The sequence below is a fragment of the Lampris incognitus genome, chromosome 7 (genome assembly GCF_029633865.1).
Source record: "Lampris incognitus isolate fLamInc1 chromosome 7, fLamInc1.hap2, whole genome shotgun sequence".
Taxonomy (NCBI): Eukaryota; Metazoa; Chordata; class Actinopteri; order Lampriformes; family Lampridae; genus Lampris; species Lampris incognitus.
The window spans coordinates 13,679,470-13,751,558 of record NC_079217.1 but is presented as its reverse complement, the minus strand read 5'-3'; the positions used below and the strand labels follow the sequence as shown (position 1 = coordinate 13,751,558).

General features: G+C 44.7%; 2 protein-coding genes across 8 annotated transcripts in view; both read right to left on the bottom strand.

Annotated features, from left to right (window-relative positions):
• Positions 1-22,014, bottom strand: part of LOC130115925 (serine/threonine-protein kinase DCLK1-like) — a 29,886-nt gene extending 7,872 nt beyond the window's left edge. For 2 of the 3 annotated variants that reach the window (XM_056283798.1, XM_056283800.1), the window contains exons 1-12: positions 21,654-22,014; positions 21,014-21,363; positions 8,798-8,897; positions 6,943-7,062; positions 5,228-5,322; positions 4,289-4,370; positions 3,268-3,437; positions 2,822-2,941; positions 2,362-2,508; positions 716-849; positions 454-531; positions 1-75 (exon numbers count right to left, since the gene is read on the bottom strand). The exon at positions 1-75 is cut by the window's left edge and continues 22 nt beyond it. In XM_056283798.1, coding sequence (XP_056139773.1) covers positions 1-75; positions 454-531; positions 716-849; positions 2,362-2,508; positions 2,822-2,941; positions 3,268-3,437; positions 4,289-4,370; positions 5,228-5,322; positions 6,943-7,062; positions 8,798-8,897; positions 21,014-21,363; positions 21,654-22,014 — 1,832 coding nt within the window. Of the gene's footprint in view, positions 76-453; positions 532-715; positions 850-2,361; positions 2,509-2,821; positions 2,942-3,267; positions 3,438-4,282; positions 4,371-5,227; positions 5,323-6,942; positions 7,063-8,797; positions 8,898-21,013; positions 21,364-21,653 lie in introns of all 3 variants that reach the window. The other variant, XM_056283799.1, reaches the window with a different exon arrangement.
• Positions 22,015-31,689: 9,675 nt separating this feature from the next.
• On the bottom strand, positions 31,690-50,409 carry spartb (spartin b). 5 transcript variants are annotated; one of them, XM_056283803.1, is made up of 10 exons: positions 50,252-50,409; positions 49,778-49,848; positions 48,846-49,663; positions 42,657-42,854; positions 37,135-37,200; positions 35,200-35,341; positions 34,833-35,027; positions 34,252-34,410; positions 34,060-34,150; positions 31,690-33,353 (listed from the first exon to the last, which is right to left on the bottom strand). In XM_056283803.1, the coding sequence occupies exons 3-10, from the start codon at positions 49,659-49,661 to the stop codon at positions 33,149-33,151; spliced, it is 1,872 nt and encodes a 623-aa protein (XP_056139778.1). In that variant the 5' UTR covers positions 49,662-49,663; positions 49,778-49,848; positions 50,252-50,409; the 3' UTR covers positions 31,690-33,148. The 5 variants fall into 5 exon arrangements, with proteins under 5 accessions (XP_056139778.1, XP_056139776.1, XP_056139779.1 ...); XM_056283801.1 differs by lacking the exon at positions 49,778-49,848; XM_056283805.1 differs by lacking the exons at positions 31,690-33,353; positions 49,778-49,848 and adding an exon at positions 33,362-33,877.
• Positions 50,410-72,089: the final 21,680 nt, after the last annotated feature.

Here is a 72,089-nt window from a genome sequence, read left to right as displayed (position 1 = left end):
TCCCAGTATGGCAAAGGGAAACTGAGCGGCCCCTTCAAAATCTGGTCGAAGAGAGCCTCTTGATCTTCCCCACTACTGTAAGAATCAAATCAACAAAAACATAAAAAATAAAATAAATAAAATAGTGCCTTCTTTAAGAGAACCTCAGTTATTAAAGTCTGTGACACAACATAATGAGTGGTACACTGGACACTGGGTTTTTAATTCAACGGCATGTTTTACTGTGGGTGACCACCAGAGGGCAAACCAGAGCCTTGTGACTCCAAGACAGCTAAACCGATTCACTACTCGAATTTATTAAATTCTGATCCACTTCAGCTACCAGAGTCCATAATGCTGTTGGTTAATAACAACAACAACTCTTCGTAGTAGTAGTAGTAGTAGTAATAATAATTGTAGTTATTTCCACATATAGCAATGTGTACATCTGTACCAAAATTCTGGGACACGTACCTACGGAAAGGAGGGAAGCCACACAGCAGTATGTAAGTGATGACGCCCGCTGCCCAAACGTCGACCTTGAGGCCATATCTGTTATTAAGAGGAACATATCCGGCAGGCAGAAATATATCAGCAGAGAGAAGTAGGCCAAGTGTCCCTGGAGAGTTCCTCTTCCCCAGGCATTACCATATCTCCATACCCGTACTGACATATATTAACACTGTTGTCTCAGACTTAGACCTCACTTTATGGCAGCAAAACGCATCCAACTCACCCCGTCTCAGCGATGATCTCAGGCGCCACATAGGTGGGGGTTCCACATACTGTATAGAGCAGCCCGTTGACCACCGTAGCCAGGCCAAAGTCCCCAAGCTTCAGAGATTTACTGCCATCCGGGTGCTCATACACCTGTGTTAGCGTTCACATTAAGGAAGGACATATGAGAAACTAACATTGCTATCTCACATTCCTCCCCGTCTTAAGAGTTCCTTGAAGCCGTTTGTGGCTTGTTTACTTGACTGGAAAAGATGAGCTCTGTGTGATGATGAATTTAGGATTATAGGGTCAGAGCCTCAGCTCTACAGAGACTCTGCAGAACTCCAAAATAGCAGCACTTTAGAGACGGGGGGGAGGGATTGGACAACATCACTAACACAGACTATTCTTCAGCTTCAACTCTCTTTGAGGACGTCTTGGGAAAATATCTGGGGACCGTAGAATTCCAACACTGAGGAGTTTCTAGATGCCTATGTGGCCCCTGTTTTGATATATGCGCTAATATATTGACTAATAAATTAAATAGCGGTTTAACGTCGTAAATTGTTTCCTGTCACACAGCAAGTCCCAAAAGTTTTCCTGTCTCACCTCCATCGGTAATGAATCATTGTGAAAGATAGATCTACACTATCCTTCTCTGCCCAGGAAAATGTCATTTATGCCTTTTTTCTTATTTTCCCATCTTGACTATTGTAACCCTTTATACTCCTGCCATTATTGTAAACCCATCTCATTTACATTTAGTTTAAAATGCTGCAATGAGGCTGTTAACTGGAACCAAAAGGAACAATCACGTAACTCCCGTCTCCATCGGTGTCCTGTTGAATTTGGAATTGATCTTAAAATTTGATTGATCACTTCAAAATAATAAAAGGGCATTGCTGCATCTTATTATCACAGAGCATTATCTTTGCATCCTCAAATACTTTGTCATAGATCTGCAGAGTATCATAACTGTCCTCAAATTTAGAATAAAGCCAAATCTAGATTAAAGTAAGGCAGTAAAGCATTTGCCATCACAGGTCTTAAACTCTTGAACACTCTTCGTGGGGGCAGGTGGCAGGACGGCCTAGAGGTAAAGACGCCAACCAGCAACCGAAAGATTGTATTTCAGCTGTAAGCTGGCGACTGGAGGTTAGCTGGTCAGGTTATCTGGAGATGATGGGCACTGTCTCTGCCTAGGAGTCCTTAAGCAAGGCACTGGACCCCCAAAAAAACTGCTCCAGGGGCGGTGCACTGTGGCTGACCCCAAAGAACTGCATATGTGTTTCTATATATAGGTGGGATATGCGAAAATATAAATTTCGGTTCTTCTTCCCCCAAATCCTTCCATTAACTCACTAAATTCACAAAATTTCCACTTAACAGTCGATGTTTTATATTGTCATAGAGTTTCCATTTAGCTGAAAGTCAACTTTTTCCATTTCATCAATTTTTTTATCATTATCATAATCACATCTAATTATCTTGTAGCCCTCTATTCAAATCTATTCAGGGAGGTGATTATGTGAGGGATGTGTACTTAGTAGTTTAATTACTACCGTGGGACCAAAATGGAAATGTCTCTTATTGGCATGAAGTAATTGCAGCAGCGGCGGCGGCGGCAGCCCTGCCAGCGAAGACATGAGTAAAACGTCCACCCACCAACAGGTTTTCTGGTTTGATGTCTCTGTGGACGATGTTGAGGCCGTGCAGGTACTTGATAGCACTGGCCAGGTTGAACAGCATGCAGCTGGCGTCCCGCTCCGTGTATTTGTTGGAAGATGTGATCGCGTCAAACAGATCCCCCCCCTAGAGGAAGAACATTTTTTGGATGTGGAAGTAAGCCATTTCAAGTCCAGTAAAATGGTAGTTTGTCTCTACTATGGAGCAGCTGTTGTCCTGTCAAAGATTCTGAGGGGAAATGAATGCAAACTCTGTCCCAGCATTTAAACAGGCTCTCGGTTAAATCACTAGGAAGACGTCGTATAAAGGGATAAAACACACCAGTCGGCTTACGACTGACGGAGTAATCTCAAATCATATAGTGGCTTGTGAAATGCCACGGCGGAGGTAAGACGAGCTTGATGTCTATCTGAAAGGATTATTGTGGCTTGGGCGGTACCTTAACCAGCTCCATGACGAGGTAGAGCTCGTTGTGCGTGTCCACTTCCTCGATCAGCAGCACGATGTTGGGATGTTTGACACGCCGCAAGATCGCAACTTCACTCTGGACCATGTGTTCCTATATAATGCAAAATTGCAAATAATGAGCAGATTTTCTAAAACAGAAAAATATTTTGACAGGGAGGCCAAGTTGTACATTGCTAAATTGGAGGTTTTTCCATTTGAGAGCCTCCAACGTGGATTACAGAAATTTCAATTACCTGAAGAAAAAAAATGCAACAAAATTCTCTCTCAGCCTGCACGGGAGCAACTTTTCTTTCCTTTGCATCGCTCAATTGCTTTGTCTTGAGCAAACTGTGATTACACTTTATATCTTTAATATATTTAAAAAAAAACCTGTCCAAAACAGTGACGTGATGATGGAGCTGCAGAGGACGCCCTCACCTTTCCCCTGCATTTGCCCTTGTTGATGATCTTCAGTGCGTACTCTCTGCCGGTAGACCTCTCCAAACACTCTCTGACCACAGCGAAGTTGCCGTCCCCCAGCGTCCTCCCCACTTTGTACCTCTCCGCTAGGGAGGCAGGGACGGAGGGGTAGTCGTCCAGAAATTCAGCTGTAGGAGCAGACCAGAAAGGTTGGTGGTCGAGGAGCACGTTTCGTAGCTATAATAAGCAGGGCATCACACAAAATGGGGCTGAATTAAATGTAATAAGGTCAACATTATAATATTTTTGGTTCTTTGCAATATGTATTAAAATTAACTTTAAAAGCTTCATTTGCAAAGGATTCATCCCTTCAGCAATGTTTAGGGTGATTTTAGAGGGGGGGGGGAAGTCTGGCAAGTTGTCATTAAATCATACTAAATGGTAATATTAATCAGATTTCCGCAGCATCGCTCCACGTCCTGTCGCTGGACCACTGAGGCCACAGGTCAGGTGTCCCACAGTCAGGTACCACACCAAACACCGTGCTGGACCTTTTTGTGCAATATGGCTTTTTAATAGGGCTTTTTGTGCGATATGTTGTTCAAAAATAGGGCTTTTTGTGCAATATGTTGGTGTCTGGTAGAATGTAGAAATGAATGTGTTTGTGTTTTATGTTTTTAATTCTGTTTATACTGATCTTTGCACTGATAAGAACTGCACTTTCAAATTTCATTGTACTCGTACAACGACAAATAAAGCTCTATTCTCTTCTATTCTATTTTAGATACAATGGAATATTTTTCTTCGAGATTAGTAATAATTTTTTTTAAAAAAAAAGACTACCTTATGACAAGCAACAAGGATTTCAGCCTAACTTGGCTGATGGACCCAACCTGCCTTACTCTGCATCCTTTGCAATGTGACTTTCGCGCATGTGTATATTGCACATCCTTGCGCATGTGTATATTGCAATGGCGATTCTGAAATGACACATCGCCCTGTCCTAACACAAAGCCTTTTGGAGGCGTCTTACCTTCACTCCCGGCCCCGTCTCCCTCATCCATCGAGCTGCACACCTTGGTGGATGCCAGAGAGAGAGAGGAGCCGCTGTGCTGAGAGCCCTGCGAGGACACATGGAGAAGGCCACAAGAGATGTATGATTCTCATCTTCCAATTCAAGTGCACAAAAGACTTTTTTTGTTGTTGTTTGGTGTAACTTTTGACCCCCTGCCCCTTGCACGGTGCAAATAACTGATGAATCCCCACTGCTCTAGTTTTCATGCGGCAGGAAGCGGCAAAGCAAAGAAGTGTAAATGTGACCGCAGCCGGCTGACACAAAGACGGTTTTTGTTTCAGTCGCCTGGCTTCCTGTCGGAGCATCCTGTCGGAGGGGGGAGTAATATTAACAAACCCAAACTGTGGCTTCCTCACAAGCCTCCCCGAGCCGGCATACAAGAGAAAGAGGAACATGGAAGACGACCAGCAGTTAATGAAAGAGCATTTTTTGCCCTGCATCAATTCACTGCAAGACGCAGTCTCTAAACAAACCCGTCCACTTCCGACGGTACAAACAGACCAGAGTCCTCACCACAGCTCCGAGCTTCATACTACACCCCTCAGTCTCCAACACGTCTTGGGTTTTTAATGTGGGACACACACACACACACACACACACACACACACACACACACACACACACACATGCAACTACTCCCAGCAAGTTGTTTGTAATTTTGTTTGCTGTTCGTGCTGTTCATCTGTCTTCATGATGAACAATTAAATCCTAAGCACCAACACACGTTGTACTGTATATGGCATCAAATCTACAAATCTAGTCTTTATAGTCTTCAAGTCAGTCTTACAGAGATCTTTAAAATACTGTATAAAGAATCCCTGCTTAAGAGGTTTCTTTTGATGAACATCCATTTGCACACCATGGATTATTCACGATGCCTCATCATTTGGCTGATCTTCTTACCCGTCGTCTTCGTAGGCTGGCCGGACTGGTTGGAGAAGGGCTGGGCGACTTCCCTGATCGAGGGGTGGACAGCTGACTGCCTGCTGTCCCGTTAGCTGTAAAAACGGTTGACATAGAGCAAGAGAATGATGGTGTAGGACACACCAACGGTGAATTAAAAAGACGACGTGGGACTTTTAGAGGAACGTGTTCACCTTGTCGTTTCAAAATGTAAAGAAATCACTGTCTAACACAATGCACGCAAACTGGCAACAGATACAGAAACTCGCTCGCCCACCCCCCACTCACTCACCCACCCCCCACTCACTCACTCACCCACCCCCCACTCACTCACTCACCCACCCCCCACTCACTCACTCACCCACCCCCCACTCACTCACTCACTCACTCACTCACCCACCCCCCACTCACTCACCCACTCACTCACTCACCCACCCCCCACTCACTCACTCACCCACCCCCCACTCACTCACTCACTCGCCCGCCCGCCCGCCCGCCCACTCACTCACTCACTCACTCACTCACTCACTCACTCACTCACTCGCCCGCCTGCCCGCCCGCCCACTCACTCACTCACTCGCCCGCCTGCCCGCCCACTCACTCACTCACCCACCCCCTACTCACTCACTCACTCGCCCGCCCGCCCGCCTGCCCGCCCGCTCACTCACTCACTCACTCTCGCCTGCCCGCCCGCCCACTCACTCGCTCGCCCGCCCGCCCGCCCGCCCGCCCACTCACTCACTCACTCACTCACTCACTCACTCGCCCGCCTGCCCGCCCGCCCGCCCACTCACTCACTCACTCGCCCGCCTGCCCGCCCACTCACTCACTCACCCACCCCCTACTCACTCACTCACTCGCCCGCCCGCCCGCCTGCCCGCCCGCTCACTCACTCACTCACTCTCGCCTGCCCGCCCGCCCACTCACTCGCTCGCCCGCCCGCCCGCCCGCCCGCCCGCCCGCCCGCTCGCTCACTCACTCACTCACTCACTCACTCACTCGCCTGCCCGCCCGCCCACTCACTCACTCGCTCGCCCGCCCGCCCGCCCGCTCGCTCACTCACTCACTCACTCACTCACTCACTCACTCACTCACTCGCCTGCCCGCCCGCCCACTCACTCGCTCGCCCGCCCGCCCACTCACTCACTCACTCACTCACTCACTCACTCACTCACTCACTCACTCACTCACTCACTCACTCACTCGCCTGCCCGCCCGCCCACTCACTCACTCACTCACTCGCCCGCCCGCCCGCCCACTCACTCACTCGCCCGCCCGCCCACTCACTCACTCACCCGCCCACTCACTCACTCACTCACTCACTCACTTACTCGCCCGCCCACTCACTCACTCACCCGCCCACTCACTCACTCACTCACTCACTCACTCACTCACTCACTCACTCACTCGCCCGCCCACTCACTCACTCACTCACTCACTCACCCGCCCACTCACTCACTCACTCACTCACTCACTCACTCACTCACTCACTCACTCACTCACTCACTCACTCACTCACTCACTCGCCCGTCCGCCCGCCCACTCACTCACTCGCCTGCCCGCCCGCCCACTCACTCACTCATTCACTCACTCACTCACTCATCCACCCGCCCACTCACTCACTCGCCCGCCCACCCACTCACTCACCCGCCCGCCCGCCCGCCCGCCTGCCCACTCACTCACCCACTCATCCACCCACTCACCTGCCCACTCACCTGAACCAGTGGATGAGGAAGGAGACTTGCTCCTGTGGGACATACCAGGTCCTCTTTGGGGGCAGCGGCCTTGCATGGGGGAGATCCTGCCATAGGATGGGGACTTTGCCAACCTGCACTCTGTTAGAGAAGAGAGCGACAGAATAATCTGGTACAGCATACGTGAGCCGTTCCACATACTTGGCTACCATCACTTCTTCTCAAGTCTGCTTACCTTCAGCAACAGCAGCTGCACCACCAGTAGGAGTGCAGGAGTCCGACATGCAATGTAAATATGTGATACGCAGCCGATGGTGTGTGAAAACATCTTAACGGTTTAAATGTTCCATAAAAAAACACACGTAACATATCGATAGACGCTGTGTTTTCCCTGTGAAAAAGACCTGACCACAATGAGAGTGACGCCGCTGGTATGAATCCCAGCTGAAAGCAGCTGAGAAGAGAAATCAACAAGCACATCTGTATGTTGGCTCTCTGGTCACATGTGCCATCCTTTCTCAGTCCTCTGGGCAGCAATGATTCAATTTACCAAGTATTAAGTAAAGAAAACTATACGCCACAAGGCATATATATAAATATAAATAAATAAATAAATAAAATAAATATAAACCAAAGGTGGTTGAGAGTGGCAGAGCTAAGATTTTATGGGACTTCAAGTTCCAGACTGACAAGCAGGTGCTGGCTGACCAGCCAGACATTGTGGTGGACGACGAGGAACAGAAGACAGCAGCAGGAGAGCTCTGCAGTAGTCCCAGTGGTCATAGGAGCACCAGGGGCTGTGACCCCCAAACTGGGAGAGGGGCTCCAGCAGATTCCAGGAGCAACATCTGGGGTCTCTGTCCAGAAGAGTGCAGTCCTAGGAATCGCCAAGATACTGTGCAGAACCCTCAAAACTTTTTTTTTACATTTTTTTTTGACTGAGAAGAATAAAGACTCCTCACTTTTCACAATGCTCTCTTTAAAATGATCAAGGGCCATGATAATATTGATTTGTTCAAATCAAATCTAACACACGCTGTACCACAAACTGTGAGCAATGCAGCGTGCCTTACCATGGGCATGTGTGTCCTAGCAGCTGTATAAGTTTACAGTACATATATAAAATAACAACAACAGGATATGGGATACATGTCAGAGCTGACACGGTAGGGCAGGATAGCGTTGGACATGGGAAACAACACGATGATGTGAAATTAGGAAAGGGAATTGGCAGGAGAACAAAGTGATCATTAAGTTTAAGGGGGTCCGGGCAGTGCAGGGGTCTATCCCATTGCCTATCAACACGGGGATCTCCGGGTCGAATCCCCATGTTACCTCCTGCTTGGTCGGGCGTCTCTACAGACACAACTGGCCGTGTCTGTGGGTGGGAGGCTGGATGTGGGTATGTGTCCTGGTCACTGCACCAGCACCTCCTCTGGTCAGTCAAGGCGCCTGTTCGGGGAGGGGGGACTGGGGGGAATAGTATGATCCTCCCACGTGCTACGTCCCCCTGGTGAAACTTCTCAGTGTCAGGTGAAAAGAAGCAGCTGGCAACTCCACATGTATTGGAGGAGGCATGTGGTAGTCTGCAGCCCTCCCCGGATCGGCAGAGGGGGTGGAGCAGCGACAGGGACAGCTTGGAAGAGTGGGCCCGATGCAATTGGGGAGAAAAAAGGGGGAAAAAAGTTTATCATTACATCCCAGCTGGGCGTCATGACGTCAAGTGGGAGATGTTTTCGTCTATGCGGCCTTGTAGTACCAAACGCTGACTCCATTTTCACCACGAAAGGTTCAATGGCAGGAAATGATCCCTTTTCTTACCACTTAAAAAACCCCATTATAGGACCACATTAGGAGAGTTGTCAATGCACATTACCACTTTCATCCAAGAGGAAGTCATCTTGGTAGCGGAACTTCTCAGGGCCACACGCAATGAATATATCATCTTCCCCAAAGAAGTCCTGGAGGCACGACACCTGAACACATGAGAGAGAGAGAGCAGTGGGGGGAGAAAAAAAATCATGACACTTCTCAATCATATCCAACATCCCCAGCAGACAAGTTTTCGTGTCTGATCCAGTTGGCAAGGAAAAGTTCAGGTCTTATTTTTCTCTGAGTCAAAGCTACATTCCAGCTAACGCCAGTTTAGCTTGTAGGTAAGTTACATTCAGCAGCTTGGCTCCAATAACTCCTACGTAGGCAATCTAAAGCTTATTTTTCGATTATGGAGATAGCTCTATAGCCTTGACGCATCTGGCAAATACCGGAAAAAGATTAGCGGAAAATGGAAAACGTAGAATTGCTTCCAGGTAGAAAATGGTGATTGCTTGTAAACCAGACCAAAAATTATCCTCCTGAAAATATGCTAGCATCGGCACATCCAGACTGCCGTCACCTTTGCTGTGCAGTCAGCATCCTGGCTGGAATCAGCCGCTCTCTCTGATCAGTTGGGGCAGTAACATATTTTATCATGTGTGACACACACACACACACACACACACACACACACACACACACACACACACACACATATATATATAAATATATATACACACACGTGTATATATATATATATATAGTGGCCCTGTGATGGCCTGGCAGCCTGTCTAGGGTGTCTTCCCACCTGCCGCCCAGTGACTGCTGGGATAGGCTCCAGCATCCCTGCAACCCTGAGAGCAGGATAGCAGTTTGGATAATGGATGGATGGACACGTCTGGTGACAAAAGTCCTGGGATGCTTAAAACATAGGTTTACGCCAGTGTTTTTGAACACAGATCTCAATAAAAAGGCTATTGGGCATCATTTACAACTATACGGATGGAGAATTCACTATCACTTCAGTACTGAGAAACTTGCTCTCAAGTACCCTTGAAGTACATCCGTGTACTTCCACAAACCTGTGGAAATTTAGTGAGGAAAATGTATTCGCAAAAGTGCAAAATAAAGTAATTTTAATTTGACAAAAAGCACATTCGAGACTTTTTAATTGAACCTTTTACGATACATGCAACTGTCCTGTGAGCTTTTCAGGGCTCATGGCTGACCTGTCAATTTTGCCATCTACAAGTTACTATTATAATTTTACCAGTAACATAAGTACAAGTACCTTTTTTTTGTAATTGGTAAAATTACAATAGTAACTAGTAGATGGCAAAGTTGACCGAACCCCTTTTACTGGTTAATTTTTTTGTTTTACCAGTAAGAGTTTAATAAGTATTTGTTCCCATTTTATAGTAACTGGTGATAAATTTCATCTTCACAATAAATAAAAACAAGTAAACCTCTATAATATGAAACTTAGATGTCTCAAATATCACTTTTGATATCAATATCATCAAGTTATTCAGAACTCTGTCTTGATGCATGCTCAGTAGTCCAGGTAAGGAAATCCCAGAAAGTTGAACCCAGTAAATACAGTCACCAATACCCCTTTTACACTGGCCAAAAACTCCCGCTAACATCCGCCTTTTTACATTGACCGAAGGCGGACATTAGCAGGTTTTTTGGCCAGTGTGAAAGGGGCTTATAGATGAGGGATTAAAAGACATTTCTCTCACTAAACTTTGTGTCCTTATGAACTGATTCAACTCTCTGGGAGATTCAGAAATGAGCATATCTAGATGGAGGGTTCCCCTGAGATCTCATACAAGCATCCACCAAAAAACAAACTACATCATCAATGACCCAACAACGTTTGAGGACTATTGACTCCTGGTGTATCGAGACAGAATCGAAGGCAGACCGGCCGGGCAAACGATGGGGAACATGCGTGAATCACTAGTGGATCTTTATCATTACATCATCAGACAGTCACGTTAGCCAGGAGCTTGAGAACAATCAGTCAGCTATCAGTCAACTGAGACACCAGCACCACCAGCCTAGCTATCTGCTATTCAGATAGCTAGGCTACAACGTGTCTTCTATGTGTCTTTAGATTTCTAGGCTGTACCATGCCATCCAGATTAAGGACAGACTTTCTGGTCGTCTGGGGTAGCGTGACAGTCTATTCCATTGCCTTCCAACACAGCGATCGCCGGTTCAAATCCCCATGTTACCTCCGGTTTTGTCGGGCGTCCCTACAGACAGACAGACAGACAGGCCGTGTTTGCGGGTGGGGAGCCGGATGTGGGTGGGGATGTGTCCTGGTCGCTGCAGTAGCACCTCCTCTGGTCAGTCGGGCGCCTGTTCGGGGGGGTGGGGGGGTGGGGGACTAGCATGATCCTCCCACGCGCTATGTCCCCCTGGTGAAACTCCTCACTGTCAGGTGAAAAGAAGCGGCAGGCGACTCCACATGTATCGGAGGAGGCATGTGGTAGTCTGCAGCCCGCAAATTTCCGAAATGCAGCCCTCCCCGGACCGGCAGAGGGGATGAAACATCGACCAGGACGGCTCGGAAGAGTGGGGTAATCCCCCCAAAAAATAAATAAATAAAAAGGACAGGCTTTTTACAACCAACATGTTTTAGTTTTTCTGTCATCGATTAACTTTTTATTGCTCACTATTTTTTTTGCTATTTCTAGCCTCTTATCCAGTTCTCCTGGTTAATTTCCATTTGTTACTGGTAACTATGTATTAATGAGTGGTCTTCAGACTAAAAAATTAAAAAAAATATCAGTTTGGTTTTGACTAGTCGTTATCAACTGATGGTTGATCTGAAAATGTCCAGGTAACTTGTCTTTATCAAAATACTACTTGTCACTATTCACTACCTACATACTAGTGACAAAGAGAAACTGACAAGGGAAAATTAAAACAACTAGTCATAAAAAAGTAATTTCTATGATCCAATAGACAGAAACAATTAGAACTGGGGAAGAGACCAGGGCTAATATACAAAATTATTACTAAGTAATGAGATTTTCATTGGGAGTGACGAAGGAGGACAGGATTAGGAACGAGTATATTAGAGGGACAGCTCAGGTTGGACGGTTTGGAGACAAAGCAAGAGAGGCAAGATTGAGATGGCTTGGACATGTGTGGAGGAGGGATGCTGGGTATACTGGGAGAAGGATGCTGAATATGGAGCTGCCAGGGAAGAGGAAAAGAGGAAGGCCAAAGAGGAGGTTTATGGATGTGGTGAGGGAAGACATGCAGGTGGCTGGTGTGGCAGAGGAAGACGCAGAGGACAGGAAGAGATGGAAACGGATGATCCGCCGTGGCGACGGGAGCAACCGAAAGTAGTAATGAGATAATATCTAAACTGTGCAAAAAAAGCTGCCTCACGTTCTAAGAATAGAAAACAAATGAACAGAAAATATCCATCATATAATATGTTTTGATCTGCTACCATGAACAAAATGGTCTGGTTTCTGTTGAATGACAGGAAGTAAGATGGCATCAAACCAAATATGATAACACCATTGGTTGTATTGGACCCGTGTTACCATGCCAGAAGAGACAGAAAACCAGCTTTCCTTCATGGCGACTGCAGCAGCTGCAGCCCAGACTAATAAGGGAACCTTTTCTCCATGGATGCAGTCCCATGAATAAATGAAGATGCTCACGGAGTCCTGACCTTCACCTCAGAAGACCCAACTGATGTGCTTAACAACAGCACTGTGCTTTGAGAGATAACAGAGAACTTGGATGTTTTCATTTCCTCACGTGATGGGGGAGACAAGGTCAGTCTCGGAAAGGGTTAAATCACGCCACGCAACCGTTGATGCTAACATTTTTCTTTAATAGGTGTTATAAGAAATTTTGTCTCCTGAATAAATCCTCGCCTTCTATGCATGCATAATAGATTTGTCACCTACGAGAATAATGTCATTCCAGCATGCACAACGAGGTGGTGTTCACAGTCCAGTTGGTGATTACCGTCAGTGACTTAACTAATTAACTTGGATGAAACATTTTCCATAGTCACAGCCCAAAAGTTTTTTTTTTTTTTAGGAGACTTTGTGAACATTTTATCTATTATGAAATGGGAACAAATTAAATTGCAAACATACACAATTGCATATTCAGTTTTTTAACCATATAATCTTCTTCTTCATACCAGCAGGAGTTCATCAGGAGTTAAATAAGGTGGTTTAGGCAGTGGGACTTGGAGGAGAAAAGCTCAGGCAATCTAGAAAGCAAGTCAACCATGCAACCCACAGCCTCTCTTTAAAATCCACCCCCACCCACCAAACCACAATTTGTGGTGTTTTGTCTCCCTCTCTTTTAATATATCAAAACAGCTTTTCTATTTTCCCCGTGCATGTCCCAGATTTCTGGAGGAAGCGAATAAATAAATGGGTGCTATATTTTAGGTACAGCACGTAAAAGAGAGAATCGCTTCACATGATTTGTAATATTTCACTTTTAGAGATGCATTTTTGCAGGTGCAGAATCTAATATTTTAAATAGTCTAGCTTGCACCAAAATAAAGGCGATGTGTTGTATGCATGGCTCCCTGCAAACCTCACCCACAATAGCCATTACAGACCACTGCGATTGCAGATATGAAAGGCTGAGCAAAACAATGAACAGAGGTGGGGCTTGAAATAGTCTTTTTCTCTCCGGATATCTCCCCCCATTGCTTTAACTGACCCTACCCCCACCATCCCTCCTCCATGCAGGTCCTCCCAAGGGGCAGACAGCCGTGCAGCCACAACCAGAAGAGACCAGACACGATCCTAGCTGACACAGAGACAACAAAAACGGACGTGGCCGCTTCAAAGATCGGATGAAATATTCCACTGAGGATACATGCTGCAGGGTGTAGATAGAGAGGTTACATAATTAACCCATGCAAGAGTTTGCACACAAACATTTCAAAGCTAAAAATATTACAAACAACGATGACCTCAGTTATTTAGATGACCTATGGTTGGAAGGGGGGGGGGGCTGCACCAGGCATCCCTGTCTCTCGTGGCAGGTGGGGGTTCACATGACGAACAAACTTCCCTGCAATTGCTAAAACAAAGCCCTTTATCCGAGAAATGTATGCGGAACGAGAGCCTATGCAGTATGAAGGCCTGCACCCATTGAAGTATTGTGTCAACCGACGGGTGTCAGGGAGAACACCTCGTTTCCAGTCAACGCAAGTGGAGGTTTTGTGTGCAGTTGCGAGCACGCTGTAGATAGACCGCATGTGGCCTGCTTCATATTGATCATCTGTGCCTGACAGCTCAATGACGCAGCAGCTGTACCAGGTCTACCATCCCTCCCCCCCAGCATGTGCATGCCGGCACACGCACGCAGACAATCCCAGCAGGTCCAGCAGCATCCCGACCACGTATTGATCTGCAGGGGTTTATCAGTGATTTTCGCATTGCTGAAGCGCCGTGCCTGAAAGCCAGATGGAAACAATGCAATGGAAATGCAGAGTGGATATGCATACCAAAGAGACTAATCGAGCCACACACACACACACACACACACACACACACACACACACACACAATGGGGATGCAGAGATAAAGAGAGGCGTGTTAATGGCGGGCCTACAGGCTTTACATGTGACTGATATTTTGCTAAATTATATATCGTATTTGCAATGAGACAGTAGAGCAGTGATGTATATATATATATATATATATACATACACACACACACACACACACACACATCACTACTCTACTTGATATTCTGCTCCTCATTAGTCGAGCACTCACAACACCATTGATGGTTTCGGAAAAAAACGTTATATACACACACACACATATATATATATATATATATATACACTACCGTTCAAAAGTTTGGGATCACCCAAACAATTTCGTGTTTTCCATGAAAAGTCACACTTATTCACCACCATATGTTGTGAAATGAATAGAAAATAGAGTCAAGACATTGACAAGGTTAGAAATAATGATGTGTATTTGAAATAAGATTTTTTTTACATCAAACTTTGCTTTCGTCAAAGAATCCTCCATTTGCAGCAATTACAGCATTGCAGACCTTTGGCATTCTAGCTGTTAATTTGTTGAGGTAATCTGGAGAAATTGCACCCCACGCTTCCAGAAGCAGCTCCCACAAGTTGGATTGGTTGGATGGGCACTTCTTTGAGCAGATTGAGTTTCTGGAGCATCACATTTGTGGGGTCAATTAAACGCTCAAAATGGCCAGAAAAAGAGAACTTTCATCTGAAACTCGACAGTCTATTCTTGTTCTTAGAAATGAAGGCTATTCCATGCGAGAAATTGCTAAGAAATTGAAGATTTCCTACACCGGTGTGTACTACTCCCTTCAGAGGACAGCACAAACAGGCTCTAACAGGTACTATTTAATGAAGATGCCAGTTGGGGACCTGTGAGGCGTCTGTTTCTCAAACTAGAGACTCTAATGTACTTATCTTCTTGCTCAGTTGTGCAACGCGGCCTCCCACTTCTTTTTCTACTCTGGTTAGAGCCTGTTTGTGCTGTCCTCTGAAGGGATTAGTACACACCGGTGTAGGAAATCTTCAATTTCTTAGCAATTTCTCGCATGGAATAGCCTTCATTTCTAAGAACAAGAATAGACTGTCGAGTTTCAGATGAAAGTTCTCTTTTTCTGGCCATTTTGAGCGTTTAATTGACCCCACAAATGTGATGCTCCAGAAACTCAATCTGCTCAAAGAAGTGCCCATCCAACCAATCCAACTTGTGGGAGCTGCTTCTGGAAGCGTGGGGTGCAATTTCTCCAGATTACCTCAACAAATTAACAGCTAGAATGCCAAAGGTCTGCAATGCTGTAATTGCTGCAAATGGAGGATTCTTTGACGAAAGCAAAGTTTGATGTAAAAAAAATCTTATTTCAAATACAAATCATTATTTCTAACCTTGTCAATGTCTTGACTCTATTTTCTATTCATTTCACAACATATGGTGGTGAATAAGTGTGACTTTTCATGGAAAACACAAAATTGTTTGGGTGATCCCAAACTTTTGAACGGTAGTGTATATATCTCGAGGGGAATAAAACTGACAGTAATGTCAAAATAGTGCATTACCGCTTGTGCGTTAACAACTTTCTGCAAACTTCATCAACAGAGGCAATAATCAGAGATGCAAATCTGTCAGAAGAAGCAACGACAAAAGCAGCCGTGTTGCCAGACATGAAAAATGAAAAACGGCGGCTGGTTTCTTACAGTAAGTGCAAGTCAGCAGCAGTCAGCTAAACTAGGACCCGCCTACAGCTCAGCCTCACATCAAACGCACCATAATCTCTACAGCCCGCTCCTTTTCTCAACTCATTAAAACGCTCTAATTAGATTTTGATGTAATATTTAGCCCATAACCTATAAAGATTATGCAGTTTTTTAAAGAAAATAAGATTTTGGTTAAAGCACCGTCTAGTTCAAAAGAAAATCATTTACGCTTCGCCCTCCGGCGTAGCACCGATTATTCATTCTCCTCACGGCAACACAAAATTACCGTTCCAACTTAACGAGCAAACTAAAGATCACGGTTTGTCTGCATGGCAACGTCTGCACTCCTGCATCATATAGCATGTCATGTCACATCAGTGAGGATACTGAGAAAGGTTTCCACTGTAAACCAAGTGTAGTGCAATGCGACAGAGGACTCTGGCCGGGGCTGAACAGCAGTGGGTGAGAGGAGAGACAAGCATACCCGTCGTCTCACCGATTCCTCTCCATCCCTCTCCTTCTGTTGCGGCGAGGGCTTTCAGAGGAGTAAGACTGTAGGGATAATACATGCATCAACAGCAAAAAGCACATCATTATTAAGTTTGCTCAACTTTACTGGGGCACATTTCTCCTGGCACTGACTGTAATGAAAGGTTGCCATAAGGCATATCGTTTTGAAAGGGCCAGTGTAGGTAAGAATGCCAATAAACACAAGTCTTTCCATTATGGGAAACAGCAGATGCAGACATGAAGACTATGTTTTTCACCCCCTCATCTGTAACTGACTAACTTACTGGGTAAGAGGAAAACATCAGTCTGACATCCAGTTTCCTGTGTGCAATGCGAATGCTCCAATGTGCTACCACATATTTGATAGACATTTTAAGCAAGTAGAGATTTACTGTAGGCCAAACCCTGCCAGACCATTACCAGCAAATGGCACGGTTGAGGTCAACGACTGGCATCCAATTGACTGCTCATATGTTTGACACATAGGGCACCGTCAGCTTCATAACAGCTTCCTTCTGCATCTAATATCCAGGGCATGAATGCTGTTTTTAGTGATGCATCAAATCTCTCCAGATTGGTGCCTCTGGATTCGTGTATAGATGTCAAGCCAGACTATTACAACAAGATGCATTAACTTTAAAAAGGCAGCGAAGATAGCGGTATAGAGATAATACAATTACAGATCCGCGCCGCATCCATAACAGTGGGGATGGGAATGCTGCAGGCTAAGTTTCCATTCAGACCCACTCAGCCATGCAAACACCCCCAGCTTGATCCCGCAAATGGCAGGAGGAGCACACCAGGAGGCGGCATGTTGCCTCTCCTCAAAGGAGCTTGTCTGCAGGGTATATTTACTTCACAGTTGCTTATAAGCAAACACATCTGATGCTTAACAGTAGAGAATCGGGGGGGGGGGGATTTGTCTCCAGAACCAGCGAAGCGGACCGCTTATCTTGAGCCAGTGTATTTGGAACAAGCTGAGCCTATCCCTCCAAGTCACTGTGTCACGGCTCAGCAGTGAGCGCTGTGAGGGAGTGACTCAGCAGGACCTCCGCCATCGAACAGAGCCACTGCCCTATGGCACAACTCAGCCCAAAATAACTAGGAGAGAACAAGCTCTGCAGATATCACCTGCTCACTGCTGCTCATGTAGCGCAATCAGAAATAAGACTGAGTGGAGGAATTCCACTAGTGGATAAAAAAAGATAACGAAAAGTAATAATAAAATACATCAGCATGTGTTAAATTTTACAACATGGCAAAAAAAAAAAAAAAAATATATATATATATATATATATATATATATATATACTGTGATAACGTCATTGTTCTGTTTCACAGCTTAACTAACCCATTTCACCCCAGTTATACAAATGTTGAACGTAATATTTTTCTCCCCTCTTCGATTTCTCTCCAAAAAACAAGCAGTCCATTTATCTGCCTCATGACCTGGAGTGCAAGTAGGTCAGCTTCAAAAGGCTAAAGACCCATGAAAACAAGCCCTCTGTTGCCACCGCGTTGTGATCGTTTGGCCATATGGAGTCTCACCAGGACCACAAAATGCTTGCGAACTAGAGCAGAGAATCCCTCCGCCGAGCAGCGTGCAGCAGCTTATTAGGAAATCACAAAGGCAACTGAGATCATCTAATTTAGGGGGAAGCAATTTTGGGCTTCTAATGCATGAGAGGCAAATGCTTCGGGATGCCGAAAGAGACCATCATTAAAATGATTGCACACAGGGCCCTACTGGATTAACAGGATTCACCATATCAGAATATTTCACGATAAAACTGAGAAATCACCAGAATATCATCAGAATATTAAAACATGGGTCTTACATACTGTAGTCTTATACGACTGTGTGTGTAGCTATGCTTTAGTGAATACTAAATTGTACTGGAGAACGTTTGAAGGGTTTTTGTAATAACTCAATTACAATTTTCGGTTTCCAAATAAACAACAGTTCTGTTTACGCAGCAAAAACTGTTGCATTGGATGATATGCAGGGATTATATCTCAGATGTGTCCTCAGTCATCCTCTTGCAGCCATGCAAGTAAAAAAGACTGGTGGGCCTATCACTGTGTCTATGAGTCACTCACTCACACACACACACACACACACACACACACACACACACACACACACACACACACACACACACACACACACGCACGCACGCACGCACGCACGCACGCACGCACGCACGCACGCACACACACACACAACACCTACAGCCTCGACACCACTACTGCACCGCTCTGCCGCAGAGGCTGTTCCTTAGCAACCAGATCAGGAAACCATGTCACCATAGAAACCATCAGGAAAAAAAACCCCTCACTATTTGATGATACTTTATAGTGTTCAAGGGGAAATGCTAGTTCATAAATAGTTGTAAATTAAAAGACAATTATCGCTAGTGCATTTCCCTCACTTAACGGCTATTACCTTAACCTCATCAAAACTTAAAACTTAACCTGAACCTCATCACTCCTCTTATCTAAAGGGGTGCCACATATTTCCATATAACAGCAGTTACCTGCAAGAGGAGGCTCATTAACAAAATTACACACAACAAATGAATGTAACAGGAGGGATTAAAATCAACTAAGTGCTTATATAGTAAAAAGCTATGTTATACAATGACTACTCTATGGATTATTCCTCAATATGAAACATGTACATGTACTAAAAAACACGTCATAAAAAAGATGCTAAAGTGTAGAGTTAATGTGCTAATGTAGACACTAACCGTGTGCTGTAGGACAGGCGTATGGCACAGGGTAACGTATCCGACCCGGGCGGATCGCGTGGCTAAAACCAGTTCGCTTATGTGTGAAATGATACGAGTGACTATCCATTTAATACGGTGCTGCTCCTGGATAGGAATCTGAGACCAAGTCCCAGAAACCCATTTCTCATAATGCATTAAGCAAACATTCCCAATTGCCTTGCAGCCTATCCGGCTGAGTCTCACCGGCCACGGAGGCAAACCCCGTAGGGATACGGCGGTAAAGGAACAGACCCTCTCCTATCGCAGTGACAGATTTCATTTTTTCCAAAGAATCAAAGAACTATTCATATTCTGTATTCTTATTTGGTGTTGACTGTGTGTGTGTGTGTGGGGGGTGACTGCCCCCCCCACACACACACACAGCACTGTACTGTGTTATACTTACAAGCGCTGTGTGAGAGAGGTTACAAGAATGGGAGGTGTCAGGGGACCATCTAAAGCAGACTAGAAGGACAGCCTTGTCTTCACAACAACAAACAAAGGGAATATCACATCAGGTCGAGTCGCACATAAAACCGCCGACAACTTCTCTTAACTCTTATCCTACATAGTATGTCCCTTTTAGGGATGAAGGGTGTGAAACTATAACTGTGTTAGGCAGGAGCAGTGCCCATTTTGGGTTTTTGAGGTCATTCACAACCAGAAGGTCCAGGATTGAGCCCCAGTGTGGCCATAGGCTAAATGTTGAAGCATCCGAAGCAAGATGCTGAAATCTCATCATGAACTGACTGCTCCTTCAGAGGAGGCCACTAGCTGGCCAACATGTCCTACAGTCACAGGGCAAGAAGAGTAATTCCACTGACTTTAATAGCGACAATAAAAGTCAAATGAAATAAGAAAAAAAAGTTATCTGGCTCCATTCATCTTTGACTTCCATGTCCATATAATCAGAGTGCTTTACTTTTAGAAACATCACATACGCTTCAGGAAAATAAAAGACAGGAGGCTGCATGAGACGTGGGATTGTACCCTGTATATATAAAGGGAATGAGGGAGAGCGTGGTTGCTGCTGTACTGAAAAAGGACACCATAACGTGAATTCACCTGCAGGTACACATCCAGTTCTCTCACTGCAAGCAAAGCAAGGTTGCTACACATGAAGATATGACTTCATCCCTTTCCGAGATTGCCATGTGCTGAGAGGCAAGATGGAGAGCACTTGGCATCTGGCAGGAAGTTTGTCTAATGATTCCCCTCTCAGAATGGAGGCAGGACAGTAAATTGGCAAGTTACGGTAAGAGAGATGAGGGACCGATATTAATACAAGTACATGAGGATGGGGCAGAGTGAATTCATCCTTTAACTATATGTCTCAGGTTAATTTACTGGGCAATAATTCCACATTTTCATTCATTATCTATCAATGCGGTCTAACATATTTCAGGGGGTATTTTTGAAAACGAGTTCTGGTTTGATATTAGTTGGATTCTTAAGTATGATATCTTTGCACACATTTTCCATATTGCCCAGCATTAGGTTTAAGTATGAAAATTAGAAATTACACATATCATGACTTTTGCCCAGATAGATGTACATGGGCTGTGTCTATCATGAAGCATAACACTGTGACTGATGCAATACCTAATCTGCCAGTACCTAGGTGCTCTGAATGCTTCCTTTAAGAAGTTTAAAAGTGTTTTCAGTTGGGTCATCTACTGTAGGTGATATTTATCAAAATGACAGCATCACTAGAGTGAAGAATCACAACCAAGAACAGCTATTTAGCACCTACCATCCTGCCATTGACAGAATACAGCCTTTTGACCACTCCGGAGTCCAACTTGATGGCGTCTGTGATGTCGGTCATGACTTGCTCAAAGGAGTGGGCAGTCTTCTTGTTGAGCAACATTCGCACTGCCTTGCGAGGCTTCACCCCACTTCGAATGATGGTCACCAGCTTGGGTTTAATGAAGTCCCTGGTCTCTCCCCTCATTTCTGGAGCTCCAGCCTTAGCACTGCCAAGGGAAGTAGGGGACCGGGCGGCCGCGGCAGTCCTCACCCCAACCGCCCAGTTGGGGTTTACATTCTTTGTGTACTCCAGCTTCTTGAAAGGCTCTATGGATCCACAAACATAGCTCTCTCCTGGATGTAACCAAGAAACAATGACAGGTTTCACACTGGCCCACAATATTAAATCACGACACGCTTGAACGGTGGTCAAATAAAGAGCACAGAAATGCACAGTCTGACCCATTGACAAATTTCACTTCTATAGCCACAAGATAGTCAAGAAGAAGTCCCACACACTATTTAAACACTTTAGATCTGCAGGGTGGTCAGTTAGCTTTGGTGTAAGCAGAGGCCTAGTGGGCCTTACATTATACAAATTACAAACAAAATCCAAGGCAAGCCTGCTTAAAAACATTGCTCACCTTCCACAAACTGCTCCATGCAGGTAATCTTGGATGTCCCATCGATGGAATAGATGGTCCTCACCCCCTGGGGCAGGTTGACGTTGTCTGATAGGCAGCGTGTGAGATCAGCCAGGAGGGCATCAAGAGACCTGAATCTCTCCTGAGAAAGGGCATACACAATCCCTTTGAAGTAGCGGTCTCCATTGCGGTAGAAACGAACCTTCTTGGCCTTTTTCTCCAAGCTCAGAGCTTGCAGAGTTCTGGTTCTGTACAGGCTACAGTGAGCACTATGAGTGGGACTCGGGAGCCCATTTCCCCTTGAGCCTCTCCGGGTGTATCTCTGAGCCTTGTCCCGCTCGTCAAAGTGCTCCAGCTCCATGGCTACGCGAGGGTGTTGAACCTAAACGGGGAAACGATGGTGACTGCAGCTGAAATGCTGAATGAGCTCCGCAGACCAACTTGCAGAAAGCGCTGCAGCTTCAGTCCGTGTAGCGCTACTGAAGCCAAACAGCAAAAGGATTACATGTCAGATGAGATCTGAATGAGCTCTGAGGACACATTTGAAGAAAACACTGAGCCTCTCGGTTTAGATGCTGACATATCCAGTGCAGAGCAGGATACACGTTTTGATGCAGCTGCTGCTGGTAGTTAATCACTCACTCACACACACACACACACACACACACACGAGGTAACATGTCACACCCATTTAATGCTCCGTGGTGCGACTGAGTTAAAAAAAAGTGTTTATGCCAAATCATTTCAACTGCATGTAGAGGGACTAAAACACGCAGGCTACACGTTATAGTCGTGCATACTACACGAGGCTAAAGAAGCAATTGCAAAAGGACAACGAGACAGTTACGTGCAGATATTTGCATCGGCAGTCTAGACCACGTGAGAACATTCACAGACATGCAGACCGCGTCGTTTCTCTTACCTTTAAAGCGAGGACAGGTGCAGCCAGTCGCGCGGATGAAACGCAATTCCAATGTCAGCGGATCATTTATTCATATGGCTCCTTGGGTGAACCACGCGTCCCTTTGTCGCCCTGCGATCATCCGTCTGCGTGTGTGTGTGTGTGCGTGCTTGTGTGCGCACCCTTGGTGTACGGTGGAGGAGGCAGGGCTGTGGGTGGAGGAGGCAGGGCTATGGGTGGAGGAGGCAGGGCTGTGGCCGCCGTCGTCTCCCTTTGCAGCGGATCTACGTTGGGCCGCTCGTCCCTCTCGCCGGAACTGGTGGCAGCCCTCGCGCACGCCTCTACCTCGCCGAGCGTTCCCTGTGCGCGCGCGCAAGGTGGAAGTCTGGTGCGCGTTCACGCCGCGCCGCGTAAATTCCACCTGCGCGCCACCTGCCAGGGTTTTAATCATAGCAGGGGGTGGAAAAAGGTGGTATAACAGCCACAGCCACCTCGCCAGGTGAAATAACAGCCAGGTGATATAACAGCCACCTCGCCAGGTGATATAACAGCCAAGTGATATAACAGCCACCTCGCCAGGTGAAATAACAGCCAGGTGATATAACAGCCACCTCGCCAGGTGATATAACAGCCAAGTGATATAACAGCCACCTCGCCAGGTGATATAACAGCCAGGTGATATAACAGCCACCTCGCCAGGTGAAATAACTGCCAGGTGGTATAACAGCCACCTCGCCAGGTGAAATAACAGCCAGGTGATATAACAGCCACCTCGCCAGGTGATATAACAGCCAGGTGATATAACAGCCACCTCGCCAGGTGAAATAACAGCCAGGTGGTATAACAGCCACCTCGCCAGGTGAAATAACAGCCAGGTGATATAACAGCCAGGTGATATAACAGCCACCTCGCCAGGTGAAATAACAGCCACCTCACCAGGTGATATAACAGCCAGGTGATATAACAGCCATCTCGCCAGGTGAAATAACAGCCAGTTGATATAACAGCCACCTCGCCAGGTGAAATAACAGCCACCTCGCCAGGTGGTATAACAGCCACCTCGCCAGGTGAAATAACAGCCAGTTGATATAACAGCCACCTCGCCAGGTGAAATAACAGCCAGGTGGTATAACAGCCACCTCGCCAGGTGGTATAACAGCCACCTCACAAGGTGAAATAACAGCCAGGTGATATAACAGCCAGGTGATATAACAGCCACCTCGCCAGGTGATATAACAGCCACCTCGCCAGGTGAAATAACAGCCACCTCACCAGGTGATATAACAGCCACCTCGCCAGGTGAAATAACAGCCAGGTGATATAACAGCCACCTCGCAAGGTGATATAACAGCCAGGTGATATAACAGCCACCTCGCCAGGTGTTCCTGGCCCAGTTCATTTGGAAGCAAAATCGCGTTGGGGGAGCGTTGAAACGCACTGCGCACGCAAACGTGGTAAACACCACTCCAGTATTAGCAGAGGACTGGTGGTTGGTTAATTTGCACGTATTTTGATGTTCACACCACGACGGACAAGTAGCCTCCATCTCATAATGGATCTCAGGTGTATGTGCGTGATGGATGAAATCAACGCGACAGTTGAAACGTTCGACCGGACCCTTGTCCGTTTGGCTGATGGCGGCCACATCACACTGACTGCTGGAGATAGGGAGCCCACCTGACTGGCGATGTGAAATTGAAACCAGCAACCTACACATGTTGCTTATCTGCTGGGTTTTTAAAAGTCAATAAACGACCCGGATTTACAATAACAGCTGTAGACTAACTGGAATAGTAGTTTATTGCTAATGTTTATTAGGGGGACGGATAAAGAATTGTGTTGTTGATTTATCGGTGACAATCTGTCAATGTCATTGTCAGTGCAGAGGCTCTGGTTTTGGTCTAGTGGAAAGTTGATTGACTTTAGTTTTCCAGTTGTGCTCAAAGAGACATGCAAATCTATGATCGGAAAACCCTCAAATCCCACAATTAATTAATGAATGAATGATGATTTCTTTCGAACATGTAAATAAGCAGGAAATAACAGACAGATAATCCATTGCCAATAATCTGAAGTGATAAACAAATCCACACATCAAACTTGGCGAACAAATCAATACAAAAGGTTATTTGTTACATGTTCGAAAGGAGGAAGTATACACTTATTTTTTCCTACCCCTTCTCACCTACTTTTAAGTTAATTCAGCTACTATACATTACAAAAAGGACAAGAAAAAACATCTCATCTCATCTCCATCTCCATCTCCATCTCATCTCATCATCAGCCGCTTCTCCGGGGTCGGGTCGTGGTAGGAGCAAACTAAGTAGGGCACTCCAGACGTCCCTCTCCCCATCTCCTCCTGGAGGATCCCAAGGTGTTCCCAGGCCAGAGTGGACATGTAGTCCCTCCAGTGAGTTCTGGTCTACCCCAGGGTCTCTTCCCAGTTGGACATGGCCGGAAAACCTCCAAAGGAAGGTGCCCAGGAGGCATCCTAATCAGATGCCCGAACCACCTAAACTGACTCCTTTCGACGCGAAGGAGCAGCGGCTCTACTCCCAGCTCCCTCTGGATGTCCGAGCATCTCACCCTGTCTCTAAGGCTGAGCCCAGACACCCTACGGAGGAAACTCATTTCAGCCGTTTGTATCTGCGATCTCACCCTTTCGGTCACTACCCAAAGCTCATGACCATTCCCTCAGCTATGGTAGGTGACTGGTAAATTGAGACTGGTAAATTGACTGGTAAATTGAGAGCTTTGCCTTCCGGTTCAGCTCGCTCTTCACCACAACAGCCCGGTTGTCTTCAGACTCTTCAGACTCTATCTCCTCCACCGAGGACATGCTAGCTGGGTTCAGGACCTCCTCAAAATGTTCTTTCCACCGCCTGACAACATCCCCGGTCCAGGTCAGCAGTTCCCCTCCCCTGCTGAACACAGCCTGAGTCAGGCCCTGCTTCCCTTCCTGTGTCACCAGATGGTTTGCCAGAACTTCCTTGGGGCCAACCGAAAGTCCTCCTCCATAACCTCACCGAACTCCTCCCCCACCTCAGTTTTTGCTTCCGCGGCTGCCGAAGCCACAGCCCTTCTGGCCTCCCAGTACCTGTCTGCTGCTTCAGGAGACCCCTGGGCCAACCAAGCACGAAAGGCCTCCTTCTTCAGCCCTGACAGCTTCCCTCACCACCAGTGTCCACCAGTGGGTTCTTAGGTTGCTACCTCAACAGGCACCGACGACCTTATGACCACAGCTCCTACCTGCCGCATCTGCAATAGAGGATTTGAACATGGCCCACTCAGACTCCATGTCCCCAGCCTCCCTCGGGATACATGAGAACTTCTTCCGGAGGTGGGAGTTGAAGAACTCATGGACAGGGGCCCCCACAAGACGTTCCCAGTTCACCCTCACTACACGTTTGGGTTTGCCAGGTCTGTCCGGCAGCCTTCCCCGCCATCTGATCCAACTCACCACCAGGTGGTGATCAGTTGACAGCTCTGCTCCTCTCTTCACCCGAGTGTCCAAAACATACGGCCACAGATCTGATGATACTACCACAAAGTCTATCATCGATCTTCGGCCTAAGGTGTTCTGGTACCAAGTACACTTATGGACTACCTTATGTTCGAACATGGTGTTTGTTATGGCCAATCCATGACTCCCATGGAAGTCCAATAACAAGGCGCTGCTAGGGTTCTGATCAGGGAGGCCATTCCTCCCATTCATGCCCCTCCAGGTTTCTCCATCATTGCTCACGTGAGTGTTGAAGTCCACCATCAGAACTATAGAGTCCTCAGGCGGAACCCTATCCAGGACACCACCAAGAGACTCCAAGAAGGCCGGACACTCCAAACCGCTATTCGGTGCATAAGCACACACAGCAGTCAGCCTTCCCGCCAGTGACTTGCAGTCATATAGAGGTGACCCTCTCATTCCCCGGAGAGAACTCCAACACTGCGGCGCTCAACTGGGGACTTGTGAGTATCCCCACATCTGCCCAGCACCTGTCACCTTGGCCAACTCCAGAAAAATAAAGAGTTTAGCCCCTCTCCGGGAATTTGGTACCAGAGCCCATGCTATGTGTGGAGGTGAGCCGAACTATGTCTAGTTGGTACCGCTCCACCTCCCGCACCATTTCAGGATCCTTCCCTACCTGAGAGGTGACATGCCACGTCCCGAGGACCAATATGCGATGCTGGAAGTTGGCATGCCCCGCTGCCCGCCTTTGCCTGCCGCCCGGTCTGCATTGCACCCTACCCCAATGCTCATCCCCACGTGTGGTGGGTCCACGGGGTGGTGGCACCATGTTGTTTTTTTGGGCTGGGCCCGACCGGGCCCCATGGGCCAAGGCCAGGCCACCAGACTCTCACCAGCAGGCTCCCTTCCCAGGTCTGACTCCAGGAGGGGGCCTCGGTTTCCCTTTTGCGGGTGAGGTGCTGTAGCTCTGCTGGTGTTTTTTCACTGGGTTTCTTGGGAATAGTTCTTAGTCTGCCCCCCCCCCTCCCCCCGGACCAATTTGCCCCCCCCCTCCCCCAGACCAATTTGCCTTGGGAGATCCCAGGAGCCATTGCCCCTGACACCCAAACCCCTCCATCACATTAAGGTGGTGATTCTCGGAGGGGAGAAAAACACACACACACACACACACACACACACACACACACACACAGATATATATATATATATATATATATATATATATATATATATATATATATATATATATATATATATATATATATATAAGCCAGTGAGTCAAGTAAATTCTTTGAGACAGTACAAGCCTGTTTCATGCCATAAGCAATAATCGGCTGTCAATCAATCAACTGATGATTGCTTATGGCATGAAACAGGCTTATACTGTCTCATAAAGGATTTACTTGACTCACTGGATTATTTTGCTCCTTATTTGTTGAGCACTTTCCCTACCGTTGAATGTTTTTTTCAGCAAAGTTATATATATGTATGTATTGTTTCACCCAAAATCTGGAAATTAACTGTCTGAATTTAGATGGATTGCAGTGTGGAGTATATGGTATGTTTCTCTAAGTCTGATCAAGAGCATAAAGATGGACCGAGTGAACCTACTACTAGTATATGTATATACTATTAGTAGGTTCACTCGGTCCATCTTTATGGCCCTGTTGAAACGGAGAGCGAGCTCCAAGCTGCTCTTCATTCTCACAAGGAGCAGAGGCGGAGGTTGGGATCAGTGTTCAAACTCATCCATTCACCTAGCTATCAAGTTGGGGACACGCTAAACAATGATTTGGTGATGTGTCACACTCCACCAACAGTGGCCTCAGCTTTGTTGTTGATTTTGTGGCTGCATATGCAGATGTCCTCAGGTTTTAACATGCTGAACCACTTGCATCTCTTTTAACTTGCAGCTTGTTTTGTTTTTACTTTCCCAGGTTTAACAATGAAGCATCTTGTCGACGCTTATGTGATCTGCTGCCTTTTGTCACTGGTCAGTTGGACACAGCAAAAACACTTGAGCTAACTGTTAAGTATACGAGACACCTGAAAAAGACTCTTCCCCCACATTGTCTACATCCATAAACCTCCTCTTTAGCCATCCTCTTTTCCTGTTCCCTGGCAGCTCCATATTCAGCATCCTTCTCCCAATATACCCAGCATCTCTCCTCAACACATGTCCAAACCATCTCCAAACCATATAACATAGCTGGTCTCACTACCATCTTGTAAACCTTCCCTTTAACTCTTGCTGGTACCCTTCTGTCGCAAAGCACTCCTGACACTCTTCTCCACCCACTCCACCCTGCCTGCACTCTCTTCTTCACCTCTCTTCTGCACTCCCCGTTACTTTGGACAGTTGACCCCAAGTATTTAAACCCAAACATCTTCGTCACCTCTATTCCTTGCATCCTCACCATTCCACTGTCCTCCCTCTCATTCATGCATATGTATTCTGTCTCGCTCCTACTGACTTTCATTCCTCTTCTTTCCAGTGCATACCTCCACCTCTCCAGGCTCTCCTCAACCTGTACCGTACTCTCACCACAGATCACAATGCCATCTGCAAACATTACAGTGCCTGATCTCGTCCATCACCCTGTCCATCACCATTGCAAAGAAGAAAAGGCTAAGCCGATCCTTGATGTAATCCCACCTTCACCTAACCACCTTGAACCCATCTGTCATTCTAACCGCACACCTCACCGCTGTCACACTTCCCTCTTATGTATCTTGCACCACTCCTACATACTTCTCTGCAACGCCGGACTTCCTCATACAATACCACACCTCCTCTCTCGGCACCCTGTCATATGCTTTCTCTAAATCCACAAAGACACAATGTACCTCCTTCTGGCCTTCTCTATACTTCCCAATCAACATTCTCAAAGCAAACATCACATCTGTAGTGCCTCTCCTCTTAACCTAGCTTCCACTACTCTTTCCCAAATCTTCATGCTGTGGCTGATCAACTTTATACCTCTGCAGTTGTCACAGTTCTGCACATCGCCCTTATTCTTGAAAATCGGTACCAGTCTACTTCTTCTCCACTCCTCAGGCTTCCTCTCCCTTTCCAAGATTGTGTTAAACAAACTAGTTAAAAACTCCACTGCCATCTCTCCTAAACACCTCCATGCCTCCACCGGTATGTCATCTGGACCAACCTTAAACATCTACAGCAGTAAAATGCAACATATTAATGCAGCAGTAATATTAATCCAAAACCATCATATATAACAGGTGGCTAACCATGAGCCATGGAGAGCCATGTGTATGCAGGTTTTCATACCAACCCGACTCCACACCAGGTGATTTCACTGATACAGTCTTCCTCTTTGGCTGAAGGGTTGCTAATCAGTGAAATCACTGGTGTGGAGTCCGGCTGGAATGAAAACCTGCATACACGTGGCTCTCCATGGCACATGATTAGCCACCGCTGATATATAATAATAATAATAATACAGGCAGGGAGAGGGACCAGTTTTCTGCAGAAGGAGTACTTTTACTTTTCACATTTTGCTGATACTTTCATACTTTTCCTTAAGATTTTGAACGTGGAGTATCTGGGTAGCGTAGTGATCTCCTCTGTTGCCTACCAACACGGGGATCGCTGGTTCGAATCCCCATGTTACCTCCGGCTTGGTCAGGCATCCCTAGATACACAATTGGCAGTGTCTGCGGGTGGGAAGCCGGATGTGGGTATGTTTCCTGGTTGCTGCACTAGCGCCTCCTCTGGCCAGTCGGGGCGCCTGTTCGGGGGGGGGGGGGGCTGGAGGGAATAGCGTGATCCTCCCAGGCACTACGTCTCCCTGGTGAAACTCCTCACTGTCAGGTGAAAAGAAGCGGCTGGCGACTCCACATGTATCGGAGGAGGCATTTGGTAGACTGCATCCCTTACCGGGTCGGCAGATGGAGTGGAGGAACAACCAGGATGGCTCGGAAAATAGGGTAATTGGCCAAGTACACCTGGGGAGAAAAAGAGAGGGAAAGAAAAAAAGCAGGGATTTTATTTGTAGTGGAGTATTTTTTAGTGCGGTATTACTTTTACTTAAGTAAAGGATCTGATGGATACTTATTCCCCCATTTGTTTGTAGATCTCACCGCTGTCCGAGGCCCACCAGCAACAATGAACACATCAGCTGTTCCCAGGGCCCAAAAGCTGCTGCTGCACCAGGATCAATTCCAAGCTGTCACAATTGAATTAGTGGGAAATCCCAGGATGAGCCCATCAGTCTCCACAGTTCAGAGCCCCAACCTTCTCACGTCAGCAATGCTCAGCCAAACGTTATTCCCAGAGACGGGACTGGATCCATCCTTGGACCATGTCATGACACCAGAGCTACAGAAGGCTTCTCCTGATATTGCATGCCCTGTTGCTCCTTCACCTGTGATTTTTGGCCAGGTCTATAGTTCATTAGATCTGACTGCTGCAATGAATGTAATTACACGCCAAGTAGACGAAAGCCAGATTCATTCACCCCAAGCAAAAGTATTTCAGCAGATCTGTTAGGCCAACCAACCTCTTGTTACATCTCTGATGTTGGAGTGTGCTCCAGTAAATTCAAATATTGCACGTGTGGAGTCAGCTTACCCCTTTTCAACATACCCATGTAACTCGAGTCCTTTATGGGTAATAATTTATGTATTAGCCCTTTGACTGACAGTCTACAGGACGTTTTGCCCCTCTTGGGTTGATATTCTTTTGGATTCTCATGATAACTTGTCTGATCTTCAAGATGTTTTTTCTCATTTGTAGAGTCCATCTAGTTTGCACATAATTTTCTAAGTATACTGTAGTTTTAACAGCTTTGATTACAAAATGTATGGACTCTGGCACAATATCATTATGAATGCAGAGTGACTTGTTTTGATATTCATACGTGATCTGAGTTGAGCATAGAGATGTCTACTTTCTTTATCAACACCCATTAACACACATTTATTAAAGTGGAGCCGTATTGATTTTGCAATTTCAGGCAATAGTATAATGTACCAATCTGTGTCTTCTAAGTAATGGGCTAGGCTGTGCCTGAAGCTTCCTGGTAATGGCTAACGAATTAGCCAGCTCAGTTCCTTGCTAGCCTACCTCTATGCTTTTATTTGTATTGATTTTAATAACCCTTCCTCTGCTTTGTTGGCATACATTGTTTTTAAGTTGACTTTTCCTACAGTATGCCTTATTTACCAAAGGAGTGTGATGAAATGAAAATCTCATGTACGCAACATTTGTTGCCAAATAATGTGATGGAGATGTGGTACTACAGGTCAGTATCATCATTCGAAGCTTGATAAGGTAAATTTGGTCTTTTTTCTTCTTCTTTCATTTATTCCCTACTGGTCTACATTTAGAAATAATCCAAAGAGTTGACTTCAAGTTTTATTTGGTCAAAATGCCACTTCTGTTCTTTTATATAAGACTAAACATGGAGACTGAGGAACTCGTGGACTCGTGGAGAAGACCACATGGCAGGAGGATTGTTTAAGATGTGGTTGCTGAAAGACTTTTCATCATTTCAAATTACTTAAGTTGATCTGATTTTAGAGGAACTCAAAAGACGCAAGTAAAATAAATCCGTCTCTTGGAAGGCCTCTGAACATTGATCAATGTGTAAATGCATTTATCCTCCTTTCAAAGTTTAATTAAATACAATTGTGAAATATTGTGTCATTTCAACACTTTTATTATGGAACAAAAATGTGTTATCTGCACACTCATACATTAATTGAGACCAGTCAAATTAGACATCTAAAACAATTTACAGAAAATATCCAGTTTTCACAGAATTAACCTTCAACATTCAAGAACCTTTACGTGAATGAATACTTTGTCTGGGCCTGTTGATGTAGAATACACAACTGTCAGTAGGTGGTGTCGTTGAGCCAACACATTTTCATTGACTTCTCAATAGACCGGTTGATTGTAAAATATTTTACTGATGAGCACACCTACAGACAACCAGTTTGCTCCTTGTGGTTTATGATGGCCAACCACCACTTTAAATAACTTCTTGAACATTCGTCTGAATGTTTAAAACATTTCTATTACATTTATTGGAATGTTTTAATTTGAAGTCATTGGAGCAGTTAGCTGAAGTAAATGTCAACACTTCTAAAAAATACATGGGAATCCAAACTGCTTAAGGCTTGAGAAGCATCATCTGGGTTGGAAACAATTTGTACCACATTTAATTTCCTTAAATTCATAGTAGACAATAAATTATTTCTCTTATCGGAGGTTAAAACCATGGGCAAAGCATAAGGTAAAACACGTCTTAAATGAATGCTCCATCTTCCAAAATGACCAATAATGGATAATGAAAGTGCCAAGAGAACATTGATTTTTCTGGTAGGAATATATAAAAATTATATAACTTTTTTTTTTTAATTCTTCAGAAATGGTGTGGAGAAACTTTTTTTTCCCCAGGAGACTGTATTGATTAGAGGTGTCAGCAGTACACCTTTTAACCATCAGTGGCGCCTTTTCCCAATGAACATAAAAAAAAAAAAGAAGTTTCCCAACTTAAGTTTTACAAAACATTCCACTTTTGCATATTAACAGTTGCAGGCACGGTGAGCAGCATTGATTTTTTGAAAAATAAAAGGTTATGTTTTGTCTGAAAGAATTGTGTCGATATTGATAGACACCCCCCCCCCCCAAAAAATTCAATCCACATAAATTGCACTTATCCTAGCTACAGTATATCCAACCATTTCAGTGTAAATAGTTTCAGTAGGTCAAGTCACAACCATTTACTTTTTCCTTATCATCAGTATTATTGGGGAAATTAAAATCTGTGATGCTTAATGAAAACGGCTGACACAGAATCATAGATTGAACAACCAATAAGCACACTTACTGTATAGAGTATCAATACATAAAGTTAACATTTGTGACTTGCATATGGGTACACTTCAGTTCTTTCATAATCTGTGTCTCATATACTATATGATAAAGAATAAAGTGCTAAAGCTGTATTGGACCAAAAGTTATGCAACTATTAGTGGTCAAATGCAACGTTAATACAAAACGTATCATAAATAAAGCATATTAAATATAGATCTATTTTATATAATTATACAAAAATGTTTTAAGGCGCTGCCAAGAGAGAGAAAGGGGTAGGGGGCAGGCTACTGGTTCCGTTTCTCTACTTGCTTCTCCTGCTCCTGCTTGTCCTGAAGCTTGTAGTCCTCCAGAATGGCCTCTGCTGTCTGCTTGCCAGTTTTTTTCACCATGGCTTTGACCCCCAGGTTGTCAATATTGAAGGCGGTGAGCCCCACATTAATGGCAGAGTTGACAGCATGGTCTGTGGCTTGGCCTGCTGCTGACCCATATCTTAATCACAATTAAGCAAGATTGGGTGAGAGGGAAAGAGAGAAAAATGGGCAGATTGTGCAAGAAGAGCAATGATCAGATGCCAAGTTATATACAAATTTCCCCACGAGGATTAAAACCATGCAGTGTAGAAATCCAAGCTGAAACATTTCCTGTCAGAAGGGGATTTGTCATTAATGAATACTTGAGTACTTATGCAATGTTGCAACTCTTCATAACAGGAAAGCTTTGAGGTCAGACAAGGACAACAACATTGGTTAAAGTGGAATTTTCTTTAGAAGCATTGAGAAACATTAGTGAGAGTAATACTGTCAGCATTAACACCTGAAAGAGGAGTGGCGACCTAGCAGAGATTTTCTACATTGCTTTATACAACAAGACCCATGTTATTCACGAAGAAGCCAAATCATCCAAAGAGAAGATCATGCTTGCCATAAATTAGTGTAAAAGTATAAATTGTGTTAAATTATGAAATACATGACTTGTCATTAGGTGGGTCTAAGATGTTTTGTAGACCTCTATATCTGCAAAAGTAAGTGAAAGAGGAAATTGGAACTGCATGTTTATAAAATGCAGGCACTCATTTGAAAGACACAAAAATCTGTCTGGCAAGCAGTGCTGTGCAAAAATTAACAAATGTGTACAGCTAAGCAAGTGGCACATTTACAAATTCAAAAGCTGCATGTAAGAGAAACAAAAAGCTTACTTATGCTTTACAGTTGTGACCGTCTCTGACGCTACGCTGGAAGTGATGTTCTTTGCAGCTACTTCCAAGCCAGTCCACATGGTTGCAAATCCTGTGTGTAAAATAAACCAAGACGACATGCAACGCTCAAGCCTTTAAAAGCATGTGTGTAATGTTCTGCTTCTGGGCCAGACACTTTTAAATTAGCTGTACCTTGAACTCCACTGGCAGCCACAACCATGGCTCCATCTATGTTGGAGCGCCCATCTTTGTCTTTCTTTAGAGATTCTGGGATCAGCTTGCCGCCATGTTTTTTCACATGAGGGGCTAGTTCACGTCCCACGCAGCCAGCAACAGTACACACCCCATCCACTGAAACCACAAACCTCCAATCAATGACAGATTTGTTACCATTTGACGTAAAAGGTCACAAATATGCCTTTCAGACCAAACTGAAATCCCAGGTTTTTACAAGGACCGTCTTTGTTCTGAAAGGGGCTGTGCATCAAAATCCTGGAATATTGGCCCAGGGTACATCACAGCAATCAGACAACATCAACAACAACTTAAACTTATATAGCGCCTTTCAAGGGACCCAAGGACGCTTTACACAGTGGAGCAGACAATCAGCATTAGAAAATCCCAAGAATCACAAAATTATGTGTTGTTTCTGATACATTACATCAAACACACAACCAGTAAGAAATGCATATGTTCCATTAGTGACAGTAAAGGCTATGATCCAAGAAGGTCCACAAAGCTTTCTGGATCCTGATTGTGGAGAACTCCCTTACCTAGAAACTGGCTGACTTTGACTGCTCCTCCAGTGGCTTGCTTTGCAACATGAAGACCTTTGGTGACGGTGGGGCTGACTTGGGTGGGTTTGTCCTCCGGGGTGATGTGCTCCCGGAGCTTTGATGCCCCCTTGTGAATGGCCTTTCCTGTGAACTCGGCTCCTTTCACAAGGCCCCAGCTTAGCCAGGACGCACCTAATGACAACAGAATTACAAAAGACTGGTGTCACAAAAACTGTTACAGCACTCTTAAGCTTGGTTAATTCAAACACTGGGAGGAAGAACTCATTTTCTGAGGTATAACTCCTAATTCACCAACACCACACACCCAAACTAGAGCATCGTGATTTCATTGATGTGGTCTCACCTGTGAGGATGCCATTAGCCACCTTTTCACTCCACTCAGGTAGGGGTTTATCCTCCTCGGCTACATCTTGAGCAGCCTCTTCAGGCGGAGCAATGGGCACCTTCTGACCGAGATTAATGGTGTCTGCTGCTTCATCAGGGGCCTGACCATACAGACACATTGGTTAGCTATTGCAAGTTGTTTGTTTGTCAGCCACAAATGGCAGTCTGTGTAGAGCTGGTCGGCTACATTAGACAATCTACACAGAGCCTCCATTCTGATGCATGCCCCCAAGTAACCTCCTGTTCTCACAATGCCTCCACACATTTTGTCCAGCTAATTACAATGCTCTTATTTTTCAATATTGAAATGCCTTAGGTATTTGAAAATTTCTCTAAACATCCGGACAGTTTCTCACACTACAAACCCTTACTAATCCCCGTCTTATTACAAAAAAAATCTTTTGAGTCTACATATGAAAGAAAAACAAGAGTGCCTACTTGTTTAAAGGAAATCAGAAGGCCGTCCATGAGAAGGTGACCTGCCTGGCCATATGACTATCTATATCAGAGAGGACTGTGCTCGATATTGTGCTCAATCAGTGTCTCTACCTCCAACTCAACTGGAACTGGCATTCGTCTTTCATTTGAACCTCTGGGGTTGAGCTCCAAGCATCGTCAAAGATAAGAGCATTAGGGCTAATTAATTCTGCTCACCTGCCATTTCAAATCCCTAAGATGCTGAGGTAGGGGTTCTTTAGAGGAGTGTGCAAGACTCAATCAAGCCATATCAGAACACTATAAAGGTCTAAATTCACCTTCTTTGTGGGAGTTCACAAGGGTAACCTAAAAAGCAAATAGCTTTTATTTAGAGGCACAGCACTTACAACCACTGTAGCCTACATTAACAGATAATAATTAGGAATATTTGTCATCACATCATTTGGACCACTTAAACTGATTAATAGGCATCTTCAGCCTTCAGTGTAAAAAAAATGATTTTTGGGGTGGTAAATATTACCCATGCAAATAGTTTGAAATTTACTTAAAGGTACCCCTCCACTCAAAAATGCGTCTCTTATGTTTGTGTCCCCTAAAATGTCTGACCTTGACTATACTGACTTGCATCTGTGAAAAGTTTGTCACTTGGTGTTTTCACATTCCTCTACTGTAGGGGGGGGTGTGTGTGAAAGGGGAAGATATCTGCAATTTCCTAAAATCTGAGACCCAAACGTATCCCAGGCAAGCTAGATTTGGTACGTCACAAATCCGAAAGCCAATCGCTGTCTAATATGCAAATGTGGGGCAGGCAAAGAAACCTGAAACCTCCTGCGCAGAGCGGACTTGTCAGTACAGAGAGTGGGTTTGCATTAGCATAGTGAAGGTTTTTACAGCAAACATAGTAGAGTATGCGGTTTTTGGATGTAAACAGGACCCTGGAGCTTCCCCAGAAATCCCACAAGACGGCTGAAATGGTTGGAATTTATTTATGGACATTGGGCTCACATGCCGGCAAACAAAAATACATTACCATTCTGATACGTCCACTTGTACGTGACTGTTGCCACGAGGGGGTTTAGACAGAGGCCAGGCCCGTTGCCAGCCTGGTGGAAGGGGTGGGTTTTTTTCTGAAAAAACTGACCTTTTGATTTTTTAAATTAGGGGGACACATTAAGTAGGGGGTTCTGGTGAATTTTTCTGCATCAATTTGTGCCTTTTCTGCATCAATTTATGGTGGAAATGCCTTTATATGTAAAGGAAAACACAAAATGCAGGCATTAAGGGTGTTAATTCTAAATATGATGGAATATAATGCAGGCTATTGCCAAATGACCCGCTCCACTCAACAGCTCCAAATATTGACATATTTAACAACTCAAATTCATTGCTTACCAAAATCAGATACATACACACACACACACATACACACACACACCAGTCCAACTACTCAGCCTACTATTGTCTCTGTAATGGTCAGGTCTCCCTTTCCTCTCTTCTCACATTCTCTTTCTGTGACATCAACCTGCCAATGGACAACAGATGAAAGTGAGCCTGGTGGCTAAATCTGGCATGTTATATTTGATTATAAATGTTCATTAATATGCACTGTCCCTTAAATAAATACATCTTACAAATCTCTTGACTCTCTCTCCACTCCTCTCTTCTGCTGCATGTCAAGTCTGTCTCTTCCCTCTCTATTCACTTTCTCTGTTGCTGTCTCTCTCCTCTCCTAGTGTCTCTCCTCTCCTATTCCATGTCTGTTAGTATCTTTCCTCCTCTCCTCTCATGTTGCTGTCTGTCTCTTCTGGACAGTATGTCTCTCCTCTCCTCTAGTTTTTTTGTCATCTGTGTCAATACCTCTCCTCTCTTTTTGCTGTGCATCCATTTGTCTGTCTCTCTCCTCCCTCTATTTTGCTCCTCCTCTCCTTGTATTCTCTGTTGCTGTCACTCTCCTCTCCTCGTGTCACTCTTCTCATGTTCCATGCCTGTTAATGTTAATGTCCTTCTTCCTCTCCTCTCATGTTGCTGTCTAACTCTTCTGGACAGTCTCTCTCTCTCTCTCTTCTAGCTTTTTTGTGATCTCTGTCATTGCCTCTCCTGTCTTTTTGCTGTCCATGTAGTTGTCCGTCTCTGTCCTCCCTCTATTTTGCTCCTCCTCTCCTTGTATTCTGTTGAGGTCTCTCATCTCCTCTCATCATCCCCACTTGTCTCTCTTCTGCTCTACGTCAATGCCTCTCTTGTTGCTGTCCATATCTTTGTCTTGACACTTATGGAATGAGAACACTGGTCAGTGCTAACTTCCTTGGGTGCAGTTTGGAGAATGTGTTGACAGCTTCATCCAGGTCCACTGCCATATCATAGTGTGTGTGGATGAGGGCCAGGGATGACAAGCCCCTATCGAGACCTGGCCATCACCATTGACAACACCGTGGTGATGCCAACTCGGACTGCGAGGAATCTGGGTGTGATCCTGGACGACTAACTGTCGTTTGCTGCAAACATTGCATCGGTTGCTCACTCCTGCAAATTTCTCCTCTATTACATCATCAGGATTTGTCCATTCCTCACCGACGAGACAGCACAGGTGCTCATCCAGGCTCTGGTCATCTCCCGGCTGGACTACAGCAACGCCCTCCTTGCTGGCGCCCCAGCGTTGGCCATCAGACCTGTGGACCTTGTTCAGAAAGCTGCAGTTCGTCTGGTGTTCAACCGCCCTAAGTTCTCCCACACAACTCCCCTTCTCATGTCCCTACACTGGCTCCCAGTAGCTGCTCACATCCAGTTTAAGACTCTGGTGCTAGCCTACAGGGCAGTGAAAGGAACAGCTCCCTCCTATCTCCAGGCCGCGGTCACGCCCTACACCCCCGCCCGACCACTTTGCTCTGCTACCTCGGGACGCCGGATTGCCCCGTCGCTCAGACGCCCCTGCTGCCGATCGACCTGGTCATGGCTCTTTTCTGTCCTGGCCCCACAGTGGTGAAATGAACTCCCCACTGACGTCAGGACAGCGGAGTCGCTGCCCATCTTTCGGCGCAGGTTGAAAACTCACCTCTTCAAGAACTACTACCCTGTTACTTGTTCTTAACACTTATTGCATTCACTCATTTAAAACAAAAAATCTCTTTCCTGCGCTTTTACTTTAGCACTGGTTTTACTCTTAGATGCTTGTTTAGAGAGAAGATGCACTTATGACTAGTAGTTCTCCTGATTTCCTACGTTAAATGCACTTATTTTAAGTTGCTTTGGATAAAAGCGTCGGCTAAATGACTGCAATGTAATGTAATGACAAGCGGTTGTTTGTCATGCTGCTACGCATGAATGTGTTCAGTTTCCAGAGAGTGCTGGCTGACCGTTCACACTCATAGGAGGTGACTGGCAGAGTACAAGCTATTTTGAGAAGATTGAAGATGTTTGGGTAGATCAGCGCATCACATTCTTTGATTGCATCAGCAAATGAAGTTGGCCTTTGTTCTGATGACTTGTTTTACCACTTCAGTTTCCAGCTTTTCAGTTCCTGGTCAATCAGTTCTGGTGAAGGCAAGTCATCTTGGCAAAGGTGAACTGCTTGTGCAGCTAAGTGGGATGGTCTTGTTGAATGGTTGCCAATTACTAATGTTTTCTTATGCCATTGTGTGAATGGAGCATTGACCATCAATCCCATCTGCTTCCTCTCCTTGGAATTCACAAACAGGGCACAGTAGACACAGAAGGCACCATCAAGCTTAGAACTGTACACCAACCACCAGCCATATTCCTCCAACCACCTGAGCTTGAATGCCCTGTTGCAGCCACCAAGGAATTGTGTTGCGAAAATGAAGTGATTTGATGGCCTGTCATGGTTCCAGAGTAAATGGTATTTCTGGTCCTCAGACATCCTAAGCACACTCTCCAAGATTTCTTCTGCTGGTTTTGTGGCCTGAATGAAAAAGTCTAGGTCACTGAACATCTCATCATCCTGACGTGCCCCAAGGTGTTGTGGACCCTCCTGGGGTTGGGGAATCACCCTGATATTCCTTGAGGGGTTCTGCATCCCCTTGACCTTCCCTGAGGGGTTCTGCATCCCCCTGACCCTCCCTGAGGGGTTCTGCATCATCCTGACCTTCCCTGGTTCTTGTGGATCACCCTGACCTGCTTCCCTATCTGTAAACATATAGATAGATCTTAGTCAGTGGTGTAGTGGCGGTATACACAGCTATCCCTCACCATTAGTGCATGCTAATTTTACAGTCAACAAAATCATGCACAAAAAAAAAAGTCTAATTTATCCCTGGGATTGACAGCCGAAAACTTGATTGTACTGACGAGAGATATCCTACCAGCAGTACACTCAACTGTTTCATTCACTGAAATACGCTTTGTATATTATGCCGTTTCTCCACTGTACAGTATGGTACAGTACAGCATAGGACGGCACGCATTTGTGTCACCTATCACCTAACCCACCACGAGACAGCAACACAGCACAATGGAAGAACTTGAAGCTATCCTGTACTTTTTCATAAACTGATCTGGGGCCAATATCTCTTAGCTTGCTACATAAGGTAGCTAACTATGTCCCGCCACAGTGTCATAAATGAATTGATTGATTTCATCAACTCAGTCAGAAATCTCCGCTTAGCCGCCATGCTAATTTTTGCAATGTAAAGCCCCCATTTACTTATGCTGAAACGTTAGCGATCTAAACTGATTTACAAAAAAAAAAAAAATCAGCCTAAACTGATTTACGTTTGCCACACAGGTAACCAAAAATCATCCCTCCAAAATATGTTCACAGCTAACATTCATAGCTAGCTAGGTAACGCCAGCATAGCTGAGCTATCCCAACTAGCTAGCTAGTTAGCAAACTTACCCTGTTTGGCTTTTTTTTCTGAACATCTGTCCAATGTTTTGAGAATGTGAGGCTGCAGCTTGCTTTCTCTTTTGAGCATCTTGCTTCTTTCAACCCATTTTGAGATTGATTTCAGGATGGTTTACTTTAGCCATTACTAGCTGCTAGCTGGCTCGGTTACAGTAAAGCTATGCGTGACTCGACGCTCCGTTTGATTGAGGAAGGAAGTGGGGCTAGTCCACTCGAAAGAAACTATGCTCTAACAACATTAGGGCTTCAGCTTTGTTTAGATTTTTTTTTTTAAGATTAGTTTAGAATTGCACATCGTTATTTAAAAAGGGGGACACAGTTTAAAAAACTGACTTAAAAAAATAAACCTGGGGGAAAAAAAAACACCTGAAATTGTGGACCTTTTGCTGTGTGGGGAGGTTCGTTCGAACCATCTGAACCCCCCCTGGCTACGGGCCTGGAGGCAAATATTGTCAGTCAAAGATATGTTTATTACGACACATACATACAGATGTGAAGAGCAGACAGAGCCAGCCACAGATCTGGCCAGCATGGACAGCTTTCCCAGTGTCTCCTCAGTGCACCTCACGCCCCTTCCCTCCCTTCGCCGACTCTGCTTCCTCGCGGTGACAGCGAATCAGCAGCGGCCCTGCCCGGCATGCTCTGCTGTCTGTGGCACACACGGCATCTCCCTCGATCCCGTGTCCATGGCCAGCAATCCCCTGCAACGTTGGTGCACTCAAGATCTCCATCTGTCCACACCAGCCTGCAGTCTTTCTCATCTGTCTCAGTCATCTGGTACATTTGTCTCCGCCCGGTGTGGCAGTGGCGGTGTGGCTCAGCGACCAGCAGGGAGGATAAAGGCTCCACAATCACACCAACTCGCCTCAGGTGTAACCTCTTCGCTGGCGCTAACAAGCCACAGCGACCCTGTCCAGTTTGCTCTTCTTTGGAATCAGTTTCCAGTTGCAGTGTGGCAGGGCGCATTATCCTGCTGAAAGAGGCCATTGCCATCAGGGAATACCATTGCCATGAAAGGGTGTACCTGGTCTGCAATGATGTTTAGGTAGGTGGCACATGTCAAATTGATATCCACAAGAATGGCCGGACCCAGGGTTTCCCAGCAGAACATTGCGCTACACCGGCTTGTCATCTTCTCACAGTGTATCTTGGTGCCATCCCTTCCTCCAGCTAAACAGCGCACACATACATGAACATCCATGTGATCGAAAAGAAAACAGGATTCATCAGATCAGGCGACCTTCTTTCACTGCTCCAAAGTTCAGTTCCGATACTCATGTGCTCATTGTAGGAACTTTCGATGTTGGACAGGGGTCATCATGGGCACTCTGTCTGGTCTGCGGCTACGCAGCCCCATACGCAGCAGGGTGAGATGCACTGTGTGTTCCGACACATAACTCCTGCAACCATCATTAAACTTTTCTGTGACTTGTGCCACAGTAGACATTCTGTTGGTTTAAACCTGACAGGATAGCCTTCGTTGCCCTCACGCATCGATGAGCCTTGGCTGCCCAACACCCTGTCGTTGGTTTCTGGCTTGTCCGTCCTTGGACCACTGTCAGTAGGTACTCACCACTGCTGACTGGGAGCACCCCCACAAGCCTTGTTTCAGAGATGCTCTGATCTAGTCATCTGGCCATAACAATTTGGCCCTTGTCAAAGTCACTCAGGTCTTTACTCCTGCCCATTTCTCCTGTATCCAACACGTTGACTTTGAGAAATGATTGTACGCTTACCATCTGATCTACCCAAACCTTGACATATGCCCTTATTCGGATATGATCAATGTTATTCAGTTCACCTGTGAGTGGTCACAATGTTTTGGCTCAGTGTATATTATATAATGTAATCACAATGTAAATTCATTTTGGCCATCAGCAGAAATCCATTTGAAAAGGCCAATCTTCTGAGCCTTTTGGAAATTATGTGTCAGTCAGCAGGAGGTTGAATACTAAAAAGAATGCCTGGCATAGATTCCATGTGTTAAATTTATGCCTTAAGTCGTACATACCTGTAACATTTGACTCTATGCCAGGCATTCCGGTAAGCCACACTAGTAGTTCCTACCATGTCAAAACATGTCTCTGGCTTAACACTGTTGATTTTTGTAGCAGACAAACCTGAAACCTGAGATCTGTCATCTGGGAGAGAAGGTCCTGGAACAGCTCTCTGTCTGCATCAGGCAGCTCAGAAGACAGCACTACTCCAACGTAGGAGCCTGGAGCCAGAGCCATCATGTCAGGGAACATAAACACCCCAGTGTTACACAGCAAAACAGGAGAGTCTCTGGCCATGAGAGGATACAACCAGTCACACACCTGTGGTAAAAAGAAATCATAAGAAAACCAATGACAATATAACAGTGGGAAATATTACAATCAGTTGGAGAATTTATGATATGGTGACCATCAAAAGTAAATCAATTGCAAAATATATAACTGAGCTGTTACTTTTTTTTCTCCCTTTTCGTTTTCAAAAATATATGCCTTGACAAAGAACAGTTTACAAAACATTAACTTAACCATCTGTGTAATCCTATCTTTTACTGCCATGGATACTTTTGGTAAGATATCACTTGATAACAAAAGATTGGAAAGCAAGGTACAGAGAGCTTGGAAAGCTCTACAATCTTATCTTTTATTGCCATGGATACTTTTGGTAAGAGATCACTTGATTACAAAAGATTGGAGGGCAAGGTACAGAGCTTGGTAAAATCTACTAGGGTCAATTAAAAGGCAACCTTAAACAAAAGATCATTCTGACATTTGCATTCAAAGTTTTGGTTACTGCTATAATCAGGATAGTAATCTACAACGAGAAATCCTTTTCTAACCAAAACCCAAGACTGCATTTTTTTCCTGCTGAATTCCACAAGCATGCCGATTAAAGATCCCTACTCGCACTGTAGATAGGAATAACATTATGCCTCCCATGGACAATGGAGGCAAGCCAGAGTCCATTTGGTGCAAGGGAAATTCCCTGGTGGAGGTCAAACTTTAAACTCGTGATCCCATATGTCCCGCAAATGGGCCTTTTAATTGACAGGGCATTAGTTAGAGCACTGAAAACATCTTAAGTGGTGAAAGTAATAACACATTTCTCAAATCTGTCATTGTGCAAGTCTATAATCAAGACATATTGATCATCTTGCAGAGCCTTGTTTCACTTTTTTGCATTCACACTTGGTTGAGTTAGTCACATTCCCGTAAAGGGCCAAGACTTGTACACTTACTGAGGGTAAAAGCCTGGCTATATTATGGAATTACACCAAGATGGCGCCACAGACAGCAGACTTGTTTCTGGGCCCTCTAGTACTTTTTCTGTTTTTGTTCGTTTGTTTAGATTCCAGTTCTCACTCTCTGATCACATTCAGCAGGGAATAACGTTTAAACCTCTGACTAGCCACTGGTCAAACTTTTTTGTCGTTTTTCATTGAACCAGAAAGTTTTACCAACTTTTAGTTGGAAGAGCAGCAGCTGTTTATATGGGCTTTGCCGGAGCTGACGACGGATAAAGCGAGCCGGAGCGCTCGTTAAACTGCGACAGCGGGGATTTCGAACTGTGCTCCTGTCAATCCACCTGGCGAATGTCCGCACTCTGATCAACAAGATGGACGAACTGCTGCTCCTCAACCGAACAAACATGGACTTTTTCAGATCTGCTGTCCTGTGCCCAACTTAAACCTAGATTGGTGAGCATATATCGGACAGCACACTCCATCTGCCGCACTTCCAACTTCTCAGAGCGGATTGTGAAACGGAGCTAATGGGAAAAACAGGGAGGTGGAATCAGCTTTCATATAAACAAAGATTGGAGTAGAGATGTCAGTGATGAAGAAATCGTGCAGACCTCAGACAGCATTTTCATTGACTGTAAACCATTTTATTAACGGTGGGCGTTTTCCTCCTTTATTCTGGTTGGTGCCTATATCCCACCTCAGGCCTGTGTTGGTGAGGTGTGGCTCACCAGATAATAAACATGGAGCACAGATATCCAGACTCCCTTCTCATTATTCTTGGGGATTTTAACAGATCAAACCTCAACCACGAACTGCCAAAATACAGACGGCACGTTAAGTGTCCCACCAGGGACAAAAACACACTGGATCATTGCCACACAATATTACAGGAAGTGTAGCGCTCTGTCCGTCGTGCAGCTTTGGGACTCTGATCACTGTCTAGTTCATCTTATCCCAACTTACAGGCAGAAACTAAAATCTGCAAAGTCTGTGGTTAAAACTGTGAGGAGATGGACCAACGAGTCAAAACTGGAGCTTCAGGCCTGCCTTGACTGCACTGATTGCAGCAGTGTTTTTGAGGCTGCATCTACAGACCTGGACGAACTTACTGACACCTTACATCAGCTTCTGTGAGGACGTGTGTGCCCACCAAAACTTTCTGCACCTTCAATAACAATAACCCCCGATTCACAGCAAACCTCAGGCAGCTTATTCAGGCCAAGGAGGAGATCTACCGCAGTACAATCAGGCCAGGAACACACTGACAAAGGACAGCAGCCAAAAGGGCTACACTGAAAAGCTAAAAAACAGGTTTTTAGCTAAGGATCCTGCACCTGTGTGGGGAGGCCTGCAGGACATCACCAACTACAGGACCCCCCCCCCCACACACACACACACACACTGTAGAGAACCTTCAACCAGCTGACAACTTGAATGTGTTTTACTGCAGGTTTGATCAGCCCACTTACACACCCCTCACCAGCTCCAACTCAGACATTACACAACCAACTGCACCCCCTGCCATCACCCCTCATCTCCTCTTCCCCCTGACTCCAAACCAGCACTGACAGTCTGTAAAAGAAGATGTGTGTCAGCTCTTCCAGAGACATAAGATCAGGGAGGTACCAGACCCGGACAGCATGTCACCCTCCTGTCTGAAAGTCTGCGCAGACCAACTGGTTCCCAGTTTCACACAGATCACTGCATCTGTGTGAAGCCCCCTCCTGCTTGAAAACACTTCACCATCATCTTGGTCCCCAAGAAATCCTCCATTACTGGACTGAACGACTACAGGTCCATTGACCTGATGTCTGCGGTCATGAAGTCCTTCGAGAGACTGGTGTTGACCCACCTGAATGAAATCACAGGCCCCCTGCAGTTTGCCTACCTGGTAAATAGGTCAGTGGATGATGCAGTCAACATTGGACTGCACTACATCCTGCAACACCTCGATTCCTCAGGGACGTATGCAAGGATCCTGTTTGTGGACTTCAGCTTGGCATTCAACACCACCATCGCGGAAGTCCTACTCATCAAACTCACACTGTGCCTGCCTCCACATGTCAGTGGATCACAAACTTTCTGACAGGCAGGAAGCAGCAGGTGAGGCTGGGAAAAAAAAAATCACATCCAGCACTTGGATAGTCAGTACTGGCACCCCCCCTCCCCCAGGGATGTGTGCTCCCCCCACTTTTCTTTTTAACACAAAAATAACTTTTTGTGTCGTTTTGCCACTACACCAACAACTGCACCTCAGGACACCAGTCTGTTAAACTCCTGAATTTTGCCAATGACACTACAGTCATCCGCCTCATCTGAGACAGAGATGAGTCTGTATACAGATGGGGCATCGAACAGCTGGCACTGTGGTGCGGTCACAACAAGCTGGAGCTGAACATGCTCAAAACTGTGGAGATGACAGTGGACTTCAGGAGGAGCCCCCCCCAATCACCATACTCAACAGCATTTTGTCAGCTGTGGATTCCTTCTGGTTTCTACATTCTCCCAGGACCTGAAGTGGGAGTCCACCATCAACACTGTCATCAAAAAGGCCCAGCAGAGGATGTACTTCTTATGCCAGCTCAGGACATACAACCTGCTGCTCCAGTTTTACACTGCAGTCATCGAGTCTGTTCTCTGCACTTCCATCTCTGTCTGGTTTGATCAACCCACCTAACAGGGCAGCAACAAACTACAACCGACAGTCAGGTCTGCAGAAAGGATAATCGGTGCCAAACTGCCCACCCTCCAGGACCTGTACACCTCCAGAGTCAGAAAACGGACAAGGGAAAAAAAAAAAAATCACTGCAGACTCACCCCTCACACCCTGTACTCAAACCTGTTCGAACTTCTCCCCTCTGGTAGGTGCTACAGAACACTGCACACCAAAACCACCAGACACAGGGAAGGTTTATTCCCACTTGCCATCACATTTAATGAACAGTTAACTCACTGAGGCACTGTGCAATAACTCTGTGACACTATAATACCCAATGTACCTACAAATCATATATTTATTTTAGTCTAAAATACAAATGTGCAATATATTTCACTCACTACTGTATATTTGATGAGGCTGTATACTGTACATAAAAAAAAAAAAATCCAACTACTAAAAGTAACGTTTTTTTTACCGTTTAATATATCTCAGCGCTCCTTGCACTCTTTAAATTCTTTGCACTATTTGTATCCCGTTTACAGTTCACAGAAACGGTTTCACCTGTATACGGATTCCTTCATTCCTGAAGATTACTGTGTTATTACTCTGTGCAAGTACATTGAGAGCCACTAAACTGGAGTCAAATTCCTTGGTTGTGCAAACATACTTGGCCAGTAAAGATGATTCTGATATGCTTATTATAAATAAAAAGAGGAAAAAAAAACACCTGAAATCACTCTATACTAAGACTTTCAAATCGGAGGAGTCAATGGTTCCATCTTTATGGGACAGGCAGACAAGGGTTAGTAGGCTTTGGCTCTCACAGTAATCCTGATTATAGGATAGCAAATAGAGCTACTACCCATGACTTTAAGTAACAAATGGGAAATGAGTGACAGACACAAACAGCATACAGGAAAAAAAAAAGAAAGTTAGTTATGAGCCTTAACGAGCTGGTTGTTACCTTGCATGGTTGACACCACCATCTGTGTATGAGTGTGTGTGAGGCATTAATTGCAAAACGCTTTGGAAAAAAGCCCTATGTAAATGCAGTCCAGTTACCATTCCATTTAGCTTAACTTTGAGTAAAGGCTAACACACACTGCCACAGAAACAGCAAGTCAAATTACTCAAGTCAAACGCCAACTGTAGCACAAATCAGAAGTGCCAGCTAACGTCTATCAAATAGGACGTTGCATTTACCAACACCTTGGAATACAGCACTGTTAGAGAATTTGCAGCTCCAAGTAGACGTTCACTCCACTCATGTGGATTGGAAAGAATAAGAACATCCTTGACTCATGTCATCCGGCAGTGCATGTGGCCTTAACTCATAAGGAGTGAACCACGCATAAAGAATGTTTCTAAAACTGATTTTGTACCACCTGAAGATTATTGCAAAAGTAAGGTTGTTCTCTCTCCCGTTGATACTGGGAAAACAATGTATGTGTTCATTAACAGCAGACTGGTCCACTATAATGCATCACCATCATTCCTTCTTAAAAAAAGACAATAGGACAACTGTTAGTCTTAGTTATCAGTCATCTTTAAAATACATTTTGAAGGTTCTTTTTACTGTTTTTCAGTCAGTTGACTTTATCCCAGCTATATCAGTCATGCTACCAATGTTTGTCCCTAATAGGGCCCTCAGATATTGTGACTGCCTTCTCTAAAGATATTCCTGAAACAAGGAAAAAAATCTCAGCGAAGCTGTTTTCAGTTCATATGTTCTACAAACAATGCTTTTACTTATGCTTTAGTCTGTGCTTTTCATTTTTTAATATGCTACTTTTATCTTTCTTTCCTTTGTTTATTTTCATTCCTACAATTTTATTTTGTATGCACAATTTAACTTGCTCTTATAAGAAGCATTGCATTTTCATATACGAAACACGAGTTACAAAGTTGATCAGTTGAACTTTCTCAACCTGTTCAGGAACCTTATCAAGGATTCAACTCCCTATTCTGGGGAATGATGTAATATAACCATCGCCTGCAGAATAGGCATGGAGCAGACCATTGGAGTTTACAGGGGTGAAATCATTACACAAAATCCCCATGGATTAAGAGCACCGAGTCTGCGTTCACATGATGCAGAGTACAGGGCCAGGGATAGAGATCAGCAACTAGGCCTATCTCCACCCACCGATGACTCAACAGTGGAGTGAGGGTACTAATGAGCCAAGTAAACATCTTACAAAATCGGGTCAAAGGGCACAAGAGAGACTGATGGCAAGTCTTAGCTCAATGATGAAATTCCAATAAAACTAAATACGTCAAACAGTCCTTTCAACACTTGTGTATGAAGATGACTTATCTAGCTCTGCAAATAATGTGAACAGTACAAGATGTTTTAGTGTGCTTTCTGTCTTTTTTGTGTCAATTTCAAAGACATCGCCATTATTATCTTACCTGCAAAAATGCTGGTGGTCGGTTGGGCATGCTCTCTGATCGCTCATTGGTAAATTTCACTAGTCGCAAGTAACCTGGGTAAGAGGGAGCGCTCACTTGACCCTCAGGTGTGACAAAGAATATCTGCACCCCACGCGGGATATAGAGCAGCTCCGTTCCATCCTCTACAAAGCTCTGAAGGGATGATGAAGAGTTGGACGTGTGGCTGTAGAACTCATCCCCAACCAAAGAAAGTTCCCCCACATCGGTCCCATACGAGATACTTAGGTGGCCATCAGCTGCCTGAGGAGTGTAAGCAGGAGGCTGTTCAACTGGAACCACGGGCTGTCTTGTAGGTGAAAGAGGCATGCCTCCTACAGCTCCAGCTGGTTGTCCAGCAGTGATCTGCTTTGGTGGCGCTGACCTCTCTGGTTTCTCTTTGGTGGCGAGTTTGGGGTAGAAGGTGTCTGAAGATGTTGCCGCATCACTACCCCCAGATATTCCACTAGGGTCAAGTGCAGGTCCAGAACCAAGGTCTGAGCTGGTCTCTAGTATAGCCAGGCGAGTGGTAATATTGTTAAGGGTCTCCTGCATCTTCTGCTGCATCTGTCTGGCTGACTCCCAGGAGCTGCCAACACACTCCCCTCCCCTTGAAGGCACACTGATGGCCCTGAGAAGGTACTGCCGCCCTTGCTTGTAAAGGGTAAGGGCCTGCTCCTTGTGTCCAGCCTCATCCTCTGACAGTCCTTTATTGATATACTCAAATGCCCTCTCGTAGCCATCTTTAATCACTTGAAGTCTTGCACTGTCGAAAGCATCTTGTTTGGCTTTTTCCATTCCTGAAGAGACAAAATGTCCAAGTTACACGACATTGCTTCGTCTATAGATGGACCGCCATCTCACAACCGTAACGTGTGGTACATTTACAGATGTAATAAAAAGGATAAACTCACTGACACTGATGAGCCTGGGGTAGTCAGACACCCAACAATATACGTTTCGTAAAGCGGTGTGGTCAGCCTTTCTAAAAAAAAAAAAACTTTTTCAAGCGTTTAAATTCCGCGTTAGCTAACCACGTGCATGACGGTGATACGCGTTATAGTCAAAACTAAACAGAGTTCAGGAAGCGAAGTCCAGCTGAGCCCACACGCTGTCCAGCTATTCAGCTGCACAACTTGGCGATATCGCCCAACTCCTACTGTCTAAACTGACCCAGTGAACAAATAAAAGCAGAAATAACACCACACATATCTAGTCTGACAGCAAATAACTGAGCGCACCTAATGTACGACCTGTCCAATACTGCGCTAAACGGCGCCGACTGGGTTCCCGCTGCTACGCCTTCCCGCAACACCACCACCACCACCACCAGCAGCAGCAGCAGCTAACGTTAACAAACCACAATAAGGGGCACAGCTTCAACTCACCGTAGCCAAGGGAACGACAGCCTTCCAAGGAACGAGGGAACGGCGGACCAGCTGGTTGCGTGGCCTCACAAATGTACTAAAACCGTATCACTAGCTTGTTAGCTAACTAGCCTTAGTTTCGTCAAGCCAGAACTGCCTCCTTAAGTATTTACGGCCAATTTCTTTGGTCACGTGGAAACCACCCCCTATTGGCCGTCCATGTCACGTGATTGGAAGTAGCGTAACGCAAAGATACTCTGTAACGAGTGAACGACTCTCCCCCTCCCGCCGCCCGCTGCCCGCCGCCCGCCGGGCGCAGAGATTACACAAGCAAACCAGAAACAAACCTAAAAACCAACAGGAGTGCGGCAGGGAAGGGGGGGGGGGGAGAATATCCCTAATTAACTGAAGATTTGCAGGATTATAATATTGGACTGGTCAAAGGGAAAAATCACAAGCCGTCATTTGGCGGCTCTAGAATTTTTTTTTTATCAAAATCAATTCTTATACAAAGAGTAAATCATTACAGGGGATTAATTTTCATTGAGAAGAGTTATGTGAACTAACACGAGCTAGCTCAAAGCTCGTGCATGTAAATTGTCCACTAGAACGATCCTATATTTGGACGAACCTGCGGCGGCGCTAGAGGCCAACAAACTCAATAGATGATTGTGACCGAAAGTTCAAAACCGGCTGTTGCGAGTGAAACCGAGGTCCATAAACGTTAAGCAATTTCAGCAATTGCGGATTTAAACATGAAACTAAACACCTTAAATCTAATCATTTCAACAAGTAAATCCAAGAGAACGTGTCACGGCAGGAATGTTCGTCGTAATCCACAGTAATTTGTGGACAGTCCACAACAATTAGCCTCCCATTGTCGTAATTAGCTCATTGTGGGATGCACACATGCTTTCCAAATGTGGGAAAACATGATTGATGGCGTGTCTTTTGAGCGCACCTGTTTGTGTGCTTTGACTTTTTTTTAAGGATCTGATACAGAAATATCACATCTCTGGACTACAGTATTTGAATACATAGGGCTGTTTGAACATCAAACCATGATCCAGTTCACTTAAGCCTCCCAAGCACTAATGTGAGAATGAAGTTGTGTTGTATGGGCAAAAGTTGTGTAACCGTAAGTTTAAACATGGCTGTACTGTGTTGTTATTTAATTATCGCCCGTCATCTTGTCAGTATGGCTGCAGTGTTTGGTTGATATTTTAGTGTCCGCCGCTTGGCGGTGCTGTTCAGACCGCGGGGGGTTTGGTTGAGTGGCGAATGGGTAGAATAAGAAAAAAGGAGGCGGGGGGGAGAGGGAGTGCTGAGGGGGGGTGGAAAAAGTGGTGTGATGGTCTGACTGAGTTGTGTTCGGGCCAGACTAAAGTCCTGATGAAAACCCAGAACGCGTCGGACCGATTTATTGCCTCTCACACGCCCACGTCGCTTAGACCAACAACAGCATCAACTTGCAAACCTGTGTAGGCTGGCGTAGTTTTGTAGATTCTTGATTGCAAATCTGGGGAGCATGTGGTCGACAGCATACATGTAGGCAATGCATTAAAGTAATATATTTTGGCTAATTAGATATTCAGATTAAGAAAAAAAGTAGAGAGAGAAGAAAGAATGGGGGAGGGAATAGTGTTGAACAGCGCAAGCCTGAGACACGATCTAGTCAGGCCAAAAAATGTTTACATCTCTATCCGTGGAAAAGACAAAATCATAAATCGCGTCATACATCACTGAGTAATGCAGTATATCTTTTTGGATGGAGGAGGAGGACCCATCACAAAATCCAAGACTATCATCAAGCTGCAGCACGGTTTATGTGGGCCTACTCAAATGACTGCTTGGGCCTTAGACACACGATATGAGTGAGCCTCAAAGACACACACACACACACACACACACACACACACACACACACACACACACACACACACACACACATCGAAAAAACTTCTCCATGTGCCGAGTCACATAAATCATACATTTATTCCAGCATGTTGGTAGTATTTAGTGTTCGAGTCCTATTTTTCTGGACACATTATATGGACATGACGTAACTATATTAAGAGTCACGAATCACTGAGGTATGCTAAAATAATGACCAAGAACATAGGGATTGTTCCCCGCTCCTTTCGATTTGTAAATCTATGTTAAAACAAATAAAATAAACATAATCGAGATTATAGTTATTGAAAAAAAAAGAACAGTGCTGCCACCGTGCGGTGAGATAAGTCACTGTAATTCATGGGCGTCTTCTTGGTTCCCCTCACATCATCATTTATGGAGATTAGAAAACTGACAGACTCAAAAGCAAGAAACATTCTCTCACACTGATAAAGATACAGATGTATTTTATTCAAACAGACCCTGGCTGATTCAAGAGTTAAGAATTACAGCAAGATTAATCGTTCTCTTAAAAAGAAGGAGGTGAGACTCATGCTACTTAGGTGTCGTTGGATCCAAAAAGAGCCAACGAGGGAGTGTAATGACCTGGCTTCTGTAAGAACTGATGTGGAGTTATGAATAAGTGCTCAGTGGATCTTACGTACTCTGCTGGCAACTGAACAGATGAACAGAGAGCTTTCATTCATATGGTATGACACATCAACCATATTGACAATTCCTTCGCTTATATTGATCTTGTTTCCATGTGGCCAGTTACAGCACCACCAACTAGTGGTTGGTACCATGGGCACTTAATTAACTAATTTAGCTGGGCCATGGGGGAGCACTTTTTGTTTGCGTCTTTTTGGACGCGGACTGAAGGGAGCAGTCAGGGTTAACTTTTTGGCTTTGTCAGATTGTTTTGCCATTATTGTGTTAAATGGTTGTGCAAATCTAACAATGTTGAAACAATTTCTTCCACAATGCTAATTTAGGATTTTCCAATGCGAGCCAATGCCTTTCATATCAAAATTGCCTTTCACATTGGCTCAAAACAACTATAAATTGCAAACATTTGCCTAGCTGGCTAGTTGCATTCGAACAAATGCGAAATATAGGAAAGTCCAGTGAAATGTTTATTACACAGAAAGTTGAATCAGTTCATCTGGACACGTTTATTGAGAGATGAACTGATTCAACTTTCTCTGATTTCCTCACCTGGATTATTGAGCATGCATCAAGACAAATATTTTAGTACATTATTCAAAGCCACGGAGGGCCTCGTCCACAGTTTGTAGGCAACGGCAAAACAAGTTCAATATGCTTGACTATAATGTGATACAAATAGCTAAATCCGGGCAAAAAAGGCATAACAAGTGAACGTATGTAAATAGAATGACCACATCAACAACTATACACAGCCACGGCAGGCCATTTTACCACTGAAAAAGAGAAGGAGAGAGAGAGAGAGAGAGAGAGAGAGAGAGAGAGAGAGAGAGAGAGAGAGAGAGAGAGAGAGAGAGAGAGAGAGAGAGAGAGAGAGAGAGAGAGAGAGAGAGAGAGAGAGAGATTTGAAGAGGAAAGTCATCTTCATAGTTCTCTTTTTTAGCCCCACTGGAAAACTAAATTGTCCCTAGGTATGAATGTGTGTGTGTGTGTCGGCCCTGTGTGATGGCCTGGCGGCCTGTCCAGGGTGTCTCCCTGCCTGCCGTCCGATGACTGCTGGGATAGACTCCAGCATCCCCGCGACCCTGAGTGCAGGATAAGCAATTTGGATAATGGATGGATGAATGGAAAACGAGCTGACTCCTTCTGATTGTTTCATTTGAATGATGTGACTGGTGTGAATCCAGAGTGCGACTAGCTTCCCTGCAGTTATTTACTGTTGACCATTCACATTTTCCAGAAGCATGACAAAAGACACATCTGATTGATAGCTGCACTTTTTATTTTTTTTTACAGGGAAGCCAAGTTTGTCTGGCTTATCATAACTCAACTTATCATAACTCACCCTTTCTGTTGAGGGATGAGCCCATCTGGGGCTACCTTGGGAAGGCAACACACTCTTTCATCCACATATTGACTAACAATTACCACACGTTGCAAACCAGAGGAGCGCTGTTTCACCAATTTGAAGAAACAATGCGCGAGATGTCTAAGAAAGTTGAATCAGTTCATCTGGTTCTGTGCCAAAAACTGGTCCACCCCAAGGATCAGTCCCCGGGCACAAACAGAGCAATGTGGGAAACTAAACATGCTGGCCAAGAGGATGGTACAACACAGGAGAGCTAACACGTCAGGCCAGGACTCCGAAGTCTACACCCATCTACAGGCCAGTGGCCACTCTTTCAAGGATGAGGGTGTGCACATCCACGATAGGGAGGGACACTGGTTTGAACGGGGAGTCAAAGACGCCATCTATGTGAAGAGGGAACGGCCATGTGATTGCAACTATTCTCAAATCCTCTGTGAATAGTTCACATTAAATGCTGAGATTAGTAATTTTAAATAAATGCTTTATATATTTTTAAACCACAATAGTTGGTTTATACCTTGTTTGTTTTTGCGCATGGCTTGTGGGCCTGTACGTTCACTGACTGTAGTGGGGGAGTATAACGTGCAATGCAACTTAGATTTATTATTTATTATTCTATTCTTTTAACATATATGAATGTTTGCCCTTCGCCTGGTCCTCGTGTGAGTCTGCATGCAGGGCCACATGAGGGTGACAGTGTGCCTCTCTTGCCCATGTACTGATCTGTCTGTTGCCTCTGACAAAATGTTGATTGCCACTTGTCTGTGAGTTTGTGTATGGTCTGGGTAGATTGTAAAAACTGAATTGCCCTTCTGGGATAAATAAAGTTATCTGAATCTCAATCACATGGCCATTGTAACTCTAATTAATGGTCACGGCAACTTACATATGAAACTGATTGTTGGTTTCTGTCGCTATACCACTGTATTGTTTATAAGGGTGGGGACACCTGCAGTCAGTTGAGACTGAAGAGGTCGTGTAGATGAGTGATGAAATGTATCTGTCAATAAACGTTGTGTCCAGATGAACTGATTAAACTTTGATTTTCTTACCTGGATTATTGAGCATGCATAAAGATGGTGTGAGAGATAGCCGCAACATGTCACGTTAGTACGTAGAAAGAGATAAAAGAAAAAAAAATGTTTTAAAATTAAAATGACTGCCATTTTGGTTAAAAGGGGTAGTTAAAAGGTTTTAGGGGAGCAATGCACCCCCCCCCAAAAAAAAACAAAACAGTGGGGGAGCAGGATTGGTTGGGCACCCTATGGTTGAGACAAGTGAAATGGTCACTGCGTCCTGTTCCTGAATACTGAGCATCCAGTAAGTCTCTCCACTTGTATCTGCAATGATGAGTATGGGCCTTCTCTTTTCACGATACTACTCCATTTAAAGAAACCTGCTCTGCTATACAGACATATGTTGGCTAGTGTAACAGTTCATTTGTCTTTGACCTGCGGAGCTCTATGGGAGACCTCGAGGTCTATGAAACCCATACGAGCAAGATAAAACTGCTTGGGAACAGCTGGTTGCGATTCATGAGTGATAGCCATCATCTCATCATAAAAACAAAGCTCGAAGGCTGTTTATTAAGTCGAGCTGACCAGAAGTCTTTTTGATCTATAAACCATATTGCAAAAGCAAGAATAAAATGCCGACTTGATAGTGACTTTATAGCTTAATGTTTAAGGCGGCATTTTATTGGCAAAATATAAAATACACTAAGGGATCTCTTGATCGTTGGCCATAAATTCTTCCGCAATGAGTTTTGCTAGTCTTTCATCGTAGACTGAAAAGGTATGCGTTATAAAATAGAATAAAGTTCAAGCTTATCTTTTTATGCATTGTGGTCACTCATGAGTTCTGTGAGGACTACAAACATGGTGCACCCCACATAGGGTGCAGCAACACCACCCCATCTTCACTGACTTATCTGCTTGAAAGACCAATTTGGATAATTCCATGACCCAGCATTGCTCACCCATTATGGGATAAAAGTGTATTTACAGTACTTTGACCATACATTTAATGTTAGTAATAGATAGTTGGCTGCAAAGCTCGATAGATAGACAACTGTAGCTGTGTCAATAGATGAAGATATACATAGATGGCTCTACAGATAGATAGTCATATAGATCATCTATACATATAGCTGGATAGATAGATAGATAGATAGATAGATAGATAGATAGATAGATAGATAGATAGATAGATAGATAGATAGATAGATAGATAGATAGATAGATAGATAGATAGATAGATAGATAGATAGATAGATAGATAGATAGATAGATAGATAGATAGATAGATAGATAGATAGATAGATAGATAGATAGATAGATAGATCATTTGGCTCGTATTTTTTTTCTAACTTGATTAATTGAAATTTTTAACAAGCTTCCGACATGGACAAGAAAAAAATCTAACTTCGTCAGGTTTCATTATGAGTGACTGCTACACCAGCATGATGCCATACAGTAGCAGTGAGAGCACATCACACTGAAACACCTTCAGCCTTCTCTGAAGTGTTCTTCTCTTTTAACTAACTCGTTAGCACCAGAGCCACAGTCTAAAATATATTCAAATACAACTATAAAAACTGGATTGCATATGTACCACATATGATCTGAAAACTAGAGAAATGTGTTTTGAAACTGAAAACATAATCCAATAAATAATGCCACTGAAAAATGATATTGCATCAGTTCTGCTGTGCCCGAGCCAGAGAACAGAGCGCACCCTGAGCAAGGGCTTTGGCATTGCCTGGTCTTTTGGAGAGATGGAATAAGTTGATAATCCATAAACTCACACTTTAAAACTAGTTCTCCTGCTTAACATTTGTTTGTATGACCCTTTTATACTGCTACAGTACATAAGTGGATCAAGCATTGCTTCCGAAGTGTCAGCTAATGTGTGGAGAGATAATATTTACATTTGGCATTTTTTCCAATACAGAAGCAATTCACATGATCAGTGTCAGAGTCATAGCCCATAGAAATGTCCTATGGCTACACAGCACATTTGTTAAAACTGGCTCAGTCTTCCCTGCAGATTAATATCTTCTGTTGCTATCAACTGGAAGTAACTACTGCCACCACAGAGGTGAATAAGTATCAGAAGAAGCACAGGCATCCAATCTTTGAAAACTGTGAATTATGTTCCCTGCACTGAAATCTGCAGAGGGCGCCAAATGAGAAACAAAAAACACTGAAGCATGACGGTGGAGACAAAATGCGGAGACTGAGAAATACAGCAAAGGTTCAAGTTCATTTCATGTCCTTCTCTGGGCAATATTTTACGTTTTTATATCCTTGCAATTTGAGTTTTAGGTTTGAAATCGGGGGTGGTAAGCCAGTACTATGGTGTATATGATGTATCGTTGACTATCATGACCTATTTTCAGCAGTATAGCAATAAGAGAAATGCACAGGGATAGAAAGTTAGTAGACACAAATTAACATGTAAATCATCACATCATGAGGTCACTGTTCTCTTTTCATAATTTTGCTCCATTTTCTAAAATTGGGTCTGCTCTTTGGATCTTTCGTGGTGTGACCTCTTAAAAAATGGCCAATAGTACATCTACCAACTGACCTAACTATATATAGACTTAAGTAGCTGGCAGCAGAGGAACTGTTTCTCTGTTGCTTATACAAAGAGCAACAAAATGCACATGTATCATTACGCCTCATACCTGGTGCTCTCACTTTAATTCCCAACTTTGGTTGTTTCATATGTGACAGCCAAATGTCTACAACAAACAAACAAACAAACAAACAAACAAACAAACAAACAAAGAGTTAACTTGTTGGCAGCTTGAAACATTGTTGAAACAGCAAAAAAAAAAAAACAATAAGTAAAAAAGTATGATTCCATAAAAGATACTTCTGGTGCATGTGTTCTTCATTTTCTTTATCCAAGTTGAATGAGAGTGAATGAAAAACATGCAGGCAACCACACATGGCCATGATAAGATGATATATTTACAACTGTTGAACAGCTGTGTGGTTTAATAAGGGAACAAACAGCAAGTGCAGCAAAATTTCAGGCTTGTCGCAATGCTGACAATCAGTGGTGGTCGGCCAGTACAGGGCGCCGGGGCGCCACCCCCTTCAAACATCAAGAGATGAAAATCTACGTAAACATGTTAGATATAATTTAGTTGTGTAATGCAAATAATTATGTGATAAAAGTGTTTTTCAGTCTGTCAGCAGCCATGAAATATTGGTTGCAAATGGAATTTGGTTGATTTCTGTCTGAATACATATACTTCCTGGGTGGGGGGTCATCAGCCAAGCGATACCTTATGTAAGCCCTCAAACTTGTGGCGAGCAGGTGACCTGAGGCTGCTGTCTGATTGGTTTCCTCAGGTTTTCCATGGGGCGCAGTTCTGTGCGGCCCAGACACTGCCACTTGTATTGGCAGCGAATTGGTATTGTTTTAATGTGTTTTGATCTCATGTGATTGGACAATTCTCGTGGTTGTCAATCATGTTCACACAGGCTACATTGTCCTTAATAACGCTGACTGTGTGGACATTAAAGCAGCTGCCAGGTGTGCTGCGTCAGGGTAAACTGCGCGCCCCCCCCCCAGAGGAGGCGCTAGTGCAGTGACCAGGACACATACCCACATCCGGCTTCCCACCCGCAGCCACGGCCAGTTGTGTCTGTAGGGACGCCCGACCAAGCCGGAGGCAACACGGGGATTCGAACCGGCGACCCCCATGTTGGTAGGAAACGGAATAATTGATTGCTGCCCGGGCGCCCCGAAACGTGGCATTTTTTGTGAAGGTGCAGCTCCGTACTGCTAACAATGAGAAACCGGCAAATGATGTTGTGGGTTTCTGCCGGACTGCCCATCGTCTGTATGCCGCCGGCAGGTTTCAGGTCCTCCTCCCCCCAGCCAGGTTTTCTATTCATGTGGGCCGCTTGAAAGAAGTTTGCAGGTTTTTGAGAAACATTAATTCTAACCAATACTTCCCTTAAACCATTACCAGCGCCACAAGAACAATTCACATCACTTACATCAAGGTGATTACGCAAAAACGGAAACATGGTTCCGGCAATTAATTTCTCTTATCCCCCCCCCCCACTGTTTTCTCTCTTTCTCTATCGCCCACTCTCTCATTTTCCCTGTAAACGTATTTTCCTGTTCTTCATACCGCCCTTCATTACTTCAGCAATGGAAGACATGTCACTTTAATATTAATGACTTTTTTTGTCGTGTTCAATTTGCCTTCCACCCAGATATTTCATCATTACGCATGTTACCTGCTGAAGGATAAATACAAGTCCGTCCGTTTGTTTTTGTTGCGCATTTGACAATTAGGTCAGAAATATGGCACGGGGGGAAAAAGATGGGGGAAATTTCCTGCTTGGGAACTGCAGCAACATGTAGGAATCTGCGAGCTGTCAAAGCAGCGCGTCCTCAGGGACCGCTCACAGCTGTGCACATCAGCTATTGCTTCCGTGGAATGACCCGTCTGCTTTCCGTGGAATGATCCGTCTTCTTTCCGTGGAATGACCCGTCTTCTTTCCGTGGAATGACCCGTCTTCTTTCCGTGGAATGATCCGTCTTCTTTCCGTGGAATGACCCGTCTTCTTTCCGTGGAATGTTCCGTCTTCTTCCCGTGGAATGTTCCGTCTTCTTCCCGTGGAATGACCCGTCTTCTTTCCGTGGAATGTTCCGTCTTCTTCCCGTGGAATGACCCGTCTTCTTCCCGTCCCTTGTTACCACACGCACGCCACGGTCAAAACTTGGCGCTACTACGCCTGATGTACGCAGACCAATGTAGTGTAACGTGCATGGATAAGTAGACACGCTGGCCGCTGGCTCGCGAGTCGGACCCTTTAGTCTAGCGGTCAGCGATGCCTCCTGCGGTGCGGGCGATGCGGGTTCGCGTCCCGGCCGCTACATTAATGTAGCGAATTCGGGGAGCAGTCCGAGATACCGTCGCCACAGCCGGGACGCGAACCCGTATCTCCTGCACCGCAAGCGACAACGTTAACCAGTCGACTAAAGGGTCCGACCCGTTAGTCAAGGACCAACGTGTCTACTTATCCATGCACGTTACACTACCCCCCCCTCCTTCGGGAAGCGCGTCCCCGCGCTTAAGCATATCAGCTCCTTCACGCCTCAGGGCGCCTACGCTTCCGATGGCCTTACGGTCGCTCCATCCCACTTCTGACACCATTGTAGCGAATTCGGGGGGCAGTCTGGGAGACCGTCGCCATGGCCGGGTCGGATCCTTTAGTCGACTGGTTAACGTTGTCGCTTGCGGAGCGGGAGACACAGGTTCGCGTCCCGGCCATGGCGACGGTCTCCCAGACTGCCCCCCGAATTCGCTACAGTATGGACTGGTCTGTGGGGCTTAGTGGGGAACTTAGCGGTTTAAAATGTCAAGTCAACTGAAGTCAAGTTTATCGAGACACCAACACTGCATTAAGACTGAGCCCATCCTACAGAGGTATTACAGTCCATCACCCCCCCTAAAAAGACGGCCAACTCAGTGGTAACCCCCAGTTAAACAATAATGAGAATAAACAGGTTTCTAGTGATCAGGATCATACACACAAAGTCTCTCGGACAGCTATTCCAAAGGGGCACAGTTAAAATGTTCTGTAACTTGAATGCTTTTTGGCTATGGCAACAAAGAGGTGTCCTTTGCCTCGTGGTTGGAGGGTTTGGGGCAATACACAAGGCTTTAAAAGATCTGACAGATAAGACTGAGAAGGGCCATGTACTATCATACATGTCATCAGTATCACTTTAAAGCCAGATCCGGCATGGAATGGACACGTATGTTTCTTTTTAATGCAGAACATGAATGAGATTACAAAAAAAAAAAAGTGATGAGGATAACGATGAAAGTCGTATTGTATGCACAGGTGCCAAGTTTATTCGGGACCGAGGTTTTTATCCATTGATTGCATCTGTGCAAGAACATTATAACACCCATGTGACATATATGAATGCGGATTCGTGTCCAATGCCACCCCCCATAAGCGCTGACAGATACAGTACTGTAACGTGCATGGATAGGAAGACACGCTGGCCGCTGGCTCGCGGATCTGACCCTTTAGTCGAGCGGTTAGCGATGCCTCCTGCGGTGCGGGCGATACGGGTTCGCGTCCCGGCCGCGACAGCTCCTGCGGTTGCGTTGTCCCCCGAATTCGCTACAGTATCAATTTCATTAGGGCGGGGACCCCGCAATAAGATACGTATCACGATATATCGGTCATGGTACGACTGTATCACGATACATTGCGATGCGACTCATATTGCGATACATTGCAATACTCAACATAATTTACTGAAAATGTAAAAATATAGCTTGCTGTGTACCACCTGCGTAGTTTAATATTTACATCACATTATATTTCGATAACTCAGTGGAAAAATTGAGTCAAGACTATTTAATTCGACATTTCCACTCCACTTTATTAGAATGGTATTTGCATCGCAGGGTGCACACTGTCACCGAACACAGCGAACTGAACTGTAGATGCCATAACACCATATCAACATAAAGTGTCCATATTAAGTATTCTTGTTGTTTCACAGAACACAGTGCACTCAACTGCAATTAGGTGCCATAACATCATAGAATAAAGTTCATGTTAAGTATTTTTATTGTGTCACTGAATACACCGAACTAAAATCCCTTCAAAACACCAGTATGTTTAATGTATCAATACGAGGGACTGGGAAATCGATAGAGTATCGCGAAAAAATATTTGCAATACTGAGCTGTACTGATTTTTTGTGCAGCCCTGAATTGAATATGTGTGCTTATTATTGACGACTGAGGGTACATCTGTCACCATTTTACAATGCTGTGATTGCATCTATTCCCCAGTCCTCTGTGAATAGTACACATGGCTGTTGTAACTCTAGTTGATGCTCGCAGCAATCTGCATATGAATCATATCGCTGCCCGATATGACTGTTGGTTTCAGTCGTTGTACTACTGTATTGCTTATAAGGTTGGGGATACCTGCAGTCAGTATAGACTGCAGAGGTCACTTAGATGAGTGATGAAACGTTTCTCTCAGTACACGTTGTGTCCAGATGAACTGCCTCAACTTCCTGTGATTTCCTTATGTGGATTATTGAGCATGCATAAAGATGACTCTTGATATACTTGAAAAAAAAATTTTTTTAGGGTAATTGTTTTGGATTCAGATATTATTCAGTGGTTATATTTAACCAATGTGATCTTCTCCTCAGCTGGAGGAAGCCAATGAAAAGCTTTATTCTCTGAGGATGGATCAGGTAAGCGGGAATAAAGCACAGTTCCTCGTAAACCCATCTCTTCCCTGTGAGTAATGAGCTGAGAGATGTGGCCTTCTGGTCTGAGTTCAAGAGACTGCTAAGGTCTAAGCTACACTGTGGTCGAACAAGTCCCCCCATATTTGCAAAATCCTTCCAATACGGAGTATCAGGGTGCAATCTGAACGTCTCATAACTGGAGCAATAAGCTAAAAAAACAAACCCTGTGTTTAAGTGGTTCTGCAAGGTAAAACTATGACCGATCTGTGATGTAGTGGTCAGTCAACTCACGAGTTTTTACGTTCATCTGAAGATGGCCCCCTCACATCCTGACAAAACTTTGTGTGAATATTTTGCCTCTGGAAGGATGCACGAAGAGTTCACCTCATTCTAAGTAAGGTATGTTTCCCATGACCTTATGCCTTAGGGGACTAGGCCCGATTTCAAAGAGATTTAGTGTTAACATCCTTGTTTCTGTAATTTGTACCCCAGATGTCCGCAAACCTCTGATCCGCCCGGAACTTTCCGTCCTTTGCCCTGACCTCCAACCTGGTCCCTGGCTCCTATTAGTACAAGTTTCACCATATTTACTGTTTAAATCAAATCAAATAAAAATAAATATAATAGAACAGGGAAGAGAGGGGAGAATACTGCTGATCTACTCTGCCCACCCGGCATTTATTTCATGCCTCTGTCCTGGAAGAGGGATCCCTCCTGTGATGCTCTTCCCGAGGGTTCTCCCATTTATTTTCCTTGTTGTTTTTGGAGTTTTTCGTCATCTGAACTGAGGATCTAAGAATAGGAGATGTCGTACATTGCGCAGAATGTAATGTGACTGTAAAGTCTTCTGGGGCTAAATTGTGACTTAGGGTTATACAAATAAAATTTGACTTGATTAGTATCTGAGAATAGCGTTAAGCCAGGTTTTGGAAAAACTAGACATTTTTAGGGGTTGGACTACCCCGGGGCTCGAACCGAGGACCTTCTTGCTGTGGGGCAAGAAGGTCCTGGGTTCAAGCCCCGGGTTAGTCCAACCTTGGTGGGTCATCCTGGGTTGTCCTCTGTGTGGAGTTTGTATGTTCTCCCTGTGTCTGTGTGGGTTTCCTCCAGGGGCTCCGGTTTCCTCCCGCAGTCCAAAGACATGTAGGTCAGGTGAATCGGCCGTACTTAATTGTCCCTAGGTATGAATGTGTGTGTGTATGTGTGTGTGTCGGCCCTGTGATTACCTGGCGGCCTGTCCAGGGTGTCTCTCCACCTGCCACCCAATGACTGCTGGGATAGGCTCCAGCATCCCTGTGACCCTGAGAGCAGGATAAGCGGTTCAGATAATGGATGGATGGATGTCTGTCTTGCCAGTCACCCTCTGGTCTACAACAGAACAAAACTCAACAGTAAGACAATAAAATGAGCATTACATAAGAAAAAAAATACATGAACAGGATTTATGGTTGAATGCATTAAAAATTGTATATTTTTTTTCCTGAATAATGTCATGTTGCATGCAGGGTTTTTTTTTTTACACACTGTTTAACTAAGTACAGGTAAGTTAGGATGTACAATAGGCAGGGATGCCGCTAAGAAATCTGGGCCCTCTGACGAGATGTAATGTGGGGACCCCCATCCTGATCCATATAACTTAGTACATTATGATGTTGCTTGTTTAAGGCACCTCTTACTGGTTGGGGATCCATAAAAACCCCACCCTCTTCCCTCTTCTTGGATCGGGGGTTTACTTATGGACCATTCGGTCGGGGTATATTCAGTTTTGTTGGAGTAATGATTTCGAGCTTTCGTTGCACTGCACAACACTATATACAGTACGCAGCTTATATACAGCATGGGGTCTCCTGCAAAAGACATACACCACATAAATGTGCGGAAAACAGCTGAAATTGGAGAGAAGACTGTAAATGTAATGCCTCGCCTCCCAACCAAAAGCAGTCATCAAACAGCTGTCTGAACATACTGTAGTACATACTATAATTTCAATACATAGTACAGGTCTTAGCATGCTTTGTAAAACTTTATGAGGCTTTTTGCCACGTATAACAGTCAAATCTGAGTTATTACTCTTAATAAAGAGCTACGGATGTGACTCAAGTCCAACCCATCTCACTACATTTATAGGTAGAACGCCTCGTCTGTAACTTTGAAGTAAATGATAGGGAAAAGTCACGACTCAAAGGTTTTTACACAGACGTCATCTAACAGTAAAATAAGCAGTGACGTTATTTATTTTTTTGGCAAACTCCAAAACTGTGCAACCAAAGCGAAATGGAACAACGGCAATACAACCAGAATAAAATGCAATCAGATTTTAAAAAGTTAAATATCCGCAGAGTATCCAGAAGCTTTATCCCGATAAAGGGGCAGTTACTACAGAATACAGTTACAGGTGTGCAAATAGACCGAATGAGTAAAGCGGAAAGTGTCTGAGGCCCTGCGATTGGCTCTCCGCCGTGATCGGATCATGATGTTTGTGTCACTTCGTTTAGTTTACTTTAGTTTATTTGCACATATAAAAAAAGTCAGTAAACATTAAAAACAAACAAAAACACGTTAAACATTGAGCAGGAGAGGTTGGAAGCTAAAATTGGCTCATTTGGGGGTTTTTTGGGGAAAAAAACCCTCCCTTCTATACATATCAATAATCATACTTTGAAAAAAAAATTTTTTTAAAAACAAAGCGTGCATAATTAATTAAAGTGTCCAGACTAAACACTACTACAAAATTGATAGAAATATAGACTTTTTGTTACCCCCTCTTCCGAGCCGTCCCGATCTCTGCTCCACCCCCACTGCCGATCCGGGGAGGGCTGCAGACTACCACATGCCTCCTCCGACATGTGTGGAGTCGCCAGCCGCTTTTTACCTGACAGGAGTTTCACCAGGGGGACGTAGCACGTAGGAAGATCACGCTATTCCCCCCAGTTCCCCCTTCACCGACCAGAGGAGGCGCTAGTGCAGCGACCAGGACACATGCCCCCATCCGGCTACCCACCCGCAGACACGGCCAATTGTGTCGGCAGGGACGCCCGACCAAGCCGGAGGTAACACGGGGATTCGAACTGGTGATCCCAGTATTGGTAGTCAACGGAATAGACCGCTACGATACCCGGGCGCCCTTGTGACCTTAGTTTTTTGCATGGAGAAACCATGGCTGAGATAGCCCTTCTCCATGCAAAAAAAGCCCCAAAAAACTTGTCACACATAGTCATGGTCTCCCCGCCTGCCACCCAATGACTGCTGGGATAGGCTCCAGCATCCCCGCGACCCGCAGCAGGATAAGCGGTTGGGTAATGGATGGATGTATAACATGTGCGAGTGGTAGCATATAGAGACTGAATAGTAATGGCCCAAGAATCGAACCTTGGGGTACCCCACACATTGTACCCACTTTGTCCGAGGAAAAGCCTCCAATAGACACAAAGACCTGCCTGTCCTGTAGGTATCCCCAGCAAAATATCATGATCAACAGTGCTGAAGGCAGCGCTGAGATCCAGGAACACAATAACAGATATTTTTTTAGAATCCGTGTATATGCAGATCGTTCAAAACTTTGACAAGTACTGTTTCTGTGTTATGGTGAGATCAAAGCCTGATTGATAAATGCCTGGAAGGCTGTTTGATATTAAAGGTTATTAACTTGAGAATAAACTTTTTTCTAAGTATTTTGCTGAGAAACGGTAAGTTGGAGATGGGCCTGCAGTTGGCAGCTGTCGCATCAAGGTTGTTCTTCCTCAGAAGTGGTTTAATGACAGCTATCTTAAGTGCTGCAGGAAATATACCTGCCTGGAGAGAAGAGTTAATAATTTCTAAATCATGTGCCAAGCAATTAAAACGTTTAAAAAAATGTGGTAGTGAGGGGATCCAAGCAGCAGGTGGAGGACCTGAGCTGCCCAACAATATTGCCTAGAATTTTAAGGTCTAGAGGGTCAAAGTGAGACATGGCGCCAGTGATATTTCTGGAGAACTGGAGGGTAGGTTCATTACTGGATCTTGAGGCACGAATGTCCTGTCTAATTTTGTTATTGAAGAATGTAGTGAATTGCTCACAGTTTTCAGTGGACAGCATCTCTGATGGGTTTGGAGATGGTGGATTAATAAGTCGGTCAATAGTAGAGAAAAGCACTTTACTATTGCTAACATTTTCATTAATGATTTTAGGGGAAAATAAGACTGTCTGGCTTGTTTAATCACTTTGCTGTACTTATTCAGTCTATCCTTGTATATTTTGTGGTGAACCTGAAGTTTAGCCTTCCTCCACGGTCGTTCTGCCTGGCAACACATTCTCTCTTAAGCTGCCCAACAACCACTCCATTTCTCCAGGGGGACTTTTTGTTTTTTCTATATTTTTACTTTTAATAGGTACAATGTTGTCAAAGATATTTCGCACTTTCCACGCCGATGCATGCGTAAGAGAAAGAGGAAATGAGAATCCGTGTGAGGACCCTGAAGAAGGCCCAGCCAATCCTGGCTGAGCCTAGCCACCCCCAGTCCAAGGAGTTCAAGTTGTTTCCTGCCAACATGCAGGGGCAATGGACTTAAAAACTCATCTGTCCCGGCTGCCATTAGCCTTTTAAATAACTCAGTGTGGGTTTTGTATTGTGTTAGATATCTATTTATTGTTATTTGTCTGATGGGCTGATGGATAATTGTTAATAAATTGTATATTAGCTCTGTGATGGCTTGGCGGCCTGTCCAGGGTGTCTCCCTGCCTACCGCCCAATGGCTGCCGTGATAGGCTCCAGCATCCTCACAGCCCTGACAGCAGAATAAGCAGTTTGGATAATGGATGTATATAAGATATACACTACCGTTCAAAAGTTTGGGATCACATTGAAATGTCCATATTTTTGAAGGAAAAGCACTGTACTGTTCAATGAAGATAACTTTAAACTAGTCTTAACTTTAAAGAAATACACTCTATACATTGCTAATGTGGTAAATGACTATTCTAGCTGCAAATGTCTGGTTTTTGGTGCAATATCTACATAGGTGTATAGAGGCCCATTTCAAGCAACTATCACTCCAGTGTTCTAATGGTACAATGTGTTTGCTCATTGGCTCAGAAGGCTAATTGATGATTAGAAAACCCTTGTGCAATCATGTTCACACATCTGAAAACAGTTTAGCTCGTTACAGAAGCTACAAAACTGACCTTCCTTTGAGCAGATTGAGTTTCTGGAGCATCACATTTGTGGGGTCAATTAAACGCTCAAAATGGCCAGAAAAAGAGAACTTTCATCTGAAACTCGACAGTCTATTCTTGTTCTTAGAAATGAAGGCTATTCCATGCGAGAAATTGCTAAGAAATTGAAGATTTCCTACACCGGTGTGTACTACTCCCTTCAGAGGACAGCACAAACAGGCTCTAACCAGAGTAGAAAAAGAAGTGGGAGGCCGCGTTGCACAACTGAGCAAGAAGATAAGTACATTAGAGTCTCTAGTTTGAGAAACAGACGCCTCACAGGTCCCCAACTGGCATCTTCATTAAATAGTACCCGCAAAACACCAGTGTCAACATCTACAGTGAAGAGGCGGCTGCGGGATTCTGGGCTTCAGGGCAGAGTGGCAAAGAAAAAGCCATATCTGAGACTGACCAATAAAAGAAAAAGATTAAGATGGGCAAAAGAACACAGACATTGGACAGAGGAAGACTGGAAAAAAGTGTTGTGGACGGATGAATCCAAGTTTGAGGTGTTTGGATCACAAAGAACGTTTGTGAGACGCAGAACAAATGAAAAGATGCTGGAAGAATGCCTGACGCCATCTGTTAAGCATGGTGGAGGTAATGTGATGGTCTGGGGTTGCTTTGGTGCTGGTAAGGTGGGAGATTTGTACAGGGTAAAAGGGATTCTGAATAAGGAAGGCTATCACTCCATTTTGCAACGCCATGCCATACCCAGTGGACAGCGCTTGATTGGAGCCAATTTCATCCTACAACAGGACAATGACCCTAAACACACCTCCAAATTGTGCAAGAACTATTTAGAGCAGAAGCAGGCAGCTGGTATTCTATCGGTAATGGAGTGGCCAGCGCAGTCACCAGATCTGAACCCCATTGAGCTGTTGTGGGAGCAGCTTGACCGTATGGTACGCAAGAAGTGCCCATCCAACCAATCCAACTTGTGGGAGCTGCTTCTGGAAGCGTGGGGTGCAATTTCTCCAGATTACCTCAACAAATTAACAGCTAGAATGCCAAAGGTCTGCAATGCTGTAATTGCTGCAAATGGAGGATTCTTTGACGAAAGCAAAGTTTGATGTAAAAAAAATCTTATTTCAAATACAAATCATTATTTCTAACCTTGTCAATGTCTTGACTCTATTTTCTATTCATTTCACAACATATGGTGGTGAATAAGTGTGACTTTTCATGGAAAACACAAAATTGTTTGGGTGATCCCAAACTTTTGAACGGTAGTGTATATTGTGAATTAATTGATGAGTAGTGGAGAAGGCACAGGAATAAGTAAGTGTATACACTTCCTCGTACTCCTTGTTGAACATGTAATATTTGATTTGTGTTGGTTATGAGAATTATTATTCATTTCAATTTAACCCTGAGAGCAGGATAAACAGCTTGGATAATGGATGGATAGATGGTTGTATCCTTTTTTATTGTTTCTTTTTTTTTTACATGTTTTTACATGTTTACATGCCCGATCTCACTCAGCAGTAGATTTGAGTTGCGCATGTTGACTCAGGAGGGGCAACGTACCTCCTGAAAACACTAAACGTCCCAGTGGGAGCCAACCAAATATGACGAGCCCTATTCTAAAACACAATCGATCACAATTTGGAGAAGAATCATGAACTTCCCATCATCGTTTAAACAGCTGTAAGACTTTCCTTAAGGTATACCTAGAATTTTAAAATGGCAGCATGTGTCAGTCTATGCCTTATTTTCTGAACCAACTAATGGGTACTGCTCATTCTCACAGCCAGTATACACTGTACAGCCCATAACCCCACTTCTATCAGCAGTGATACTGCTGAGGTGGTGGACTACTTCAGATATCTTTGGCTCTCCTTGGACAATAAATTCAGTTTCTACCAGCGCACCACTGACATCCATAAACACAAACGATTCTCTGTTATCAGCGAACTTAAAGCACTTTCTGTTGTCCCCCAAATATGTTCCTGCTTTACAAAAGTAGGATCCAACCCATAGTAGTATACCCAGGGACGGCTGGTATAAATGGACTAACAGGGCTAAAACCTCCCTATCTTTCACAATAAAGATGACAATGTTATTGTTAAAAAACCGTAGAGCAGATAGTTTTAAATTTTGGTGGAACCTAGAGCAGCGACAGCGCCAAAATAGACAAAAGAAAAACATGGGATATATCTAAACGGGGTTATTTTTTTCTACAGCCCCAACACAGTAACATCAGCTTCCATTCAGATTCGTAGTAAGTGAGTGACAGGCGTCGTGACACGCCCCCTTGATTTGCTGATCCATCCATTATCCAAACCACTTGCTCTCAGGGTCGTGGGGATGCTGGAGCCTATCCCAGCAGTCACTGGGCGGCAGGTGGGGAGACACCCTGGACAGGCCGCCAGGACCAACACAGGGCGACACACGCACACACACACACACACACACACACACACACACACACACACACACACACACACACACACACACACACACACACACACACACACACACACACACACACACACACTTGCTTGCTGGTTGTCCATCATATCTGATTATGACCATCTTCTCCTATTTGTGAGTCCTTTGGTAGCTGAATAGTCAGATCCTGGATGCATAGTTGCGTTTGCATACTGGGCATGTAAACGTGGTGTTGGGGGGGGGGCAGGGGTAGCCTTGCGAGTTTTGCTTCGCACGCTTTGCTACACGGTGTTGTGTGCGCTGGTTTTCCATATACTTCACTCCCTCTGGGACGAGAGCGCCCGGTGGTGCAGCAGGAGGCAAGTTCCTCCAAAGAAGAGGGGTTGATCTGGCATCTTTTCAGTGTGGTCTTCATTTGGTCTTTGAACCGCTTACTTCTGCCCAAGGTGTAGTTTGGCTGTAGAGGACTTTACGTGGGAGTCGTTGGCTGGGCATGCGAATGACATGCCCAAGCCACCTAAGTAGATGGTGGTTTAGGGTAGACTCCATGCTGCAACTGTCTGCCCACTCCAACACCTCTGTGTGTGGCACTCTGTCCTCCCAAGTAATGTTGAGGATCCTCTGGAGACATCTCACATGGAAGGCCTCCAGGCTTCTGAGATGGTGGCTGTGTATAGCCCATGCCCCACATCCATAGAGTAGTGTGGAGATGCACACTGCTCTGTAAACAAGCACTTTGGTGTGGAGACTGAGGTTGCTGTTCTGGAACACACACACACACACACGCGCACGTGCGCACACACACACACTCACTCACACACACACACACACACACACACCTAGGGACAATTTAGTAGTCCCCTGACCTACATGTCTGGACTGTGGGAGGAAACCGGAGCATCCAGAGGAAACTCTTGCCTGGAATCAAAAGGAATTGAATCAAGTGCAACTGGACTTGGTATATATCCGTGAAGACGTTTCCCCTCTCATCCAAGAGGCTTCATCAGTTCGTGCCTTTCTGACTAGACCAAGCTAGTCTGACTGGCTTGTGATGAAACTCGGATATTTAGCCTCTTTGGAGTCGTTATCAGAGCTATAGATGTCAATGGCTCTTTTGTGTTCCGATGTTTAGCAACGACAGTCGTTGGAGGTGTTAGTTTCGACTTCGTTAGTGCTCCATTCTGTGGTCATGAGTCGTTGGAGCCAAGTCCAGTTGCACTTGATTCAATTCCTTGGGATAACTATGACCTGGATGAATGAGAACATTCACAGACATCTTGCCCGGAAATGTCCCGGAGGAAATTTGGGCTAAATTCATTCAGCCCTCAGGCCGCTGACACCTGACCAATGACAGCGGCCGTACAGAGTGATGGTACAGGGAGGTGCTCCTTGAGCGAGAGTGTAATCAAATGTGCAATCACAGTTACTGAGCAATCCAGCAGCAGATTGTAATGCCATCAAAGAATGACCTGGCAAGTTAAATCAATACACTTGAATGTACAGATGACTCTGACAATCATGTCTCCAATTAGAAATGAGTAGGCAAGAGATCAACAAAACTGAGGATGATACAGCAAGTAACAACTCTTTTTTTAAAGAGTGGAGTGGCTGTTGGAGAGAATGGGACACGTGGTGGTTGCCATGTGCGAAATGTCTTATTTCATCGTTGTTCATTCTGTCCTTCACTTTTCATGTTGATAATGTCAGCGTCAACAGAGCTTAAGCAGTGAGCCAACTGAAATGAATGACAATGATAAGTTATGCTAATGTAAACTAGTAATAAGACACGCTACCCCCTAATTAGCAGGTCTGACCCTTTAGTCGAGCGGTTAGTGATGTCGCCTCGTGGTGCAGTAAACCTCGTATCGAATCCCGCACCGGGCAAGAAAACGATCAGACCCGTCGGCTAGGGGCTAACGTGTCTTGTTAGTAGTTTACAGTAGTTTACACTAATATCACCTTTAGGTAAAATGGGTGCAAGGTCCAGCTGATCACTAAAGGTAGTGTGTTAAAAAAATCATGTTTTTAGAATTTAAGTTCCCCTCGAGGTGATGAGCCAATTAAATGCATGGCAGCTG

Bases quoted from the DNA above. Each gene is read 5' to 3' on its own strand.
- spartb (XM_056283803.1), bottom strand. From the start codon at position 49,661: ATGGAAAAAGCCAAACAAGATGCTTTCGACAGTGCAAGACTTCAAGTG. The intron at 42,855-48,845 runs GTAAGATAATAA...TTTTTACCACAG, and splicing joins GACCACCAGCATTTTTGCAG to GTGTGTGACTGGTTGTATCC. The intron at 37,201-42,656 runs GTTTGTCTGCTA...GTCCATTGGCAG, and splicing joins TGACAGATCTCAGGTTTCAG to GTTGATGTCACAGAAAGAGA.